The sequence below is a fragment of the Pangasianodon hypophthalmus genome, chromosome 21, assembly GCF_027358585.1.
Source record: "Pangasianodon hypophthalmus isolate fPanHyp1 chromosome 21, fPanHyp1.pri, whole genome shotgun sequence".
Classification (NCBI taxonomy): Eukaryota; Metazoa; Chordata; class Actinopteri; order Siluriformes; family Pangasiidae; genus Pangasianodon; species Pangasianodon hypophthalmus.
Genome location: NC_069730.1, coordinates 16,899,815 through 16,950,498, shown reverse-complemented (window position 1 = coordinate 16,950,498; position 50,684 = coordinate 16,899,815). Strand labels below are relative to the sequence as shown.

General features: G+C 37.2%; 4 protein-coding genes across 5 annotated transcripts; 1 reads left to right on the top strand and 3 right to left on the bottom strand.

Moving 5' to 3' along the window:
- Nucleotides 1-530: 530 nt before the first annotated feature.
- Nucleotides 531-14,048, bottom strand: LOC128317128 (polymeric immunoglobulin receptor-like). Of its 2 annotated transcripts, XM_053227437.1 has the most exons (10): nucleotides 13,894-14,048; nucleotides 11,455-11,799; nucleotides 9,955-10,036; nucleotides 9,516-9,739; nucleotides 8,846-8,906; nucleotides 8,588-8,667; nucleotides 3,193-3,513; nucleotides 2,791-3,099; nucleotides 2,362-2,386; nucleotides 531-1,190 (listed from the first exon to the last, which is right to left on the bottom strand). In XM_053227437.1, exons 1-10 carry the CDS (start codon nucleotides 13,991-13,993, stop codon nucleotides 1,157-1,159), a joined length of 1,581 nt encoding a protein of 526 aa, XP_053083412.1. In that variant the 5' UTR covers nucleotides 13,994-14,048; the 3' UTR covers nucleotides 531-1,156. The 2 variants fall into 2 exon arrangements, with proteins under 2 accessions (XP_053083412.1, XP_053083413.1); XM_053227438.1 differs by lacking the exon at nucleotides 2,362-2,386.
- A 1,666-nt stretch (nucleotides 14,049-15,714) lies between these two features.
- LOC113533288 (dolichyl-diphosphooligosaccharide--protein glycosyltransferase subunit dad1-like) lies at nucleotides 15,715-18,461 on the bottom strand. Its single transcript, XM_026925339.3, has 3 exons — nucleotides 17,866-18,461; nucleotides 17,508-17,676; nucleotides 15,715-15,916 (listed from the first exon to the last, which is right to left on the bottom strand). Exons 1-2 carry the CDS (start codon nucleotides 18,074-18,076, stop codon nucleotides 17,546-17,548), a joined length of 342 nt encoding a protein of 113 aa, XP_026781140.1. The 5' UTR covers nucleotides 18,077-18,461; the 3' UTR covers nucleotides 15,715-15,916; nucleotides 17,508-17,545.
- Nucleotides 18,462-18,664: 203 nt separating this feature from the next.
- On the top strand, nucleotides 18,665-25,691 carry abhd4 (abhydrolase domain containing 4, N-acyl phospholipase B). Its single transcript, XM_026925338.3, has 8 exons — nucleotides 18,665-19,130; nucleotides 20,496-20,584; nucleotides 20,737-20,841; nucleotides 21,055-21,343; nucleotides 22,187-22,371; nucleotides 22,477-22,588; nucleotides 24,012-24,198; nucleotides 24,374-25,691. The coding sequence occupies exons 1-8, from the start codon at nucleotides 19,108-19,110 to the stop codon at nucleotides 24,461-24,463; spliced, it is 1,080 nt and encodes a 359-aa protein (XP_026781139.1). The 5' UTR covers nucleotides 18,665-19,107; the 3' UTR covers nucleotides 24,464-25,691.
- Nucleotides 25,692-26,584: 893 nt separating this feature from the next.
- On the bottom strand, nucleotides 26,585-49,241 carry tgm1l1 (transglutaminase 1 like 1). The gene is made up of 14 exons (XM_026925337.3): nucleotides 49,068-49,241; nucleotides 40,856-41,142; nucleotides 39,672-39,863; nucleotides 37,929-38,180; nucleotides 36,141-36,259; nucleotides 35,511-35,618; nucleotides 34,504-34,681; nucleotides 33,466-33,604; nucleotides 32,688-32,880; nucleotides 32,081-32,234; nucleotides 29,664-29,948; nucleotides 28,633-28,793; nucleotides 28,344-28,480; nucleotides 26,585-27,381 (listed from the first exon to the last, which is right to left on the bottom strand). The coding sequence occupies exons 2-14, from the start codon at nucleotides 41,124-41,126 to the stop codon at nucleotides 27,240-27,242; spliced, it is 2,331 nt and encodes a 776-aa protein (XP_026781138.3). The 5' UTR covers nucleotides 41,127-41,142; nucleotides 49,068-49,241; the 3' UTR covers nucleotides 26,585-27,239.
- Between the last annotated feature and the right edge of the window lie 1,443 nt (nucleotides 49,242-50,684).

Below are 50,684 nucleotides of genomic sequence, written 5' to 3'. Positions count from 1 at the left end.
TGCCCTTCCTGACGCAAACCTCCCCAATTTTATTCGGGCTTTGGGACCAGCACTGAGACCGCACTGTTGCACGTAACCCCAGTGGCAGGGGTTGGTTCCCTGGCCAGGAATCGAACCCGTGCCACAGTGGCGAGAGCGCTGTGGCCTAACCACTAGTTCTCCAGGGACCCTGTTCAATGCTGAAGTAAACAACATTAAAAAAAATTGACATAAGAGAAATTTTAAGCCCACTTTGTTGTTATTTTGGTGTTGTTTAACAACTAATTTACTGTATATGGTGTTTCAGGGAAACAAACCCTTGTCATTATTATCTTCTGTGAAGTATAAAAAGAGTTTGCTCTGGTTAGCATTTAATTACAGCAGTGATGCTATGCCTCAATTTCACCAGTTTATATTTATATATCTAAAAATGAAAAGATGTTTATTACAAGTGATGTGAGTAAAATTGAGGCCAGACCACCCAGAAACTCAGTCACACCTCAGCATATCTCATATAGCCATTTAGCAAATCAGAGAAACAGAAACATGTCGGAGTATAACACAAACTTTATTATAATCAACTACCCAGTAAAATACAAACATTCCTTCATCCAGTGCTAATATATTGTTGGAAAAATGAATAGGTCTGATGCTATATGACAGAAAATATCCATTGTCTAAGAAAGTAAATGCTGTACTAGTCTTAGTGGGTGAAGAATTTGTGTAAATTGTAGACTAAAATACTGTGTTTTGATCAATATGATGCTTTAAATGTGTTTAACAGTTCAATACAGCAGGCCACTTGTTACTGTGGATAAATATTTACAGAATTGGCAGTGTATACCATATCTGAGGTCCTTACTGTACAGCTACTATAACATTGCTGTGATTATATTGTAATAACACAGTAATACATACAGCATTTTAAACCAAAGACGCTAAAAGCACCTGATTACATGGCTTTAGACCACTCTGAGAATTTAATTTTTTACCTTATCTTACCCTTATTCAATAATAGCAGATATAACACAAGTTACTATAAGTATAATTATTGTATATATTCCAAATAAAAGAAGTCCCTTGCGGTTGAATCCATTGAACCACATTTTATCTCATATCAGTTATGGAAACAAAGATAATGTTCTATAAATTGTCAGTACCACCAGGATCACATCCTTCACCTGTTTGCAATGCAGAACATCACTGGCTTTCTGAAACATAAAGCACATCTGGGTATATAACAGCACAAGGTGATGTGTCACACTCTGTAATGTTTAATCTGAACTGCTAAAATCTGTTCTTGGACACCTTTAGAAACTTTACAGCCCTTAATGGTTCACTGGTTGTCTATAGTGGGAACCGTTTAAAGATTCTACAACAGAGTGTTTCCCTATCAGAAAGGGTTCCAAGTAAAATGTAAATGTAATAAAAAAAATTTTTAAAAAACCTTTAATTATTCTAAGAGCACTTGAGGAGCCCATGAAGTTTCAATGCTTTTATATGTTGACAGCTAAGGAAAATGAGAAAGGATGAAGGTGAAGATGAGTTTACTTTTGATGATAATGAGTAAAATCAATAAGATTCTTATGAATTCTCTCTATGGGACATATTCAGTGTCAGCAACTGAAGTCCAGAAGTATTTTCAGAGGGAAATTTATTTATATTCAGAGATGGGTTCTTAAATCCATTTTCTGTTTTATGCAGATTGTGCAAATTGCTTGTGTGTAGGTCACGATGCCGGGTTGACGTATTTATCGTGTTAAAGTGTCCCGAGACAGGGGATACTGCCTTTAGACACAAGCACTTGCCTTTAATCCCAAAAATACAGACTCAAGTGCAGAGCAAAACAGGTAGTGTCCATAAGATTTATGAAAAGGTTCTAAAGGCCAACACAAAAAGCACCAAAAAATAATTTCAAGCATGAAGGCAAACAAATCCAAAGAGAAAATCCAAAAATTATTAACAGAGAGGCAGGCAGAAAATTCAGGAGACCAGGTAATCCAAACAGTAACAAAAGGCACAGGGTTTGCAACACAAAGGAAGACAAAGACTTAGCAAAGACATTGAGACAGGGTTTAAATACACAAGCTAATAGATCACATGACAGGGAGACAATGAGGTACAGGTGAGCAAAGTAATTACAAGTCAACAACATAGAGTCATTTGGCGACCTCTGGTGGTCAAAACTGTTCATTAGTGACAATTCTCACTGCATGAATGTAACTCAACTCGCCCCTATAACAGTAGTGTTTAATTATACAATTTAGTAGGCATTATTGAAAAATTGAACATAGCCTAAAATTATATCCAATACCATAAAGTGCTAGTCTATACTAATCTCTGATTCCTTTCAGCTCTGTTTAATAATATTTTTATACTCACATGCGTTCTTTGGAATCTGGAGAATCTAACATAGTTAAAAATAAAGAAGGAATTAAAATTATTAGTCTCATTTCTAACAGTAAGACAGCTAGGAACTACTGGAACTCCATATACTCATAGTGTTAATCTAAATGTCTGATTTTTTATACTAAAAACAGCCACTGTGAGGACTCAGTATTTTGGAGGCACGAACCATTTCAAATTTGTGTTCGAGTCTATCAATGTTATGGAAGGTCCAAAGATGATAATTTCTTCCTCTTATTCTCTCTCTTGATCAGTGTTTGTGCTGGAGTGGCCTGAACTGACTTGAACTACAGTGCTATTAGAACACAACCGCCTATGACATGCTATGAACTTCTCAGTATACAAAACCCGACAGCATTTTTAACCCGTAGTACTACAGATACAGTACGTGCATAACGGTAATACCTGAAACGTCACCAAAGACACTGATGTGAACAGGAACCTGCAGATCTCCTGCACTGCACCAGTACCAGCCAGCATCACTCTTCTTCAGTCCACTCATCTGCACGCTGAAGGATCTTCTCCCATCATCACTGATGTGCACTGCTGAATTCTGGGATGTGGCAGTCTTCCTAAATGTGTTGCAGCGTCCATCTTTCAATCTGCACCACTGCTTCTGTGTATTCTGATACGCAGAGCTGTAGAAACACTGGACTGTGACACTGCCTCCTTCCTCACCTCTCACTCTGCTCTCCATCACAGACAGATCAGGATCTGAACACAAATATATAGTCAGTTATGCATGATTGATATTTAGCAACATGAAAAACATTTAATACATTGAGCTTGCAATTTGCGATCTAATACCTGATTTCACTGTAATGGAAAGATCTTCTTTAATATCTGGCGTCTTTATTCCACCTATCTCTACAACACACCAGTACCATCCAGTATTTTCTGTCTGGAGATTATTCATTGTCACAGTAAAGAGACTCTCAGCTGGGTAATCAGTCACTGTCACTTTCCCCTGTGTGTCATTGGCATATGCCTGAATTTTGCAGAAATTGAATGTTCTTCCATAGCACCAGTATTTCTTATGTTGTATATATTTCCTATCATAATGACATGGGATGGTGACAGATTCTCCAGTTTTAAGACTAAACTGCCTCGATGCCTGACAGACAGCACCTGCATACAGAACAGAAAAACACTATTGTTACTCAATTCAGAGAATTTCCTTATTTCTGCTAGTCACATAACAAATTACTGATAGTTGACACATTAATTCAAAACTTCACTGATTACATTTTGATATTAAAATGGATGACTCTGTACATGAATTTTTAAATGTGATCAATGAGTCCATAAAAATCTGCTTACTTGAAATGAAAAGAATTAAAATAAAAAAGCAGCACATGGCAAATTTTTTTCTGATGTTGAATAAAATGTTTTACACCTCCTACTCCTCTGTGTAGTTGGTTCTGTATCTGTAGAGGCTAATGCAGTAGTCACATAACAGATTACTGATAGTTGACACATGAATTTTAAATGTGATAGATGAGTCCATAAAATCTACTTACTTGAAATGAAAAGAATAACAATAAAAAGGCAGCGCATTGCAGATTTTCTCTGATGTTGAATACGATTGGGTCTGTAGCATTTAAGGCACTTCTGGTTTGTGTTTCCCAATACCATAGCACAGGGTGTGTGTGTGTGTGTGTGTGTGTGTGTGTGTGTGTGTGAGTGTTAACTTCCTCGCTGACTGAAAAAAACTGTAATTAAAGTAATTACTCTAATGATTATTTAGACATGCTATTATAAACAATGAACCATGGTACAGGCGATAACATTGCTGGCTCACAGCACTTCAACTCAGAAAAAAAAACAACAACCAAAGCACATGGTAATGTAGCCAAAACTCACACGGAGTGAACTCAAACAAAAGATGAGAGCAGAGCTCGTCGTACTCGGAACCGTGCCATGCGGTGAGGGGGGAGTTCATGACAACTACACAGCATTAAAATTACATTTATTTTGCGAGATGTCCCCCTAATGTAACTTTTTATCTTTGAAATCCAAACAATTCATCACCTCATCTACATGTCAGCTTAACGTTAACTAAAAATAACAGGCTCTTGTGTATGATAGATTCTGGCGATCCACTTTCTATCTGACTGTGTTTATTTGAGTGGGTTGATCTTTGGCTTTACTGCTTTTAATATTGCCTACCATGCAGGATTGAGAAATCTTTAAGAGGAAATTCACACTGCTGAAAAAAGGAAGACTAATAATAGCTTTTTAGTGATATACTTTATTGAAAATTTTCCAAAGCAATAATAGATTCATTATTACATTAATTATAGACACATAATTTCACTGCAGATTCAGAAACAGGACATGAGTTGTGGCTGTGAGGTTTATATAAAGGTGCTAATCCTATAAATTTATTGTTTCTATTGTAACAACTCATTCACTGGGGCATATGTGGTGAGCACACCACATAAACTGAATACATACGTGTGTAACTGTTGATATGATGAAATTTTCTGTGAGAAGACATTTATGTATTTTTGGAAGGAGTCTCCAGTTTCAGCACTTTGTATTAAGCAGAGGTAAAGCTGCAAATAAAAATTTTTCAAGGTGACAAAGACTTCAGGACAGAGGGCTTTATGGTTTCCTGATACCGTGAGAAGATGTTTTTTTTTTATTGTTATCTTCAGGAGAGAGGGGGGAAAGAAGCTGGTGAGGAAAGACTGTTTACAACAAAAATAACAGGAACTGATAACAGGAACTAACTTGTTTTGTGCACATTCACCAATAAACGTAACTATAAATGGACAAAAAGGATTGTTGTTTTTTAATAAATAAATGTTATTGTTGGCAAATATCTGTGGTATAAGATAATAAAATGATTTAGGATGTGCTGTTATTTGGAAAATAATCACCTTCAGTGAGGTCACAGTAACTCTGAGACACATCATAACCCAACCCCACTGCTGATTAGTTTCTTATAACAGCACACTCCATCGTGTTTTATTCCTTATTTAAAAACCCAAATAAAGAATTTATAGAGGATACAGAAAATGATAGCGATTTGGTTGGATTTCATACAAATGAAGTCATAAGCTACAGCTGCTAAACTCACCATTAGCATTTTGGAATTTTAATCAAATTACATTAGTTTTTTAATCATGAGATGAGATGATGTTTAGGCTGAGAAGGCACTAAAAATTGCTAATTACATCAATTTACTGTCATCATATAAAGAATTTGGACAAACGCCTCCATTCCACCTTTTTGGACAAACAGACATCAAGCAGGTTTGATAACTACTGTACACAGAAAAACTTTGTTCAAAGCCATAACGCATCATTAAGTCGAATTTTGAATTTGAACTGCATCATATGTAGTTGAATGGTCACTAAAGAATATATGTGACAGGCTTTTTCAAGTGTCATAAGTGCTCGGTGGTTTCATTTAAGCTAAGCCTCTTTATACCAAAACTCTCTAGTGTCTTCTAGTTGTCTCTTTTCTTCATGTCATTGTAAGAAGTCATTCTCAGTTATGTGGACCTGATGGGCTAAAGTGTTCTGGAAGATGAGAGGAGAGTTTTCTAGCTTCCATATTTCCTTGGGCACACCTGGGGACAGAATGTCAGCAACTTTAGTGCTTACAAAATGTCCAAAATGGCTTTATAAAATACGGTCAAAAGGATGTGAACACCTGACCATCACACCCATATATGCTAGTTGAACATTGGATATACAGTCGTTCTCTTTTGCTCATCTGGAAAGGTCTCCACTAGATTTTGGAGCGTGGCTGTGGGGATTTGTTCATTCAGCCGTGAGCATTATTGAAGTAGAGCACTGATGTCAGGTGAGAAGACCTGACTCTCAGTGGGGTCGAGGTCAGGGATCTGTGCAGGCAACTCAATTTCAACCATAAAATTCAACCTTGGCAAATGTCTTCAAGGAGCTCGCTTTGCGCTATGGGCATAGTCCCAGAGATGGGAAATCTTAATACTACAGCATACACAGACATTCTAGACAGTTGTGTGCTTTCAATTTTGTGACAACAGTTTGGAAAAGTCTCACAGATGGTCAGGTGTCCACAAACTTTTGCTTGTATAGTGTAAAAAAATGTGGCATAATCTGGGACACACCATGTTTCAGGTTCGTCCAGCTTCCTACGATTAGGTGTCTTCTCTGCGACAAGAAGAATATAATACCAGATTATGTCATTGTTTTACCACAATGCTATTAAGTTCTCAATTTTGTTTGGTCAGAGCACGTTGAATAAGTAAGGAATATAACATGATGGAGCATGCTGTTATAGAAAAATAATCAATAACAGAATGGAGTTGCATTACGACAAGAAGTGGACTTTCTTCCCTGAAGTTGATTATTTTCCTATAATAGAAGTGGTTTGTTCCTCTTACACCACAGCAATTTGCCAATGATTACAATTTTTATTTTATTTATGTTTTTAGTTTACCCATATATAGTTACATTGAACGTATGAGAATCAAGTTAGTTCCTGTTATCTCTTAGGTTATATCAGCTATAGAGGCGTTCCGTCACCTCTCTGTTGAAGTTATAGCTTTACCTCTGACTGTTACAGAAGGATACTCCTTACAAAAAGGCTAAATAAACATCTCTACACAGAAAAAACTACCTTGCAGCCAGAACTACTGTCAGAGCTGCTGTTATAGAAATTTTATCAACATCTTCTGACCAATCAGTATCAAGAATTCAACAGCACTGTGGTATAATTTGATTTTATAACAGCAGCTCTGACAGTAGTGATGGCTGCAAGTCAAATCACACACTGAAAAACCTAACACTGGAAGTGACGAAATAAAATGAGTAATCATTACTCAAATGCATTTAAGTGACAAATTCACTTTTCGGAATAAGATTATGATAACTGAACATTGTTAGAAAAACTCAATCTGATTGAGTTGCTGCATTTTTGTGTGTGAAATTTTAAGTAAGCACAACTCATGTGATTGAGTTTTTTTTAACACTACATACAAAAAATCCTAGTTGTTGTGTACTTTCACTTAACCTCAATTCAGTTAGTTCAGAAATAGTCAGAAATACAGGCCAGAGGTATTCAGGTCAAATTTGTAAACATCCAGTTTCATGAAATCCCTTCCTTATAAAGGAGAGACTATCATGACTAAATGGCAACAACAGTAATTTTTAATGCTTGACCATTAATGAATAGTTCACGGATACTAATCAAATAAAATAAGACACACACCCACCCCCCACCCACATATATATTTTACAGCTGTTTTATTTTGGTAGTGTTGTGTGCAGAGGGTAGTGTTTGCGCCTCATAGCTCCAGGATCCCAGAGTCAATCCTGGTGTCAGCTTTGTGTCTGTGTGGAGTTTTGCATGTTCTCTCCGTGTCAGTGTGGGTTTCCTCCGGGTTCTCCGGTTTCCTCCAACCTCCCAAAAACATGCCTGTAGGTGGAGTGTCTATGATGTATTGCCCCTAGTTGCAAATGAGTGTGTGAATGTGTGTGTATGGTGCTCTGCAATACAGTGGTGTCCCAAAAATGTGTATTCCCGCATCACGCCCAGTGTTCCCGCGATAGACTCCGGATCCACCGTGGCCCTGATAAGGATAAAGCAGTTACTGAGAGTGAGTGAGCTGATTTATTTTTAACATAGCCTTATAAACAAAAGAGCACTTCAAAATCGACTTATATAGTTCTTTAAACTTAACTTTGTAGATTTACGTAAGTGTAAGTGTAACAAAGAATAAGTGAAGCAAACTCAAATAAGGTTTTTTTTTTTTTTTTTTGCGTGGCGTCTTCAGGGGAAAATGACTTTTGTGGTTTCTCATTAGTGTGACAAGATGTATATTTTGTCTTTTTAATTTCAAGAAAAATAGAAAAAAGAGACACTGGTAAGTGAATGACTCTTTATAGCTGCTGTAACATAAGTGAAACAGGAACTTGTTCAGTGAACTTTAAAAAGTGAAACTACGAATGAAAAAAAAAACAGTCTATTTGATATGTACTATAAGATAGCAGTTAGTGAGAAAGATGCCAATATATTAGTTAGTGTTGTTGCTAGTACACTGTAGTTAAAGCAGACAGGTTGGTCACAGTCAGAAGTCTACACAATAGGGAGAAAGCCAGGGCAATGTCTTGTCAATTTAAATATAAAAATGTATACCAGGTGATGCATGACGTCTAAACTCCTAGAACATAAGACTAGATTTGAACTGAAATTTTTAGGAACTTACTAAATCGCTTCCATATCATCCATGTTACCAAGAACAACAGAGCTCCACACACTATCAGAAGAGACTGCCGAACATTGTGACTGTAACACAACAGACGTAAATATGAGTACTTGAAGTAAATACTGTGAATTCTGCAAAACCAATACCTGCAGTGAGTGTAAATAAAGTGCATCTTTATATTTTCGATGTAGTCGTTTGTCACAAATCACTTGGTTAAGTAACATACTGCATTACATGTATGTACAGGGTTTTACTCACCTGTTGGAGTTCTGAGCTTTAACCTCGGACAGATGCTGTTGTGTTTTTACATCCAAGGCAGCTGTAGGAAAACAGAGGAAACAAAAAATGATGCTGAAAAAGTCCTAACAATAATACTGTGATAAAGTTAATGGATTTATTGTCACTGAATTTATACTGGAGAATATTATTATTATTATTATTATTATTAGAAATAACTACTTTTTATTATTAGTGTCACTGTTTCCCCCTCTCTGAGCTCACCACAGTTTTTGTTTCAATTTTTGTCCTGTCTCTCCATCCCCTGTCCTGTTATTGTTTGTTTGTTGTTATTGTTTGTTGTTATGTTTGTTATCCTATTGTGTTCACCTGTTCTGTGTTTCGGATTAGTTTGTGTATTTATATTGTGATGGTGCAATGTCTCGTCAAGTCTTTTTTGAGTGTATTTTGAGTGACTTTTCTGAGCATTCCTAAGATTTTTAAGTCCTAGGCAATAACTTCTGGATTTCAATTTATAAGGTCAAAATAGAATATTTCTGGACTTATAATATACAATTTAAAAAGAATCTTTGATTTATCAGATATGCAGTCATTTACTCTAAATAATTAACCCATGAAAATAATGGTTTATTTATCATACTCAAATGTGTGTGTGTGTGTGTGTGTGTGTGTGTGTGGGCCTATTACATACTTGTGGTTGATCTTGGAGTGACTAACACATAAACAGACAATTGGTGCTCGCCAGCTTCGCACCAGTACCATCCTGTGTCCCGCTTCTCCAGACGCCTCATCGTCACGGTAACTGTGTCCTTCCTGTCATCGCTGATGAGCAGAGATTCACTGCTGAACGTCCCGTTGCTTGTACCCTTGCAGGAGCTTATGTCACCACTCCTGCACCATCTCTTCTCATTCTCCCTAATGGAAAACAACAAGGGCACTTTCAAAAAAAAAAAAATCACTGTGCAATCACTGTGATGTGTTAATGGCACCATGCGTTTCTTTTGTTCTAGTTGTAATTGGAATAGAACAAAACTAGGGACTGGCTGGAGGACTGCAATCCTGAGGTATAGTATGTCTGAAACAACAGTTGCAGTGAGAAATGTGCAAATATATTAACTATAGTGCAGTACCTGTGTTTCTCACTGTAGAGGCACTGCACAGTGACACTGCCACCCTCCTCAGCACTTACTTCATTGTTTGCTACTGACATACCTACAATATAAAACAAAAAAAAATTAATATGAGTGTTATATTGTCTTTATAAGGTCTTGGAGAATAACTGTAAACTGTATGAGCCACTGAAGTAAGAAACACATCATAACTGTTTCTCTATTAGTTGTTATTGTAGAAACCAAAATGGTGTCACCAAAAATCTGTTTGCTGTCTCCTGACTAGCAGTTTCTTCACTGTCACTACTGGTAAAAGTCCTATATTTTAACTGGGTAATGAAATACAATCTGACATTAAAGTTACGGCTTTATCGACAGGCCGACACTGGAGACTCCTTCCAAAAATACTGAATAAATATCTGCTCATAGAAAACATCAGCAACAATTACACACATTTTTAATACATTTAGGTTGCGTATCCGCCACACAAGTCTAAATGGGCCTCCTTTATCAATCTCTTGCTTAAAGTTGTGTGTAAATATTTGTGTAAGCCAAACTGAACTGAAGTTTTCTGCTGGATTTACAAAAGTTTGGAGAATGCTGATTTTCTTTGTACTTGCATGTATGTGTTGATCACCCATAAAGTGTAAAGTGCATTCCTGACACAGCTCATTTGCATGTAGTGACGCCTACAAAACTCCTTATATGATCAAACACACAGACTGCTGGGAACACGAAATGAACAATGACGGTAAAGGCTGAAAGGCAGAAGTGGAATTTATTTTGACTCACTTCTATGCCAACAAAAATATGTAATAATAATAATAATAATAATAATAATAATAATAAATTAGTGCTAAATCTTCCATCAGCTGAGGCATTTGTTTATGGCTCTGCGCAGACAGACTGGCCAGTCCTCCATTTATACAGCGCCATTTCTTTTGTTATAACTGAATGATCAGTATTATTTGGCCTAATTTATGGGTTTGTGTTGGCTTGCTTTCTTTATTTTTCATAATCTTTAATGCCAATAATATAAAATGACTGGTTTTCACAAAATGTTCTCAATGTTATTCTTAGTCCCTGACATAGTGAACTGGTATGAGGATGTGTTTTTGATAGAAACTCCAAAGCTCTTCTATAAGTTCATTCTGGATAAGGGCGTCTGCTAAACGTTGTAAAAGTAATAAAAATAAGCAATTTAAATGTGACAATATATTCCATGTATAAAAGTATAGTAGTCCAAGCACACTCAGGAGCATGAGTAGGATATGTACATTTTTCCAAATTTACAGGATACCAAATTTCTTGTGTGGCTCATATGAACCATCTATGAATAAATCCATTCATATTCAGTTTGATAAACGAGGCCCATTGTTAGTTGATCCTATAGAAATATATTACAATAAGTGCATTAATATAAACCTGTGTTTTGAAATACAGTGAGAAATACCATCAGAGCTGCTGTTATAGAAAATTCAGACCAGGCAGATATAAATTAAATCAGCTTCCCCCACTAACCGTGTATGACACTTATATAAAATGACGTGGTGCTATCTTTGTTCCATATCCCTCCTATTTCCACGCCGCACCAGTACCGGCCCGAGTCCTTCTCCTTCAGCTCACGCATGGTCACTGTGAACACATAATGCCTCGGGTCATCAGCAATCGTTATTCTCGCTTTTGAGGATGGAGCAGATTCTGGCTGGTTTGTGCGTGCCAGAGTGGTACAGAAGTCCTTCATGGGGCCCTGGCACCAGTACTTCACATTCGGAGTGTACTCAGGGTTGTAATGGCAGGGGACAATGATCGATTGACCCTCTAACACTGTCCACTCTCCCACTGTGGTCACAGTGCACAGGACACCTACAGCCAAGGACAAAAAGCAAGCCAAGGTTCATATTAATCCCTAAACACAAAGCTAATTATTCAGTTCTTCATATAAAAGCATATTTATTAAGTACAGTAGTGGAAAAAGTACTGAGAAGTATGCGTGAGTGTCAAAATCTCACTTAAAAGTAAAAGTATCGAGTCTAATGTCTACTTGAGTGAAGGTCAGAGTGAAAGTATCTATATTTAAACAAACTCCAATATTCAAGAGTAAAAGTAAATATTATTTAGAGATCAAAAATATGCAATCTAGACATAAATATTATTTATTTTATTAAATATTTATTCAATTCTAGACAAACCTAGAATTTGGCTTGCTGATTAGCTAATGTATAATATCGTTGTTGGAATTAATGCTAAGGCAGCATTAGCAACAAAACAAAACTAGCAAGCAATTTCACCAAGCTTAAAGCTAACTGAAGTTTGTCTCTTGATTGAATGTATTAAAATTTAAAAAACTAAACTGGCATAGCAGCTCATGGCATTTGATATTTTTAGTGAGTATTTCTCTTGCAAATTTACTTGAGTAAGAGTACAAGTATTAAATTTCAATAATACAATAATAATGCATTAATAGTAAAGTACAAATCTTCAAGAAAGTAGAGTAAAGAAATACCATTACTCAAGTATTTTCCACCTCTGAGTAAAACTAATAAGAAAAGCCTGTAGTTTCATGTAAACAGTTGTTCCCTTAAAGGATTTTTTAAAATGTTGGTTGGTCAGATGGATAGATTATGAGAAGTAAGGCTGCAATTATTATTATGACTATTTGTATTAACATTGCCAGTTGATCAATAAAACCTCCATTTTGCCTTGATACCTGGCAGAGATAAACAGTAACTGGTTGGGTAAACTTGGGGAAAAAATTAACCTTGGATCAAAGGACAAAAAAGACACATATTGTTCTTAGTATACTGAAAAAAAATAAACTTAAATGTAATTTACTCCAGCTTTCAACCAAATACCAACTAATTTAATACAGTAGCATATATTATGAAGCATGTTTCATTTGATTAATCTAGAAGTCATGCCGTATCACTGGTAAGAGACATCTTGACAGCCTCTGCTTAATACCATTACCAATACCTATACTTTTTCTCTTTTTACCCAGTGATCGAAAGATAGTTAGAAAGTTATCTTTCATTTCCCTCTTAAAATGTATGAAAATAAACTCACTGAACTAATCCCAAACCCTCTTCCTGAATGACTCATTCTGAACGCTTTTTTCTGTTTTAGGCAAAACAAAAGCATGAGGTCATTGCTCTGAGTGGTGAAATAGAGCACTAGAAGAGCTGATTGCACTCAGGTTGCTCAACTCAATGTTTTATTTGTTGTTTTCAATCCTTTTTCAAGGTTCTAATAATCAGGTGAAAGATCAGGGGTGTCATTAGAATGATTATTATGATAACAATGACTTATAGACTGCAAAAAAATTCTTGAGTATGGGCAAATGTATTTAGTATTTCTTATTATGAGATTATTATAAATAAAATATAAGATTATTCCACCTTATTCCAGTTTTAAATTGGTTTATTCTATAGGCAGTTAATTTTGCTTCTTTCTAGGATTAATTGCTTAAAATTAGAAAAATTATCTGCCAACAGAACAACACAGGTTTAACAGTCATACATTTGGTTTCTTGTAATCTTATAATAGGAAATACAAAATACATTTGACTATATTCAAGATATTTTCACTTGCTAAGATGTCATTTTTAGCAGTGTATTCACTTTTCTATCATTTTTTAACAATGCTGCATAATAATAATGATGATGCTAATGCTAATAATACAAAAAACCCATTTGCTAAAATGCATGGCAACTACATTTAACAAAGAAAAATGTTTCCTTCATAGATGGATTAAAGAAGGATTAATAGAAAAAAGTGGTAAAATACAAGATTCTGGAGAACTAAATCATCGTTTTGCTGAACCACAACAAAGCTAATGTTTCCTTAAATCTGTGCCTCCTTTTTCCCAGTCTGAATATTTCCCAGTGAGCATGCACCAACTCAGCTTCTCAAATTCTGCCAAACATCTGCTCCCAGAGTTTAGAAAAACTGAAATCTAACCTGGAAGTTGAAGAAGGAGAACACCGAGAAAAAGGAGAGAAGTCATCCTGCTGTGTGTTAATGGACGTACTCGTGCATGAGCAGCTCTTCTGAGAACCATGCACTTAGTTTCACTTCCTTTCTGGCTGAATCCGGTGCCAGATGTGTAGAACTCTTTAACTGCTTGTGTTCCAGGTCACAATCTTCTCTTCTTTTAAACCACTTTCTGTGGCCTTTCTAACAAATTATATATACATATATCAGTCAGGTCCATAAATATTTGGACATTGACAAAGTTATTGTTTTTGTAGCTGTCTACCACAGTATATTGGATTTGAAATTAATGAATATGGTCTCAAAATGCAGACTGTCAGTTTTAATCTGAGGGTTTTTACACCCACGGTGAACAGTGAAGGAATTACAGCACTTTTATACAGTATGTGGGCCCCCTTTTTAAAAGACCAAAAGTAACTGGACAGTTGGCTGCTCAGCTGTTCCATGGCCAAATGTGTGTTATTCCCTCATTATTTCACTTACAAGTAGCAGATAAAAGATCTAGAGTTAATTTGCATTTGAAATCTTTTGCTGTTAATGCTCAATATGAAGTCCAAAGAGTTGTCACTGCCAGTGAAGCAAGCCATCATTAGGCTGAAAAATCATAATAAACCCATCAGAGAGATAGCAAAAAGATTAGGTGTCCAAATCAAACTATTTGGTACATTATTAATAGGAAAAACACACTGGTGGGCTCAGAGCACCAAAAGACCTGAAAGACCACGGAAAACAACTGTGGTGGATGACAGAAGAATTCTTTCCCCTGCGAAGGAAAACCCCTTTGCAACAGCAGATCAAGAACACCCTCCATGAGGTAGGTGTGTCTTTGTCAAAGTCAACAATCAAGAGAAGACTTCACCTGAGTAAATACAGAGGGTTTACTACAAGGTGTAAACCACTGGTAAGCCTCAAAAACAGGAAGGCCAGATTAGAGTTTCCCAAAAACATCTACAAAAGCCTGCACAGTTATGCAACAACATCCTATGGACAGATGAGACAAAGACCAACTTGCACCAGAATTATGGGAAGAGAGGAGTATGGAGAAGGGAAGGAACTGCTCATGATCTGAAGCATACTACCTCATCTTATGGTGTGGATGCCAGTGAAACTGGATCCTTTGTATTTATTGATTATGTGACTGCTGACAAAAGCAGCAGGTTGCTCTCTGAAGTGTATAGGGCTATATTATCTGCTCACATTCAGCCAAATGCTTCAAAACTAATTCGACAGCACTTCACAGTGCAGATGGACAATGACCCGAAGCGTACTTGAAAGCAATCCAAGACTTTTTAAGGCAAAGAAGTGGAATGATGTGCAATGGCTAAGTCAATCGCCTGACCTGATTCCAACTGAGAATGCATTTCACTTGCTGAAGGCAAAACTGAAAGCAAAACATCCCAAGAGCAAGCAGGAACTGAAGACAACTGCAGTAAAGGCCTGGCAGAACATCACCAGGGAAGAAATTGTGGGCAGTGCTAGCTCATTGGTTAAGACGTTGGACTACTGGTTGGATGGTACATATAAAAGTGCTGTAATTCCCATACTGTCCTACTAAACATGCTAAGTAAACATCTCCTCAAAGAACAGAAAATTTGCACATATTTTGTAGAGCGTCCACCATACAATAAACGTTAATATAAATATGATTTTTCCTCTGCAGCCAGCGCTACTGTCAGAGCTGCTGTTATAGAAAATTAACTAACACCTTCTGACCAATCAGAGTAATGAATTCAACAGCCAGTTCAACACACAAAGCTACAGTACTACAAAACACTTAAAGACGAGTCATAGTTTTTAAAAATACCTTTATTCCTCATTTACTCATTGTAACAGTTTTTAAAAAGGTAGAAAACTTTATTCCTGAGATGGACAAGCACAAAACAGTAAAAAACAACAATATTAAACATATTACAATGTGCATTTTCATGGCATGAGCTGTCGTTCATAGACAGTTGCTGGTCAGTAAGGCCTCCATATTTCATCTCCACACCTGGAATAGATAAACAGCTACAGGTTAGTTAAAGAAAACTAAAGATACTTACATGGTCATTTTTTTTCCAATTGCTGCCTTTCTTGCGTATTATTTACTGTTAGGTTCAAACAAATCAAATGAAATTTTTTACAGCAATACAGGACCATGTACATAGGAAAAAAATGTAAAAAGTGGGAAAATACAAAGTGAGGAGAACAATACAATGAAGAGGGGGATAAATGGACTGAAATATATTCTTGTGTTTGACTCCTGTTCAGAGACAGTCAGCAGAACATCTTGACTTTATTACCTTATTAGCAATGCAAATTCCCAGCTCCCAGTTTTACTTTTTTTCAGTGCATACATTAGAGATTTATTGAGGGAGGTTTTTCCCCTGCAAACCTATTGTTTAATTATCAATTAGAATATCTTTCTATAGTATCATAATAGAAATGTATTTGGAGTTTTTATTTGTTTTATATGGGCTTAGTATCTCAAGCATCATTGCACAAAATCATCTTGAATTAATGATCACAGTGCTTTTCAGAAAAGAGTTACATATAGATCACTAAAAATTGAGGGGCATAGAATAAAGAACCTATTTCCTTTTTTACTTTTTGGACCAGGCAAGACATTAAACATCAAACTTTATCTAAGTGGGTTCACACCAGTCAGAAGATCTATAAGACCAGATTTATACTGATTAACATGACTATACAGTATACACTCAGTAGCTATTTTATCAGTTAAACATATAATAAAGGTCACATTTTTTTCCAATTAGGGTTATTTTTAAAATATAGTAAAAATATTTATTTAAAAATAGCACCTTTGGGTTTTCTTTCCAACCAAGCAGATGCCATATCTGATTCCACCAGTTTCAGTTCATCTTGGCCCTCAATCGAGATAGCCCTCACTGCAGAACTAAAAGTTCAGGGGGTGGAGCCAGATCTGATTGTAATCTTTCTATAAGCATAACCCCCAACCTTTAACCCACACAACACTCTACAACATGAAACAACACATTTTCAGATGGAAACACATCAAGCTGTCTCCAACCCCTGGACTCCACCCAGTTAGGAGAAGCTAGATCAGGTCCGACTCCACCCCCTGGACTTTTGACTCAACTCCGCCTATAGGTACAAGGAGCTGAATCAGGTCTGACTCCACCCAGGTAGGAGGAGCGGGATCAGGTCTGACTCCACCCCCTGGACTTTTGACTCCACTACGCCTAGGTAGGAGGAGCTGGATCAGGTCCGACTCCACCCCCTGACTTTTGGCTTGACTTCACCCAGATAAGAGTAGCTGGATCAAGTCCAAGAAGCTGGATCAGGTCCAAGGAGCTGGATCAGGTCTGACTCCACCCCCTGACTTTTTGTTCTGCAGTTAAGAGTACATGCTTCAATCACGTCTCAGGTGTGGCTCCTGCTTGGTTGGAATTTAAACCTGCAGAGCCGGACTGGACGCCCCCGAGCTAGTGGATGGTTAACACACAATTACTACAGTCAGTATGTGTATAGCTGCAATGTGCACCTATATAATAGTAGGTCTGTTTAATTAAACAGCAACCTGGTGTATATGAGTACAGCTGTGATGACAGACTATATACCTGCAAAAAGTAGCACCAGGTAAGAAGGTGAACTTCATTCAGCCAATATAATTGACCACTACGAGGTGGAGGATGGTGTGTGCAAACAGGAAGTCACCAAAAGCCCTTTCAGGCGACACAAACATGAAGTGTCCTTTATTCTGCGGATTGACCTGGATGCGCAGACACACTGTGAGCAAGGGGAAGAGAAATATGAAGTATCAAGTATAAACAACAATAAACCAACACTTGATTAGACTGGATTGATCTAATCAGATATGTATAAAGGATTTATCTTAATAAAAATAAAATGATAATAACATATATATTAGATATTTGGAATCACTATGCTACAAACCAGGACATCTAGAGAACTCACCTGCAAGAGTAAATGATCCTACACAGGAAATGAAGCCTGACAGAAAGCTGTTGAACGGGAAGCTCCCCACCAGCAGGCAGTACAGGAACTGAAAAGCTCCTGTCAGTAACATGTACAGCAAATATGCATCTATTACTTTGAGTTTAGTCGGCGTGCCGGTCGCGTATTCTTCCAAAAAATGCGACAACACCGAAAACACATTAATAGCCATTGTTTCTGCGTCTAACCAGCCGCTTAAATCTTCCTACAGGTAAAGCGTAAGGTAAATGAGTGGCTGTGTTCCAAATAATAGCGTCCTTCCTATACTCGCGCACTATTTAGGGAGTGACATAAAGGACCTCTACGCTGTGTGTAGTGCACTATCTGCTAAAAACATTTAGGACTCAACCCAGTAATTCAGCCAATGACGTTTTAAAGCGAGTGAAACGTAGTATGTCCCTGCGTCTCAATTCACTTATTTATACTCTGCACTAAAATTATGGACTCTTTCGGTGAAGAAAAAGTGCATACTTTTGAGTATGCAAGTACTGCTACATACTAACTAACGCGTCATGTACCGGAAGAGGATGTTGTTGCCTAGTTACGCACGGTCACCGTAAATAAACTTCTCCTTGCATGTCAGTGAAGCAAACTGTCACAAAACTCCTCCTCTCTGGCGCAAAGAGTTGTGGGCAATATTAGCTGAAAAAGTGTCAAAAGATCCAAATTTCGAAAATCTACCGGAAGTAGTAGACCATCCGGGTACTTTTGATTTGGCACGCACTAATTCTAATCTCGGATACTATTTATGACGGATAATAGGCGAATTGAGACTCAGAATGTGTTACAACAATACTTCCGTCCTCTATGGAAACATTTGTCAGAATTATAGTTCCGGGATATGTTGTTGAATTTTCGAGGAATTAAAAAACAAAAAAAGATACATATCCTATATCTTACACTGACACAAAACAATTTAGCCATCTATTATTTCTTCAGTCATATAATTAATTAATTTAATTCTGCATTTAAAAACAAACAACAGCAACAACGCAAGGCTGCTGTCTGTAGTGACATCTGGAGTCAGCTGACTGTTAAATGTCCAGGTTACATAAGAAGAGCGTGTGAAGTTACTACTGTAACGCGGTAACCTTTTGTTCCTCTGATTCCCAGCTGGAAAATTATAAAGGGTATAGGCGAACAGATTGTTATTTAATATTTCTGGAATGTTCTTCAGCAACAGCTGGTCCTCTGAGAGCCAGAATGCAAGACGAGAATGAATTAGAGTAAGTAACTAACATGTTGTCTCAGGTAGTGGAGGTGGTGGTGCTGGTTGTTGTTGTTCTTATCAATAATAATGATGATGATGATGATGATGATGATAATGTATCGAGCCTTCTTTAATCAGGATACAAACCTTTAGCTATAATTAAGTGTTAAGAATATTGATTATTCTTGTTCAACTGGCAGTCTATGGTCTTTACTTTAGGCATCTTTAGTGCTGAGTCATACTACACTAACACAATATTCATACTACACTTATACAATATTCATACTATACTCATACTATACGCATACAGTATTCATACTATACTCATATTATACTCATACTATACTAATACAATACTCATACAATACTTATACATTACTTGTAATATACTGATATTATACTCATACAGTACTTATACTATACTCAAGCTATACTTATATAATACTCATACTATACTCATACAGTACTTACAGCCATGTGCAGTAATAGGCATAAAATATGTCACTGTATTTAAACAAGACAATACTGTCTCGAAAAATGTAGATCCAGGAGACTTCCCTGCAGAAAAAAAGAATAGAAACCATCACAGAAATTCTAATGGTTTCCACTACAAATACCATTACAAACCATCAGCTAACCATTAAAACCATTACCGTTATCATTATTCGTCCTTAATGGTACCCACAAGACATAATATGCCACCAATGCAAGGCAATAAATTACCAGTAGAGACCCACAGGGACCATTACAGTTTCCATTAAAACCAATACAACTCCCATTATAGCCATTAAAACCATTACAAATTCTATGAGGGTTTCTAATGTTTTGTTTTTTTTCAGCAGGGTTAACAATGAGCTACACAAAATAATGTGACTTAAAAATTCTACTAAAAATTCATTTACTACAAAATTTAAAAAACAGTAAATTATTAACAGGGATATGTATATAACACAAATATTTTGGATATGTAATTGCACTAAATGAATTATTATTTGCAGTGTAGATTAAATATTCAACTGGAATTAAATATAATAAAATATTTCTCACTGAGGGAAAATATGCTAATTTACTACTTCTCTGTGGTTGGTTGAAATACTCAATAAAGGTTCAAATGATCTAAAAAATCTTTATATCTGAACTTTTAATCATTTATCCCAACAACAAACCCAATGCATACAAAGCTTTACAAAGCTATACAAGTGTCTTGCTGTCAATGTATCACTGATGCACTGGGTAGAACCTGACTAGGCGATGTGTGTGTAAAAATAAAGTAAATAAAGGTGTGGAGCATGACTCAGGACTAGAGTGTGCTTTTTTGCCTTACTGACTCATCATCTATTTATTTCTTCATCCACTTTTCCTTTGTTTTTCCTTTCTTTAGGCCAAACTCTGGGAACTGGTCCTGGTGGCCATCTTGGCAGCCGACATCTATGTCCTTGCTGAAGAGTGCAGAGGCTAAAATTCTTGCCTGTAAGTTTTCTGTGCCAGAAAATATCTTCTTTTTACCTGGCTGTAGTCTGACATTAGTGATTTGGTATTGTTTTCAATAAAATAGCTGTAATTTCTTTACATTGGTACAGATCATGCTTGTTTATTCATCTCTCCTTACTGTCTTTATTAAGGTATTAAGAATGAATTATGGTCCAGATTTGTCACGTTGCCAAATCAAAACAGAATATGGACCCTGACAGTGAGCAGCAAGGCAGCACGCAAACCTTCAGACCAAGGTAGAGCTCTCATATAGTATGTTTTATATGTAATAAGGTGAGTTTTGTGATTCAGTCAAATCTAGACTCCTACAAAGACAATAGACTTCATCCCAGCTTTTTTATTCATCAGCATATTATTGATCAATCATCATAAATTACTGAATTGGTTTAAACAGTCCTCTAATGTTATATACTCCTTCTATAACACATTGCTTATGTTCTTTTTATTAGCTTCTCAGATCCCTCTTGTGATGGTCCACGGCTTTGGAGGGGGCGTCGGCCTCTGGGTCCGAAACCTGGATGCTTTAAGTCGCTCGCGTCCCATCTATGCCTTTGACCTGCTTGGTTTCGGGCGCAGCTCTCGTCCTGCCTTCCCCAACGACGCCGCATTAGCTGAGGAGCAGTTCGTCAACTCCATAGAACAGTGGAGGCAGAGCCTGGGGTTGGAGCGCATGATCCTATTGGGCCACAGCCTAGGAGGTTACCTAGCAACATCATATTCCATCCAGTATCCTGAGAGGTACTAATATGATCATTGTATAATTTTAAACAACAATAATAATAATAATAATAATAATAATAAAAATAAATAAATAAATAATAATAATAATAAAGTTTTATTTATATAGCGCCCTTCTCAAACTTGTGGTAGATTTATAAAATTCATGACAGAAATAAATAAAGAAAGAAAGAAAGAAAGAAAGAAAAATTTTGCAGGTATCAGATTGTTCAAGCATGATACAATACACTATATCATAATGAAGGCATTATCAAAAAACATTTTCAAAACAGGATTTTAACCTAATTACAATTACAGTGACATTTTTAGGTGCCTGATGTTCACCTAACAGCTCAAAATACGGCAATATGAGCAATTTGTAATCATTAAAACTCACAAACATTCAATTTGCTTATTGACTCAGCCATGTAGATGCAGAAATTTCCCTTTTTTCACATTACATAAGCATATTTATACATGTTAATTAAATGATTTCCAAAATCTGCTTTTTTTGCATTCTGCAGATTACTTTGCACATAACAACATGTTCATTTACATAATTTCAAAGGATACTGAATATCCCCGAATATCTAGGCTTGTTATGCTTGTTAAGCAATGTGAGCCGAGCAGCAGGCACACGTCACTTTGTTTTTGTGCTTAAATTCATGGAAGCAGGTTGATTAAAATGTGTATGAAAATAAAACAGAAATATCAAGAAAGAGCTGGAAACCATGAAGCATACAGATATAAAGGCCATCAGTAAACAGATCTAAAAGTGACGGATGTCATATTGTCAAATTTAAAATGACTGTCTAGGTCATGTATCTATAAATAACACGTGTACGTCTTGTCCTTGTTCGTTAGAGTCAGTCACCTCATCCTAGTGGATCCCTGGGGCTTCCCGGAGAAACCACAGCCTCAGCAAGAAGGCTCATCAGGTCAGGTTCCAGAGGTCAAGAGACCGGGACCACCTCGCTGGGTGAAAGCAGTCGCATCTGTCTTGAGTTTCTTCAACCCTCTGGCCATCATCAGATTAGCAGGACCATGGGGTGAGACGCAGCCAGAATTACATGCAAATTGAACCCCACTGTTTCCTTACTGGTGTAAATAGATCGAATGTTTCTCAGTTAATGATGTTGACTTTTTCTGATCAGGTCCAGGGCTGGTGAACAGATTCCGGCCTGATTTCAGAAGCAAGTTTGAGGATCTTTTTGACGATAACACTATTACTGAGTATCTCTATCACTGTAACGCACAAACACCCAGGTAAGGACAAATCACTGCGCTTTTCTCTTTTGAACTGTAGTATGTTCAGAATCCAGTAGAGGGCAGCATGTTTGAACAGGTTTAAAACAGTTAATGAGTCAGATGAGATTTTCATACCCAAAGGCTATATTATGTATTGATTTATCCTGCAGCATTCCTAACTTCCCGGGATTCTGGTGATACAACACAGCATTGTGTGCAATTACCTTTATAAAATAATCTGATAACTGTGAAAAAAATTTGGTCGGCGTATTTACATCCGATTAATTCATGTGATCAGATAATGATGAAACCTCAGTCCAGATGTACATGAACCCGATTTTTTTTAGTAACCTCGCTAGTGATAAATCTATTTAAACATGATAGAATCACTACTTTTTAAATAAAGTAGATTACGTCAGAGTGGTTAAAATATTTTATCCCGCAGCACTCTTGAACTCTCGATTGTGATTGGTCACAAGATGTTGATTAATTTTCTATAACAGCACGTCTGACAGTAGTGGCACCTGCAAGACAAATCACAGGTTTATGCTAAAGTGCTCGATCTAATATGTTATCGTTTCTATAGTAACAGCTCATTTACAGGGATCATTTTAAACACCACTAGAATTGTTGATTAAGGTGAGACATTTATTTATTTATTTATTTGCTCGCTTTTCTGAAAGAGGCTGGCGAGGGAACGACTGTTTATAGCTGTTATAAGCGACAGCAGGACTGAACTTGTTCCTCAACATTAAACCAGTGTTGGAAAATTGCTGTAGTATAAGAGGAATAAAACATTTTGTACATGTCCGCTTCACATCAGGCCGCATCACAGCACGCCGTTGTTGAAAGTAATGCTAGTATTTTATGTATTGTTTCATCTTCTGAAAGAGCACAACCTATATTTTATGTATTTCTTGTCGGATGGTTGGAAGCAATCGCTTCAAGTTTACTGGCTCATTAAGAATCGGTTGCTTTTGGTGATTGTGGTTGCAAATTGCATACAATGCTGTTCTTCTTGGAAACGTCTGTATTTTGAGCCGAAGACAGAGATGATCGTATTTCTATCTGCTTACATTTAGAAAACAAATCCAGATAGGTAACAACATACATGAGCTGAATAACCAAATTATTGACCTTAAATCCATTATTTCATGAAATCCAGGAAAAATTTTATCTAATTTAATATTTCTTAGTATGCTGTTTATATGACGACTTCAGTTATCTGATATCTGCCACAATCAGATAATAATCAGATTATTAGCATGCATGTAAACACACTCATTGACTGAGTGACTGGTAATGATGTCTAATTGGTTAATGGTTACTGCTTCAAGCATACTGTTCAGAGAGTTTTCGAATCTCTTTGTTATATACTTACTTAATCTGACTCTGTGTGTGTATGTCTTTCTGTATGTCTTCCGCTCTTTCTCCTTCTCAGTGGTGAGGTGGGATTCAGAGCCATGTGTGGATCTCTTGGCTGGGCAAAGAAGCCTATGATACAACGAGTGAACCTGCTGCCATCCTCGATGCCCATCACCATGGTGTACGGCGCACGCTCCTGGGTGGACAGTTCCACCGGCACCCACGTTGCCCAAATCAGAGGCAAGAGCCCCACACGGGTGGTGGTGAGTCACACAAAGAGGTCACTTCATTCAGCTATGACTGAGAGCCGAAATTTGGAAATGAAATAGCTAGTTAGTCCTAAAACAATCCATTTTCTAATCCTAAAATGTTAAGGCTACTATTTGAGAGAGATTTGGATTAAGATAAAAGCCCCACTTTATTTATTTTTTCTCACAGTTGATTGATGACGCCTCTCATCACGTGTATGCAGACCAGCCCGAGAAGTTCAACCAAGTGGTGGAGAACATCTGCAGTACTGTTGTCTGAATGTTAGCACAATGGAATGAAGGACAGTTATTGTGTGTGTGTGTGTGTGTCTGTGTGTTTCTTATTTTTTTGTGTGTGTCCAGATGAAGTTTCATAATCTAAGGCTTTAATTAGCTCCATGTATGGGAGGCCTTGATTTTTACTTACACACTTCTTACTTTTTTTTTTTTAAATAATTTTGATTTAGTGGACTGCGCATCATTTAGAGATTTCTACAGAATTAATCTCTTGTCAAAGGTAATGGTACAAATAATTCATAATTTAATGGTTTGCAAATCCATAGTCAGTTTCATAAATCACAAGGCAGGTCCTTACATTTTCAGCTATGAGTCTAAATTAAACTTGAACAGCTTTTATATTATGATTATAAATCAAGACGCTGCCAAACGCACTAACAATGTTTGATGCAAACATCATAACATAGTGTAACATTATGCACAAGAATACAACCCCAAGAATGTAATGCTGACTTGTTCTATGACCTTTTTTGAACTGTTATTGAAACATTCATACTTCCTGCTTGATTCATTGGTTTGACATTTTGAAAGCACATAGCTGCACATACTGTAGTAGGACATTCTGGTTTTAGCCCCGCCCACTGCCCACAGCTGTCCACTTAGATTTCACCATGGAAAATGTTACAGTATTACAATGTGTTAGGCAAAATTCTTGAGTAATCCATGTGTTTGGCAGCATAAACAGTGATACACAAATATAGCATCAAAATTGTAGGTACATAATTTGTGATTTGTAATAATGTAAAATAGATTTATAGCTGTATAATTACATTATATTGCATTACAGTAAAGATAGCTAAAATCCCAAGTGCAGATTTACACCTCTGACTACAGATTTGCAATTCATAAAATCACAGCTTCATTATTGTGAGACTACAATTACTTTTGACAATAAAATAGTTCCAGAAATTTCTTTCTCACTGGATTATAGTGATTGTGCCATGTTTACATGATTTTCTTTTGTGGCATTAGAAGACTACTAAATGCAATATTTATAAAACATTGACAATATTAATTAATTTTAATTTGTTGTAACCATTTGCAATCCATTTCGATTTGCATCCTACCTGTTTAGATTATGTTTGTTTTTATTTCGAGGTAGCAGGTCATAAAACTGATGTTCAAAAAAATGATGTTTGATTATCCTTAACAGTAATGTTTTATTGTATGTTATAACACGGAAATTGGAAAATAACAGTTTGTATGTTTTACCCCTTTTGTTTGTGTTGGGTTTAATTGTAGTACCTGCATTATCCACAAGATGGCTACAAGTAGGTCCACTGTAGGTCCATTTTTGAGGATCTTAAAGTATCTAATTGCTCGAAAGTAACTCCTCTGAATACTCTGTTTTTTAACTTGGAGAAGACAAGTTAAGTTTTTTTGTCACTTTTATAATACATCCATATTTTGTCTTGGGTTACTTTGCTTAACCTTCCTCAAATTTGATTCCTTGTAGCAGCTGGAGTCATTTTTTCGGTCGTCGGCTGTGTGTTGTGCTAAAGCACAGCTCTACATGCTGAACAGCTTTTCGGAAGTCTTAGGCACTTACAGCATGAAGCTTCCTGTCATCTGAACTGCATATGCTTCTAGATTATTGTGTTTATTTATACGAAAGTAGCACTGAGAAAAAACAGGGAATATTTATTATGGAACAGCCACATGACACCACCCCGTCGTTGATTATTTTCCTGTAGCAGAATGTCCCAAAGTGTTTTATTCCACTTATACACAGTAACTTGACAATGGTTACATTCCAGCCACTCATTTTTCTCTCTCAAGACAAAAGACACAGCTGGTCATAGTAAAAAAAAAAAAAAATCAGAGAAACCAGAAAGCACAAACTCCTCTGTCCTGAAGACTTTCCCTTGTCAGAAAACTTATCTGACATTGGAGACTCCTTCCATAAACGTTAAATAAACGTCTCCTTACAACAATGAAAGCGTGACCATATCAACTATTATACATTTATCTTAAATAACATCTTTAGTAACAATTTTTCTTAAATGGATTTATTATAAGGCTGAGAAAACCTGCTGTTCTTATACTGTTATTGAAAATGAATCAACACCCTCTGACCACCGAAATCAAGAATTCAACAACAATGTAGTATAAGTCAATTTAATAACAATAAAATACAACATGTGTTTGAAAAAAAGTGCATGATAAATAATGCAAGAGCTACATTAATAGGATTTATCTATAATGGAAGGTTTAAATAAATATGCAGCTGTTAGGTCTAGTCTTAATTAACTAGTCTTAATGAATACAGATCATATTAATACTGGTTTTCTCATGAACAGTTTTTAATACAGAGAAGGGATATATATATATACTGTATAAAGACTGTTGATATTAAATATGCAAATTATTCATATGTTATAGTATAAAACCATAATAATGTGTTACAGTGTAGCCATTTAAATTGTTTTAAGCATGCATGTTAAAAAAATAATAAAATTCTAAAAATTCTTCATAATAATCAGAGATCAGAGGTCAGATTATTCATCTGAAATTAATTCTATGTTCAGCAGCAGCACAGCCTCAGTATTACTAGTCTAATATGGCTCAGTAACTGAAACTAAAGGAAACAATACAAACAGATCTGAGATCTGAAGAAGTATTAGGCTCATGTTTATAAAGAATTCAGATCTGTTCTTTGCAAGCAATACAGGTGAGCATTCACACTCATATGGACACTACAGTATGTTTTTTTTTAAGTGTACGAAGAAGATTGTACACTGACGATGGTGTGTTCACTGTCACTCGTTTACGATGATGTCGGCGACGCCGTGCACCTGCGAGAGCTGTTTACAGTCCAGTGAAGCCACCAGCTTCTTCGTCCCGGCGACAGAGGGGATGAAGTGCTCCGTCACCGTCACCGTAGCATGCTTACTCACATCGCTGAGGAAAACGTAAATAATATAAGCTCACACACTCTGTTCTGTTCATGTCAAAAAGGAGATATTTTAAATCAACATGTCCCATAATATTCTATTGCTTACTTAACAAACCTGGAAAATCATTTTTATATTAGAGATGTTATATGTCCACCATTTTAACATAGGAGCAATGATAAAATATACACTAAAGTATGTGGACAGCTGACCAATCACACCCATATGTGCTTGCTGAACATCCCATTCCAGGCTTTCCACTAGATTTTGGAGCTTGGCTGTGGGAATTTGTGTTCATTCAACAAGAGCATTAGTGAGGTCGGGCACTGATGTCAGGCGAGGAGGCTTGGAGTGCAGGTGTTCCAGTTCATCCCAAAGGTGTAAAGTGGGGTTGAGGTCAGGGCTCTGTGCAGGACACTCGAGTTCTTCCACTCGAATCTTGACAAGCCATGTATTCATGGAGCTCTCTTTGTGCACAAAGAGGCATTGTAATGTTGGAAAAGGTTTGGACCTCTTAGCTCCAGTCAAGGGAAACTAACGCTTCAGCATACAAAGACATTCTATACAATTGTGTGCTTCCAACTTTTGTGGCAACAGTTTGGAGAAGTACCACATGTGGGTGTGATGGGCGGGTGTCCATTTAGTGTAAGTGTGTGAAACCAAAAGCTAATTCTTTAATTTCTTCCATCTTCACCTCTGTACACAACTGCCCTTAAGAGTCCCTACAGGCACTGACTTCTGTGTGTCTATTTCCATAAGTAAATGTTTATATTGTTAATATCAGAAATTAAGTTTGGATATTTTGGCTACTGTTACACTGCTAAATTAGATAGTGATAGATATCTTAATAGTGAACCCTTATTCTGATGGCAGGGTGGTGTACCTTTGTGTTATAACGTACATTAACAAGAAAGAGAAATTGAGAATAAAAAGCGCACCCAAGTGAAAAGCAACACTTTTGTTTCTTACCCCACTTTGATGGGATGGAGGTTCCTAAGTCCGAGACCTTCCACTCGCAGTACTACACTGCGCAGGGTGCACGGTAACGGGTTGGTGAAAGTCAGCTTGGCCGTGGCCTCCTTCCCTACGTAGGTCTCTCCGAGAGGCTGGAAAAACAGAACTTAATGAGTATAAAAGCCCCAGACACTAATAAAATGTAATGATGATTTTACATATCAACTATTGACATCAACTGTTGAAAGTAAATGACTAAAACTTTAAAAGAGCTTTATCCGTTGGTATTAGGCTTTTTTCTTACCTCAATGTGGATGTCTGGAGTGCGCAGCCTGAAGCTGGTCTGAGAAGCCAGCACCTGCATGGTTTCATTAACTCGACCAGACAGAGTGAGCATCAGCGCCGCCTGGTCCACCAGCTGGTCCTGATAATCATGGTAGGGCAGCACCCAGTCTATAACTTTTTCTGGTGGAAAACAACAACAAAATCTGACTGGTCAGAAGGTGATAATTCATTTTCTATAACAGCAGTTCTGACAGTATTCATTCAAATCACAGGTTTGCATTAATGGCCTTTTTGTATTGCATTATTGTTTCTATAGTAACAGCCAAATCACAGATAACAAAGTAAAGCGTCTAATCAGATGTTTATTTAACATTATGGAAGGAGTCTCCAGTGGGAAAGTCTTCATGACAGAGGAGTTTGCCTTTTCCAGTTTCTCGGTAACATGAGAAGCTGTGGGGTTTTTTTTTTGTTTGTTTATTTGGTTTTTTTTGTCTTTAACTTCAGAGTGAGAGAAAAAAAAAGAGGCTGGTGAGAGAACAGCTATTTATACAGTAGCTGTCATAACAAACTGTAAGTAATAACAGGAAATAACTGGTTTTGCAGACATTACACAACACTGAACGGAACTATAAAAGGATAGAAAGTACACTGTGTCATTTTTTAATAAATTAAATGCATTTGTATCACTGGCAATTTGCTGTGGTATAAGAGAAATAAAACACATCAGGTGATGTTGTTATTGGAAAATCATCAACTGCGCTTCATATTGTGCAAAAACACACACATGCTCACTGTATGCTCACTATTTTCTGTATGTATCTTTCACTGTGGTACAAATTCATGAGATTTCATTTATTCTGTCCAGCCTGACTTACTACAGAAAAATTTATGATCTGTATGACTGTAAAACTTGATAGACAAATTCCTGTCCAGGGCCTACTTGAAGTTACTGGGTCATTTATTTAATCGTACTATATTTATTATGATTTATTGTCATTTTCGTAGCTCTATAGTCAGTTGATTCCTGTTTGCGCATTCTCTTCAGCTCACCTTCATTTGCCATGAGATGCACAGGAATTTTCTCGGTCTTCACCGTGTCCTTCACCACACCCGTGTAGTACATCACGGCCACCTGGCTGTGCAGCGTGGTCTTGCGTGGCTGCCCACTCTGGTTCTTCAAAACGATCTTGAGGTGGGCATCTGCGCCCATGCATGGCCCCTCACCTTCCACCCGCACCTCCATAGACACGTCATCAATCGCTGATGATGCGTACACGTCTGGCTTGGTGCCATAGCGACAGGCAGTCTCCACAGCGATACGCTCTTCTTCAGAGCCTAGAAAAGGAGATGGGAAATAGTAAATCAGTATTAAAATGACTTGTGATATCTCTTTACCACGTGAGCTCACTAACGTCACTTTCTTTAGTAAACTATGCTAAGATTAATCTTAGTTTAATCTTAGAAATGACCTCTTTACTCTTGGCCACTACATCGACATGTAACTTAGACAACCTTCTTTAAACTCTTACATTATATTTGTTTCAAAATGACTAATTTATGTTGTTGTTGTAATTACTGTTTCCATATAAGGATGATACCATCTTTCTTTTTCCAGCATTAAACCTTTTGGTTGGATCAGGTAGTTTTAAGCATGACATCACACTTTCAAAGGTGTTTAAAAAGTGTGTAAATATGGCACAAAAATGTGATGGTAGTCACTGTTCTATTCCCATTCTCTTCATTTCTTATTCACACATGGGTGCAAAAGTTTACACACGCCAAGTCCAAATAAAGAAGATAAAGAAATGTAACATCTTTGTATATACAATATAAAAATACAATATTTGTAATATCAAGATATTTAGCGGTTTTATTTATGTGGTTTTACAGATGATCCTTTATTATCATAAGCCACAAAAATCGATTTTTTTGGATTTTGGATTTAGTATTTTGAATTATGAATTTGAATTAATATCTATAACATACTTTGACAACTCATTTTTAAGAATCTGTACATATATTTAATGGAAATGGTTTTATTTACTTTTTAATCTTGTCTAGGCTCTCATCTTGCAATGCTCATGTGGTGTAAGGAGCCAGTTAAACAAATCCAGTGGCAAAAAGAGTCAGTCTGCCTAAAAATGTCTAAAAACTTGCAAATTAAGTTTGATTTCATCACACAGTAAATGTCAGGGTTTGATCAAGCTGTTGGATAACTACATGCCATACCAAAACTAATATAGTCTAATAAATTCAGTTTGTAATTCGATAGTGGCCGTCGAAAATATCTGGGATGCTCCTGCACCAGAGGAATCAATTCTTTTTATGCAATTTCCTCTTTTTTCACTTTTTGGGGGTCATCACAACTTAAAATGCTTTAACATTACTTCTGGTTTAGATCCATGCAAAAGAAACATGCATTTTAGTTCAGGAAAACCCTTCAAACTTCCAGCTGTTTAACATTTCTGGTTTCACCAAATTACCTGTATTTCAGGTGGTACAATATAACCTGGAACAGCCTTGCGTGTTGAGGAACGGTGATTCTTTTTTCTTTTCAGAACTATATAGAGGACAATTTCACCTTTTTCACCAAGTTTTTCCAGGTTGCCATGAAAATATTCTCTTATAACCTGTATGCCAAGACTTTGCTTTTATATCTGCCAGCTGTAATATTCACCAAGTATTGTCAATTTAAAGTATTGTGAATTTAAAGACCGCATTAAAGGGTTTCAGTGTTTGGAATCTGATTAGTGTTTCAAATCTGATTAGTGTTTCAAATGCAATTTAATTTTGGGCCCAAAAATGACCAAACTGTAATTTCTGGTCTGTATCAAATCTCAGATATAAACTCATCAAGGCTGAATTGTGGCTGCTCTGGCAGTCAGAGTTAGATGGGTTCACCACAGTCATTCTTTTTCTGACTCATAAAATCAGAGGAGATCACCTGAATCAGTGCTATGTTGACTAGTAAATCCATTGCTGAGTAATGAGTAGTATAGTAGATCTTTTGTTACAGTTTAGGCAGGTGAAGAAGGGAATTGGACCTGCAGGCTGCCGTGCTGGATGACAGCCATGAACATGATGATACATGTGAGGAATCATGTTGCCTTGACAAATATATCCCATCAACACAAACACATAACGTAGTTCCAAAAGTTTTCCCAGACGACTCTGCTGTTTCTGCCCTTGCTCATACTATAGTGTCTGATGCAGTGTGATGCAGTGGAAAGTCAGAGCCATTATACCATTAAACTTTGTTGGTGATGTCAGAGATTCAGTTCTGAGTATCTGTCTGACTTATTCATATTTCCAGCCAATTCATATCACCACCAAATGACTTTGAAACAGGTATGTTTTGTAAGTAAAGCTGTTTTTATTGCCATTATGTAAGCAGAATTTGATAGATGGATGTCATTTAGAGTGAACAGAATGTACTGTGTGAAATGTGTTTATCTGTGTGTTCTCACCTTCAGGATGTTTGTACAGGTGTGTGATGTCATTGCGCTGGTCAGAGCCAACAGCCTTGGTGCTAATGCAGTGTCCTACGGCATTCTTCTCTATGTGAATCTTAGAGAAACTGCCATCCGGCTTCCTCTGCCAGTAGATCTTATCGCTGTTCACCTAAAATGACATGGTGCATTTTAAGTCATGTGATATAATGAGTGTACCTGATTTTTTTTTAAACTACACATTTTTGAAATTTGAATAAGTCCATGAATAAGTTTAGATAAGTCAAATAAGCCAACTGTACACTATTTTCTTCCATCTTTTTATCATTTCATTGAATAGCTAGGTATTTCAGGTGGTACAATATAACTTTTATCTTGAGGAATGGTGATTTTTTTTTTTTCACAGAGAATCATTTCCACATATAGATCCATAAACGGCATCAAAAATTAAATTTGCACATGTATGGAGTTGGTCGTAAGAGGTATAATGTTAGCTTGAAAAGTCTTTTCAGACAACTCCTTCAAAGTTTGTTGGTGTTAGTTGTGATCGTAAGAAGAACAAACAGGGATGGATAAAGGGACATCCATTCCACTCACTGATGGTTATTTCCTTTTTCAGACTCACCTCAGCAAAGACAAAAGGTGTGTCGTGCTTCAAGTAGACCTGGCCCATGCGGATGGCCGCGACGGAGGCGGGGCCACAGCGGAACGTCCCCTGACTGGTTTCCTGGGGCGTCGAGTCAACAGCCTGCCAGCCACCCATACCGGGCGGCAAATCAGGACGAGCCATCCAGCAGTCGTTCCACACGTGGAAGTTCCTGGAGAGAGGAAGGAAATGGAAAGTAGACAAGGAAGGGGGTCATCAAGGACTCTTGACTGGTATTCACAATAGTCTTTTGTGTAAAACCACATAAAGCTAGAGCCAGAGAGAGAAGTCCAGGGTTGTGTTATAATGTTCCCTGTTAACAATATGATAAATTTCATCACCACTGTAAAACCGTAATGCATTTTGGATAATATATGATTATTATATCACATCGGATGTCGATATTTTAATACCATCATGAATTTGAACAAGTAAGTGTTTTGGCCAAGACAAAGCACTAGTGTTAAAATTTGAGATTACATTAGGTATTGTATTTATATTAAATTACACTCCAACAAATTAATTACATTAGCAGGCAATGTAACTGATTTCTAAGGAGTCCTGATTTTGTACAATTCAACCATTGCATAAAGAAGGTAAAGAGTTAAGAGTTAGGCTTTGGAAAAAGTTCAATATGTTCTTTCTTCATTGTCGTTTCATTAAGACAATGTCTACATCCTATATGCGCATTTCCAATCAGCTGAAATACACTTGGAGTGATTTGGTGTTTAGTATCTGTGTGAATCGTCAAACTCACCACACAGAATCATAGTTGAGTTTGTTAACTGGCTCCATATTCTCATCAAAATACACATCAGTGGTCAAGGAGACATCAGTGTCGTGGGCAGACTGGAAATTTGTTACGCTCCGAGTTGGGATACCAAGACACCTCAGAACTGAAAGAGAGAGAAAGTGGAGTGGGTAAGAGAGACAACTTGAGTTAATATGTGTGGCAGGATAACTTGTAGGATGTCACTGTGACTAAATCCTAGCAAACAACCAAACAAGACAAAACAATGTTTTTGGCCAAAATGGGGTTTTTCTGCTTCACACACTTTGATATCTCAACTTTAAGAAATAAGTATAAGTGTATTTCACAAAACAGTGTGGAAATATTTTTATTTACTTTCTAATCTAGCCAAGGTTATTTACAGGAAAGGAACCAGTTTACCACAGTGGTAAAAATAGTCAGTTTGTTAAGGATGTCTAAAAACTTTCATCACACAGTTAATATCATGCTATCAAGTTGCTGGATAGTTACATGCCATAGCGAAACTGATACAGTCTAATAAATACAGTTTGTAATCAGATACCAGCTGCCACAATATTTGTGAAGCTCTAGAATGAAATCTTTAAATGTACTTTTCTCCCTTTTTTATCTTTTGGGGAAAACCAGACTTTATTTGTGGTTAAGATACATGCAAAAGAGAAACAAATTTCAAGATAGCATGTATCTTTCAGAACTATAAATGGCACAAACTGTCAAAATTTCACCATGTGAATGGTTTTCCCAGGCCACCGCACATGTTAATCAGATAATGAAATAACTCAAATGCTGTTGGGTTAGTAGAGCTTTAGGTGGCGTGAGAAACACAAGGAGAGACACACACACACCCGTAACAGATGAGTCAGGGCCACAGTGGGGAGGACTGCCGGGAATGCAGTCAGGATATTTTGGGACAGATTGACAGCAGGGTCCTGGGTCCAGGGACGTGCTCCTATTGGCCAGTGGCAGCTATGAATATCTTAGCAGAGCAGTGAGACACAGTGTCGAGACCCCTGCATACACACCCACCTGTGGTGGTGACCCCGGAGAAGACCCAGCACTGGCCGTATTTGACAGGAGATCCATCTTCGTTGTGATACTTCTTGAGAATGTCCACGCTGCCGCTCCATGCTGTAGGAGGTGTCCCGCCCAGATAGTTCCCCGACCAGTTTCCTTCCAGAACTCCACGGTCATCCGGGGAATTGATCTGGAGCACAGAGTTGAAAATGTGTCTTTAAATAGCATCTCCAAGCCAGGAGTAAAATCCAGTGTTGCATACGGAAGGGTTTACGGGATAAACTAAAAATAAAACTGCAGTACCTTGTGGAAGATTATTGTCAAAGACTGTTAAATAAAGATGCTGTACATGGACAGTATATTGGGTGTGTTGCAAATATTGTATTTAATTAACAGCAGTAGATTTTATCTAATATTTATTTAGCAGACAATCTTTTCCAAAGTAGTGTGTGTTTTGGAACTCCATATAAGACTAATGACAGGATAAACAGAAACTCACCACACAGAATCATCTGAGGTTTAATCGTACAATAATATTCTACAATAATATTTCACCAACACTGTAAACAGAGCCAGCTGGTCTTTCAAAAATAAAAAGACATCAGTATAAGGTTTAATTTTTTGGCATCCACATCAGATTATTTGCTGTTAACAAATGTCTTAAGGCAGATTATTTTGGCTTGGAGTGGAATCAAGTACAGCGACACAACAGTGGTAAGAAAAATACTCAGAGTGGTAGGGGCGGGGCTGATTTCTTTCTACCCCAGACTGTAGATTAATTATTTAGTAGATAGTAGATAGACTAAGAACAGTAGATAGGCTAAGCAACCACAACCAAAATACACAAAAGGACAGATAACTGAACCACAAATTTTGTGTTTTTTGGTTTGATTTCTCTTTACCATATTTGGAATTCAAAGGAAGTGTGGCATAAACCCAGTACAGTATTACAGAAATATTTTTAAAAGAAAATTGAAATCGTGAATTGCGGCTGCCTATCTGCCTTCAAGTTCACTCACCATAGCGGATATGACTCGCACAACATTCACTGGATCTCCACGACCTGATGGAAGAATTTCGCTCTTCTCCAGCACATACAAACAGGCCTCCAGAATCCCTTCCTGAAACTGAGAAACCCACAGAGAAATGCACGATTGGTACAAATAATCTAGAAATAAAAATGTTGCTCAGTATTATAGATACTAAATGTGTAAACTAAACAAAGGTTATAACTACATGAACCTTAAAGAAATAGTTTGGCCAAAAATAAAATGAACACAGGACACACGTCTATGCCAGATTCACTATCTCTCCATGGCAATTTTTTCATTCCATGAACTGATCTGCTTCACTGTTTTTATTACACCCCATTGTTTCTTATTGTTTTTTCTCCTCTTTTTATTTTTTTCTCCCATGTATTTATTCCTGTTTTGCTGTCAAATTGTGTTTTGTTCTACTGATGTGCACATGCACACATGCTTCCTGTTTTTTCCTCTAACATGAGCTAAGATGACATGAAAAATAGGTAGAATTTCTGAGAGGATTTTTAATTTCTACTCATAGATGTGCAAAGTTTTGGGACTTTAAGGGGTTAACGGTCTTCATTAAACCCAAAGCTCTATGTGAGCGTTTCTCTCTCCTCACTGCACCTGTCCAAAGTTCCACGTGCGAGCGCCGATCTGCCTCTCAGTGCCGTAGTAAATTTTCCCAGTGTCATTCAACACATACTCCTTTCTCTCAGCAACTTCATCCATATATACTGTGTCCCCTGAAAGATGGAAAACACACAGAGGAAGAGTTAGTTTTGTACTCTGTTAAGGATACACAATGCCTGCATAACTTCAGGGAGATTTCGGTGAGAAATACTCTCATTGTGTGACATTATCAGAGCGAGGTGGGGTGCTGTGCTTTCCGGTGTTTCTGTTCCACACACACATTAAACAGAACACTGGCTGCTTTCTTTCTTTATTGACACATGGGCATGAGTTTCAGAGGAATGTAAGAGGAGGGCAGTGGAGTAATAGCGGAAGTGCAGATCAAAATTAAGAAGCATGTACAAGGCTATATCAAAGATCAAGACAGATGAAAATATTGACAGTGCTATGAGGAAAGGAATATGAATGAAGAAGAGAGGGAAAGAGCGTTCCTTAGTGAAGGTTGTGAAGGAAATCAGATTTTAGAAACATAAACAGATATAAGAAAGAGATATCGTGTAATGAAAAGCTGGGAAATGACATGATGAGGAAAAGAGGAGGGGGGACAGAAAGCTACATAAAGAGAAAGTTGCAAAAAAGGAGAGGAGTTGAAGAGAATTTGAAGAGCGTGCTCCTTACTTGACATCTCTGGCATTTTGCATCAAAAGGAGAGTTAGAGACAGAGAGAGATAGACAGACAGAGAGAGAAAGAGAGGGGAGGGGGGTAGGAAGGGAGGGAGCATGAAAACCTGATAACCCACACTGGCCTAGGCCTGACTTTTGCCTCAGCCAAGCAAACAGGATTTTGAGACAAAGGTAAAGAAGCTAAACAAATAGATAAAACCATCCTTTGCCTTAAAGGCAAAATCAGACATGTCAGCAGGTTATGGCAGAAAAATTAATGTACTGTAAGCCAAACTTTAATGGCTGGGAAACTGACTTAATATGCAAATGCAAAGCTTCTGACATGTGAGATTGTGAGATGTGTCTGTTGAATACGAGCAGCTCTAACATGGCTGTAAAGCAAAATCACAGGTTTATTAATGTTAATGTTATTAATGTACTTATTGGTACATTAATACATTAATAACATTATTGGAATCATTTCTATAGTAACAGCTAAATCACAGGGACTTGTATGGCAGACACTCTACAAGAACCATATAAGCCTAATTATAAACAGATTAAAAAATATATTGATATTTAACACTAAAATCAAGTAATCATTGATTTGGTGATTGCTTGCTGTAAGGAGACATTTATTTAACATTTATGGAAGGAGTCTCTGGTGTCAGCGCTTTGTAACAGCCAGGAGGTTTTCCACCATGGGAAAGTCTTCAGGACAGTTTGCACTTTACGATTTCTCAGTAACATGACAAGCTGCTTCTTAACTATTGATACGTATATATTAATAAATGAAGTAAAGAACATTGAATGCAGTTAGGAACAATTTATTATTATAAAAACAAGAAGGAGTACAAAAATCCACTAACTGTCAGGATTTATTTATGAAATAATAAATTGCTCCTAATTTCATTCAGTGTTCTTTGGGGGGTTGTTCAGAAATTTACAGTTTTTTCTTTTACCTTTTTATTGTTGTTCTTCCATAAATCTTTTTTTTTAATCTTACCTCATTTTAACATTTTCAGTTATTTTATTTTTTCTTGCAGTTAGTCCCATGAGTTTCTGAGTGAAATATTCCTGTGTGGAAAATATGGTTAGCTATTTCTCTGCATATCTCACCTTCACACCAGGGGTTAAAGAGTATGTAGACGTCTTTCTCGGGGTCATGTATATTAACAGACTCGCTTTCTGTACTCCCAGTGCCGACTGTGAGCTTGTATTTTCCAATGACAGCATTGGGGGGTGAGTTGATTGACAGCTTGACGTGACTGGCATTCTGCTCCACAACCTTGGCTTCCCAGCACAGGTCCTGCAGCTCCTCCACAAGCGGAATGATGATGTGCGTGCCCTTCGACACCAGAGGCAGCGGGCCTTTAAAGGAAAAAGTTCAGAGAGCCTGTGTTGAAAGTGATGGACATGTTTTTTTTTTACTTTAACCTCTCAACTTTTTGGGTTACAGAGTGCTATTCAGGCTAGAACTCCATTAACCTGAAGTACAAACAACTCCAGGAATGTAATTGATTTATTATAGAGCAAACATATAACCTGCCCTTTATGAACCTGGAATATAGATTGATTCATTTTCCTAAGCTCACTTGGGTATGCATGCTGGTGTTAAAAAGAATGTGTGAGATAGTAGAGAAAATATTTGAGTTGTTGCAACACTTGCAATACGTAGTAGTGCGATTCATGTGCTTGTGGGAAATGAACAGAGTGTAACATTTTACCTGTGTATTCTGAGTCACTATTTCACACACCGACAGAGGGGCGTTATCATGAGTTCTCCACCCTTCCTCTCTTTATCTCCCACCCTCATGCAGAGGAAAACTATTCTTAGGTTCCAATCTCAACTGCGAATACTGACATATTAGTTCACTTCCTTTCATTTAAAACAGAGGGTTTTTTATGATTTCCTGTTGTCACATTGTAAATCTATGTGTAAATCTTAGCCCCAATCAGATGCAACCTCTTATTTCCTTACAGGCTGAGTGATCTTCAAGTTTGGGAAATCAGGTTTGGTCATGCAGTACACGTCTGAAACACTGTGAAATGTGAATCATTAAAAGCCACTGCATCATTTTTGCTTTAATAAGTTTAATAATAACTGTTAATAACTGTTGATTAATTTTCTACAGTTTTCAGATGCAAAGTGTATTTGTATGGTGGACGCTCCAAATAAACAGTTAAGAATGTGTGTAATTGTTGATATGAAGTTTTTTTGTGAGGAGATATAATCTATTTATTTAACACTTCTGGAATGAGTCTACAGTATGAGCATTTTATTAGAGTCAGAGGTCAATTAATTTTTTTTTAAAAATGCAATTGTTGGCAAATTGCTGTGGTATAAGAGGACTTCAACAGTGCCGTTATTGGAAAATAATCAACTTTGAGGTGATAATTGTAGTAAAACTCGAAAACCGTGGAGATGAGCTGGATTTTAGTATCAGAGATGTAAGGCATATAAGAGTAGCTAACTGTTAAAATTAACAATAACAAACCTATTTTTTTATTACTAATTTTGTATGTTAGCTAGCTGATTATGCAGTTTTTTTCACATTTTCCTCTAATAATGTGACCAGGTTCACACTGTTCAGCCTATTTTGTGATATCCCAAACTGTACTCACATGTAACATGCTCAAATCAGTTTTATACAGAAATATTAAGAAAGTCTCTGTTTTATTTTTTAATGGTTTTAGCATTGTAAAATGAACCCTAATGCATACTCGCACCCAGTAGGTAAACTTCCCATAAGATCATATTGGCTTCTGGTCATATAACCGCTCCCAGCATGATGTCAGTCAATCGGCATGGTAGTGTGACAACATCATCTGTCATAAAAGCATCTAACACCTCGCACTGACCTGTCTTCAGCTCCAGATGCAGCTTGTCTGTGTTAATATTGAAAGGGCGGGAGAGGTCGAGCATAATCTGAAAGGTCTGGCCTCGGCGGATGATGAGCTCGTTGCCGTAGTACTGCTCGGTGTGGTGCTCCTTACGATTCTGGCCAGTCTTTGAGCTGAGCAGGTCTACGGAGTGTACAACCAGAGACAGCTCTGAAAAAAAGACAAGGTGTGTAATGATAAGTGGACACAAAAAAGAGAATAAAGAGTGCAATATTTTATGAATAGGAATATTTTATCATAGCATGAGATGTCAAGATGTCAAGATGTCACTCAGCACTGTCTATAAAAGTTTAGCAAAGTGCAAATACAAGTGTGTGGTGTAATGAAACACAGGGGTGGAAAGTAAAAACTACAATGTGCTGCTCAGACTCATTTTTTGGTTGCCCAGAATCCTGAATAGGCCAAAAATGCTGATTAACACAATGTAATAATGTATAGGAAACTAGTTAACTAGTTATACAGACAAACGGAAACGAATGAATATGATTGTGTTTGCATCCTCGACAAAATGTCAGTAGTGAACGTTTCGGCTGTGAGCTGAGGTGTTCTCTCCTCACGTTGCACATCTGGTTAGCATCTTAATTTTGTTTCATCACAAGTTTCATCACTATTTCTTTAGTGCTCCCAATTCTGAAAAGATCCTCTATAATCCGTGCATGCTAATTAATCCAGATCAAATCCAGATTTAGATTGAGCAGCATGTGCAATAGTTATATATTTTTTTTATATTTTTAAAATGTTTTAAACTTTTTTTTTTTTTTTGGTTGTTCAAACTACATGTCCAGTAGGCAACCACGAATAAAAAACTAATATGACTAAAAAAACTAATAAATCTGCTTGTCAACGCTTGTGATTTGTCCACCCCTTGTACAGGTTTTGGACACACTCTAAAAATTAAACATTTTGCCCATTGCTGTCTGAGAATGTCTTTCATATTTAAATGAATATTTCTCTATTTATGTTTTCCTTTGAAAGGTCACATGCCCAGATATTCAAACTGCTGATGCTGAGCTTGATGGTAAGGCTACGTGTTCAAATGTCACATCCATAAAACTGAACTGTTCTTGGTCACAGACTCAGTGTTTTGGACCCTGTTGTATTCACAGATGCTAATTAGTAAAGATCTGAGTTAGAAGTCTCACCCTCCAGCTCGTTGTCTCCTGTGTGAGGTTGAGGAGGCTTGGGGGATGTCACTTTCTCTTCATCCTTGACCACTGTGTCCAGTTCATTTGTAACATCATAGGAGCTGCTCTGTCGGCGATAGCAACAGGGGTAAGCTTTCCGTAACCAGCGATGACAGCCTCCCTCCTGCCTCGTTTCTCTAGTAACCACCTCCTTCTCAGGGATTGCTTGGCCATTGCTTGCGGCAGCGCCGTGGAAGCGGCCGACGGCTGAACCATCTCTGACTGACATCCTGGATCCTGATATTCTAAAAGAGAACAGAGACTCTAGTTAGTGTTTTTAGTGTTTTGTCTTGGATTGGTGTGTATTGCATTTTATGATTCAAATTTGGAAAGATACTACATAAATTAACCAATTATATACTATTATTATTATAATATTCTATATAATACCATTATTAATGGAATTCCGAGAAGACAAAAAGCTTCAGCATGACATGTTGAAAAGTTTGCCCAATGAAACGATGCATAATATTGATGTGTATTTTACTCAGCTCGTCTGAGTTTCCTGAGTTAACCTATCTAAACTCATGTATTCATTCATTCATCTTCAGTAACCACATTATTGAGGTGGATCCTAAGCCTATCCTGTGAACACTGAACAAAAACCTGAAATATATGCTCGTCCATTACAAGGCATCATACACACATTTGCATAAGCATTCAAACCTAGGGGCAAAGACTGGGATATTTTGGGAGGTGGGAGGAAACCAGATAACCCAGAGGAAACCCATGACTCAGGGAGAAACTGCACACAGATGCTAATGTTGACGTATAGATTTATTTCCACAGTAGAAAAAAAAGTGGATCTTGAGAAAGTCATCAAGCCAAATGAGCTTAGGTGAATTTGAATGTGTGTGTGTGCATGTGTGAGATGGCGAAAACAAAACCATTAGGGCTGAGGCTTCACCGAATCACAATGCCTGCTGTTGTTCCTGCATTATTATTAACATAATCACTCTTTCTGCAAGAGCTATAAACTTGATTTAGTGCATCAAGTCTTATAAAAAGGGGGTTGTTTTTACCGAATTTACAAGCACAACCATGAACGGCCTTAAATTGCATCTGGGTTTATCTCCAAATGATCAGCGAATATCTGATTCTCACACAGCTGCATTTCACAGTGAAAGTGAATGTCCTGCCCTACGGCCACACAGCCTTCATGAAGTTTCTATGGCCTAATAAGAGCTCACACAATCAGAAAGGGTTAACGGTGTGTTAACGTGAACCATGTGTGTGACTCCCAGCTCCCACCAAATCTCTTTTCCTCTAGTTAGACTTTACTCTCCCTCCCTGCATCCCTTCATCTGCACAGCTTTATCACTGTTGTGGTTTTTTCCCCCACAATCCTCATGCTGCCTAGTGTTCCTCAACACAGCCCTCCCAAAACCCAGAGTGATTCAGAGCATAAACAATCTCCAAAATTCTAAACACGCTATTGCCAAACACAGACACACACACACAGTCACAAGTGTATGCTTCGCAGTTAATGTTCAATCTTCACACAATATGAATGGCACATATCCATATTTGCTTTCTTATGGGTTCACATTCCTAGGGGTTTCTGTGTGTGTGCATGCTTTATGTGGATTGTGGAATGCAGGTCTGAATGCCTTTGACTCCCTAAACCGCCCTTCCTATGACATGACCGCTTTTACCCAGACATGCACTGCTTTAGGGGTGAAAGGGGAGAGGGAGGATCTGTGAGAAGAGTTAGAGAGTTTTTAGGATTTCTATGCACGTTCTGAAACAGATTTCTTGGCCCAAGACCTAAGTGCAATTAACAAATACCATTTGCAACAGCCTACACACAGAATTCCCCTCAGACTGCTTTCTTCTGAATACAGCATGTGATCGGCAGATTCCCCTTTTAGTCACATGCCCACTATTGTACCTATGCACAGCTGTGAGAATGCATCCAAATGTTCATTGATCCCCTCACACATCTCCCCAGTTCTCATTAATAGCGAAAGTTTCCAATTTTTGTTCAATCATCCTTGTTAAGGTCATATGATTCTTATCTGAATACATGATCAGCAGCCTAATGTGCATCCTAAATATCTGCATTTCCTAAAAACAGTTTATGTCCAAGACTCACTCTTACTTATTATAGATTTGTACCTAAGAACTGCTGCTTTAATCATTAAAAACTGTCTAGGAGTCTACTATATGCTTACACTGAGCACAACTTAATGTGTGAAAAAATGAGACATGCTATGTGCTAAACTGTAATATGTTAGCTTTGAGCAATGCAAGGCATTTCCATAAAGCTGACAGACAAAAACTGTGACTCCTTCACTAGGAAGTGGCAGGAACGAGGAAGCTAAGCTAGCTAGCTTGTGTCAGTAATGTTTAGCTACTGCAGTGGTAGCCTCTTGATGGAACACTAGCTTATTTAATATCTTTCCTCCTAACAAGTTTAAATTGTTCTTAAAACCAATGGTCACAGCAGTTTCATGATTAGTTAACATTTTAAACACACTGCAGAAAAGTTCATTTTGTAGCATTACACAACCATAGACTCTATTACTTCCTGAAAGTTTTGTTAGCATCCTCTGGTATCTTAGCTCTTTTATTTAATGCCTAATCTCATAGAGTATAGTAGGCTAGCTATTTAGCTATATATGTTTAGCTAATCCAACTCCTTTGTGTACCATGAAAACTAGTAATATTTAACACTGTATTTTATGAACTATTAGCTATCTACAGTAACTATATATGTTTAGCTAATGTCCTCCAGTAATTAGCTTATGCTTAGTTACAGCAACAATTGCTTCTTAGTGGAATGCTAGCTTATTTAATATCTTCCCTGCTAACAAGTTTACTACAGGTTTTAAAAATATTGCAGTAAAAGATATTTTTGTAGCATTACATAACCTTTTTAGAACCTATTTCTTACTGAATGTTCGGTTAACATTCTCTGGTACTTCTTGCTAACTACTTGTTTTTATTAATAGTGTGATAATATCCAAGTACCAAGCTAGCTAGCTATTTATATTTAGCTAATCCAATGACAACAGCTTAGTGTAACATTGTATTTTATGAACTATTATCTAGCCAACTGGTTTAGCTACCCCAACGACTAGCTAGCTTATTTAATTGTAAGGTACATCTAGAACTTCGGCTTCAGCAAACAGTTTCTCATATTTTAAATGATGTGTTTTTCACAAGAAAGATGACTGGATGATACCACTAGAGCTTTGTATAAACTGTGTATTTGGGCAGGAGAGGCTACTACAGTCACCACACAGCTGAACCAATTTGAATTGGTCAATTTTTACATCCCTATTCTGTATTCAGTCTGAGTGTCTGGGAAAGCCATGGCTAAAATGTTGCCCAAGGCTGAAGTGCAGTGTCTGAATTGTGCCTATGAGACAGTGCTATAAATCTGAGGCATTCATCATGTTGTGACTATGACGAAGAGGCTAAACTGCTGTACAGAGTGAAAAAATGTGTGTATGTGAGAAAGAGAAAGAGAGACTCCATAGAAACCTTTCTTACTGTTCTTTGAACCATACCAAGTCCATCAATCCCAGTAAAGTCCTAAACTGCTATGTCTGTTTGCACTCCAAGTCCCTTTCACTCTATTGGTGCTTTTCTGTCGCCAGCTGGAAATAAAACACTTACAAGCCATTAATGGCACAAACAATATCCACAATCTCTGTGATCCATAATCCGGTGGCATTAGGGGTTAAATATCTGTGCCTGGTTCTCGGCTGATCGTCTGTCACAGATCTAAAGGAGGGCCGGCTGTTGGTCTGAAGCCAGATGGAAAGCTGGCTGCAGCTGCTGGAGTGCGAGACGATGGACCCAGTACAACCACAACAAGACCTAAAGTACTGGGCTTATCCAGCCCTGATCAGATGGTGGTGTGGGAGGCGGTTTAGTTGTTGAAACAAAACCCAGTATAACATGTAACAAAGTACAACAAATGCCACTGTACTAGTATCGCAATAAACATTTTTGTCATTTTTTTCTGTCAATGAGTGGCCATGTTTTATTAAGGGCTTTACAGCTAAAGCTGATAATCTTTAAGTGAGTGCATGGGTGTATCATTTTTACAGTCATTTTCCTATATCTTATGTTTCCATCCCATGTCATAACTCTTTTTCATGAGTATGTGCATGTAGCTACATGTCATGTCAAGCAAAGAGTTCAGCATCTATGAAGTCATTAATTAACAGGATGTCTTATCATGACCACTCCCAGATTTTACAGCTCCTCTGACGCCTCAACCTTAGTGTTATGATGCAACATATGACATGAATAAACCCATCATTTTAGTAATTTCGTAACTATAGCCTTTTCTTGCGACTTTATTCTTATAAATCCAGTGATTCATTTGATGAACCAGGCTGTAACCCTGGTCTGGGCTGATTCACAGACCGAAGATGCCGTCACTCAGATAACATAAGGCTTAATTTTCCATTCATTACACATATGTGATGTGCTACACAGAGGCTGTGTTTAAAAAAAAGAAAAGAAATATTTCTCATTTACACTGCAAGTTTGGAAGTTTTTAGGATTCACAGTTTATCAAAATGTAATGATTATGTTGATTATTTTAATCACAAATGTCATGCAGTTTAGAGTGCATGCTTGTAAAAAAAATTTGTATAACATGACTTTGTTTTTGTGTTCGAATAAACAGAGGTTTAGGGGCAAGGACATTAAACAGAAGCCACCTTTTTTTCCCCAAAAAAACTGAATTAATTGGAGCTTTATTACATTTACTGTTATTTTAGGCTTTGAAATAAAGTTTTCTTATAAACCTTAAACCTTTTAAGATGCCTTACATTAAACCTGCACAGCATGCCATGTTATTAACTTTTTAATCTCCTTCTCAACTTCTCCATTTTTTTTTTTAATTTGTAAATTTGCATCACATATAGTGCTTATCCGTGCAGCTCTGCCAAACTGCCAGGCAAGCTTTTATCAAGAAGACTCCTCAGTGTTTCATAGTGATATCTGCTACGCAGTACGAAATACCAGTTGACGCTATGTGCAAGTTGAAAACTATTCACAGTACACAGAATAAATGAAAATGCATAGGCTATCTGTAGCAGAAGTTTGTTTCCACCATCTGAATAATGTGTAAAACAAAATTCTAGGCAATTTTGTGATCTTATAGGCCTCGAAGACAAGACATGGGGAAGAAAAAAGGACAGCTCATAACAATATTGTCTTCAAAATTACAATAAAGACACTACAAGTTCAATTCTACATTCATCTTCTGTAATCCACATAATCCAAAAAACAGCACAGCCACAACAGATCCTTTTTCACTCTGCATATCCCATCTTGTCTTCTCACACACTTTAAAGGAAGCGTGAGTTAGAGTACAGGATCAACTCTAACCCCTGTGAGATTTAAACTCACAGCCATCTGGTTATAAACAGATCCATAATCACCGAGCCCCTAAACATCATGATTCAAGCAGTCAGTTATTGCCCTTGACTTTACTATTTGAATCCTCATTTTATTTGTTCATGTACTTTCCACCTCTCTGTCACCTCCTCATCCTTCCTTCTTTGCTTCTTTGACCTTTTTTTCTGCCTCCTCTCCCATTCTTTGCATGTTGCTGTTGGCCAGCTGAGCCTTATGTCTCTTATTGGAATGTGAAAGGACATGGGCTGTGTGCAGAGATAAGTCTAACTTGCTCCAGACATGAAACCGCCTAATAAAAACACTTCACCACTCAATCTCTCTCACCTCCGAGTCTTTGCATAGCCATGGATATGGGTGCAAAGCATTTGGAAAATTTATATTACGACAAGGTTTGCTACGGCAGTGATGAACAGTGCCAGTAAACATCTGAGAACATTATCAGTTACACAGTTCCATCAGCTAGTTGTTGCAAGTCATGTGTGAAGCAATGACAGATGATGTCTATGTAAATGTAAAAGTTATCGATGTGCAAGCCTAAAGTGTCAAATGCTAGACAGTTGACAAAGACAGAAACCGCAATGACAGTCAATCTAGCTTATGAAGCAGACTACAAAAAATGCTCATTCGGGGTAAATATTTTAGTCTCTACATACTGTTTGTGATGCATAAGAAAAACAAGAAAAACTGGCAATGTCAGGGCATAAACAACATTTGGGTGATTTTTAAAATCTGTAAATGGTCCCAGAAATTCAACTTAAGCAGCTACATAAACCTAGACTGAATACTGAGAACTTATTCTTGTTAAATATTGACATATCTTTTGAACTTAAGTTGCCAGACAGAGGTGTAGGGACCTTTTTAAACAATCAGACATATCTGAAATGAGTTATCTGTGACCCTGAGCATTTGGACATGACCCAGCCTAAGCGTGTGGCCTGACACAGGTGGCAAAACACCAGGAGCCAAATTTATTACTCAGGCTTGTGTATAGAGGTTACATGGCCTGTGCCCTGTTAAATGGTTTCTTAAACTTTATTGCAAATAAAATTAAGCTGTGTTTCATTTGTTATCTATATTTTGTTTTGCATTACAACATATAGATAACAAATGAAACACAGCTTAATTTTATTTGCAATAAAGTTTAAGGACATGAGAATATCATTTTATACTATTCAATTTACTCAATAAAAACCAACTGCTCTGTTTCAGATGCCTAATTATTTAAATATATTTTCTGCGAGGTCTGTTAACATACAGTGTTCATATAGGTTCAGCTAGACATTAAATAACACTGTAAATATTAATACTACACTACATTCTCAGAAAAAAAGAGCCTATACCATTCCTTGGTTTTAGAGTTGTTACCAGGTATCTTTTACCTGGAAATCTTTCCATTGTGTACCTTTACAAACAATTTGTATCTTAAATTGTTTGTAAAGGTACACTAACACTATAACCACATTTCCATGTGAAAGATACATATTAAAACTTGCAAACTTTTAAGGGTGTAACGATCCGACAATTTAGATAGACGCATCAGTTTAAAAGGCAAATTAATTGATGCAACCATCATAAATAGATTATTATCAAAAAGGGACAAACACCTGGTGTGTAAAAAATTATTCATATTTTAAAACTATCCATTGGTGGTATTAAACAAAGTTGATCCCATATCGATTGGAGGCTACAGAATTCAATTAAAATGTGTCGTATCGTAGCAGATTCAAGGGTTCCATCAAATACTGAACAATGCCTTAAGAACTGAAATTGTATCGGATAGTATGTATTGTACTGTGTAGAAGTCTGCAGTCTACAAATGATGTACCCCTGAGGGTACCAACGCAGTGATAAGGAAAGGTACAGTTTAGGACTGTTATTTCTGAATGTGTGTAAAGATTATTTTAAAGTCTTAAGTGCTAATTCAACACTGAGAGATAAGGCACTGGGAAGGGCCTCTAGTGACCACAAGGTTCTGAGTTCAAATCCCAGAACCTCCACATTTAGTCATGTTTGGACCTGATTCTGCTTCATTTATGGTTCCTTGACGCAAAAAAAAAAAAAAAAAAAAACCTGTATGTGTTGCTGATGTTCAGCTGGACACAAATAAAGACTATATGAGTTACTGACCTATAATGTTATGCTAATATTATCATAAAAAAGTTTCAAATCTACATTTAACACCATGTGACTGGTTTGGAAGGAATAAAAAGCTCTCATGCCTCCAATTTATAGTCTAAATATGATCCACGTGCAGAGATCATAAGGCGGTCAGTAGGTTTCCCCAACCAAAAAGAAAAAATTTTGGCACCCCAACTGTAACAAAAAAAGATGGGTGTTTTCCAAGCAAGTTTAGAGTTGATGTACTATTCTCTGAGCTAATTCAAAACTTGTGTTTGCAGTTCAGCACAGGGAATTCTGGCTGTCTGATTTACACAAGTCGTTTTCTATCATCACTTTGGGACGTGTCCCAAACCGCATAATAAACAGCATCTCAAAAACAGGACACGCAATATTAATATTCTCTTTCTGAATGATACAGAGTGCCTACAAAAATGAGACAAGACCTTCGCAATTACACGATTTCTGCAGGAGAGTGAGAGTAAGAAAGTGCAAGTCAAGACACACACACACACACACACACACATATATCTCACGCAAGGTTCGGTCCAGTATATACATGTATATATATATATATATTGGACCGAACCTTGCGTGAGATCAAAGCAAAAAAAAACCCGGTTCAGCAGACAGAACTAGATCCATGAAGGAAAGTTTGAAAGGTTACCCGCACTCCAGCACTCCCGCACTCTGATGCGTGTTTCTCCTCCGCGCGTTTCCGTTAGTTTGAGTTTGTAAAAGTTAGAAGCGCGTGAGATTATATACTCTGAAGTCTGGTCTCTCTGTTGAACTTTAAACACACACACATGTAAGCTACACACGCCCACTTGTGACAAGACATGAAGGCTGTCTTATCGGATATGACGACTGAAGCCCACCATAACAGGCGGGGGGTGCGGGGGCGTGTGTGTATGAGTGTGTGAGTGTGTGTGAGTGTGTGTGTTACAGAAATGTTGGGTGTGGCGAACACTCAGACTGCTCTGACACTGTGAAATGACTGTACACATGAATGCCTTTTGGCCAGGAAGATGGTGTTCTTCACTTCTTCTTTTTGTTCATTGCACAGCAGAGAAAGTGTTAAATTCACAGCTATGTAGTGAGTAAACCACACTCACAGGATCCTGTCCAGCAGAACACACACAAACTCTTTAAAGACTCAGCACTGGAGATAGTAATTCAACTCCTCTAACAAGGAATTCGCTTGATACCACAGCGCTCCTGGATGCTCCACTGGTCAGAAGGCGTTGATTAATTTTCTATAACAGCAGTTCTGACAGTGGTTCCGACTGCTGAGGAAAATAACAGGTTTATATTACCACACTCATATAGTTTCTATGGTAATACACTGCAAAACATTTACTGTAAAATTTACAGTAATTTACTGGCAGAAGAATTGCCAGCAAAGTGCTTAAAATTTACAGTAAAGAACTGTAAAACATAAGTACTGTAATATCTTTACAGATTATTCCTTAATTCCCTCAGTTATTTTTTGCAGTATATTGCTGTTTATAGTATATATTTTATATCTTATAGTATAAAATAAAGTCCAGTACATTTGCTCGATGTAGGATACAGCTGAGCAAAAGGTTAAGGGTCGTGCTCTAGGCCCCAACCATGGCAGTCTGGCAGTGCTGCGATTTGGACACGTTCTTCTGGTTTGTAACTCAAAACCTTAACCACTGAGCCACTGGAACTGAGTCAACTGTCTCTACCACCAAATTTTTATTTATATATATATATATATATATATATATATATATATATATATATATATATATATATATAATGTTAAACTCAGGTCAACACAAGGAATTTTTTTTTTTTCTTTTAACCATTCTCACCCCTTCCAAAAACATTATCCCACCAATGCACTGCTGTAACTGCCTTTACAATACAATCCTGTAAAATTATAAAACAGTATTTTACTGCTAAATAAATACTGTAAATTTACAACTTTTTTTTTTTTCTTCAGTGTAGCTCATTCACAGGGACTTGCATGACAGACAATAATAAACAGATTAATAACTATGCTTTTCAACAAAGACAAAGAAACATAAAATCATTGATATGGTTAAGCTTTCTGTAAGGAGATGTTTATTACACATTTATGGAAGGAGTCTCCAGTGTCAGCGGTTTATAACGGTCAGTAATTTTTCCGCTAAATAAAAGTCTTCAGGTCAGAGAACTTTACGCACACTGGTTTCTCAGTAATATAACAAGCTGTCTTTTTTTTACTTATTAAATTCCACAACATTAAATGTATCTAAAAATGGTTAAAAAGAAT

Bases quoted from the DNA above. Each gene is read 5' to 3' on its own strand.
- LOC128317128 (XM_053227437.1), bottom strand. From the start codon at position 13,993: ATGGTTCTCAGAAGAGCTGCTCATGCACGAGTACGTCCATTAACACAC. The intron at 3,514-8,587 runs GTAAGTTCCTAA...TTCTGTATGCAG, and splicing joins GATGATATGGAAGCGATTTA to GTGCTGTCTGTCAGGCATCG. The intron at 3,100-3,192 runs GTATTAGATCGC...ATTTGTGTTCAG, and splicing joins TTCCATTACAGTGAAATCAG to ATCCTGATCTGTCTGTGATG.
- LOC113533288 (XM_026925339.3), bottom strand. From the start codon at position 18,076: ATGGCTATTAATGTGTTTTCGGTGTTGTCGCATTTTTTGGAAGAATAC. The intron at 17,677-17,865 runs GTGAGTTCTCTA...CCTTGCTCACAG, and splicing joins AGGATCATTTACTCTTGCAG to TGTGTCTGCGCATCCAGGTC.
- abhd4 (XM_026925338.3), top strand. From the start codon at position 19,108: ATGCAAGACGAGAATGAATTAGA. The intron at 20,585-20,736 runs GTAAGTTTTCTG...GTCTTTATTAAG, and splicing joins AGAGGCTAAAATTCTTGCCT to GTATTAAGAATGAATTATGG. The intron at 21,344-22,186 runs GTACTAATATGA...CTTGTTCGTTAG, and splicing joins TCCATCCAGTATCCTGAGAG to AGTCAGTCACCTCATCCTAG.
- tgm1l1 (XM_026925337.3), bottom strand. From the start codon at position 41,126: ATGTCAGTCAGAGATGGTTCAGCCGTCGGCCGCTTCCACGGCGCTGCC. The intron at 35,619-36,140 runs GTGCAGTGAGGA...TGGGTTTCTCAG, and splicing joins GCACGTGGAACTTTGGACAG to TTTCAGGAAGGGATTCTGGA. The intron at 28,481-28,632 runs GTAAGAAAAAAG...CTGTTTTTCCAG, and splicing joins CTCCAGACATCCACATTGAG to CCTCTCGGAGAGACCTACGT.